Source organism: Gobio gobio (assembly GCF_949357685.1).
Source record: "Gobio gobio genome assembly, chromosome: 3".
Classification (NCBI taxonomy): Eukaryota; Metazoa; Chordata; class Actinopteri; order Cypriniformes; family Gobionidae; genus Gobio; species Gobio gobio.
In genome coordinates, this window is record NC_137099.1 from 57,750,320 (window position 1) to 57,822,408 (window position 72,089).

Here is a 72,089-nt window from a genome sequence, read left to right on the forward strand (position 1 = left end):
ATGACAGTTGATTTTCGTCATAGTTTTTGTCATCCAACACTAGTTTTTATTTAGTCATCGTCTCGTTTTCGTCTGTGAAAAAAGGTTGTTGACAAAAATTATTCGTCAACGAAATTAACACTGGCCGGCGGGACTTTTATTATGCCACAGTCGCCGGCGGTCATGAGTATGAGGTAACGCAGCTCTGTTGATCATATTAGACACATCTGAGTGTGTTGATAATGATGTTATGACGTTGCTCTGTGTGTTCTCTCTCAGCGGCTGCTATGACACTTGTTCACACTGCAGTGAGAGTAAAGCGTTTCTGCAAAATAAAACCAGACACAGAGGGGAACGCAGATATGATGTCATCAACAGGCGTCTCCCTCACACGTCCCGGTTCCTCTGTTAAAATAGCAATTTCTCACGATTTACAAATAGTTGGAAACATTTGGGATATTGTAAGTACTCAACTGAACAAAATATATAACACTGGCCTAGTGGTTTTGGGGATATTTTACTGAAAAAAAAAAAAGTTACATAGTGCACCTTTAACGCCATTGCGGAGCCTCTATTCGTTCCAGTTCAATCACAAAACAAAATGCGCCAAAAACGGTCCTTGCTCTTGATATACAATCACTGATGATGAGTAAAACATATATACACACACACACACACACACACACACACAACACAGAACCTCTGACAAAAAAATTATACCACTGGACCATTAGTGAATGCAAACAAATTTCGTGAATCTAAGCATTTATTCAGAGGAAAAATCTCGGCGCTAATGATATATTGTGTTTAGAGGCAAGAATGAAACTCTCACGTTAAATATGAGGTCTATATCGATAAATTAAAGCCCACACACACCTGTCACACACTTTTTTAAAACACTGGTCACAGTGGTAGTTGCGTAGCTGTCAATGGAGGAACAGAAATCTCTCCGATTTCATTAAAAATCTCTTAATTTGTGCTCTGAATATGAATTAAAGTCTTACGAGTTTGGGAACGACATGAGGGTGAGAAATTAATGACAATTTTTTTTTAGGAGGGGGTGCACTGTCCCTTTAACTTGACATGCCATTTAAAAAAAGCAGCCACAAGCATCCACGTGACACATCTGTGCATAAACCAACAATTAATTAACACAATAGTGCAGATCACACGCAAAACTCTTAATAACTGGACACTTTATGAGTGTTGAGATGCGGAAACACCGATGAACGATCAGCCTGTCAATCAAACTAAAAAAAATAGAACACAAACAGAACGCAAGAACGCGCACCGAACGTTCCAAGTTCCGTTCCAATGTAACATTCATCATCATTTACAACGGCATGTCATTTACATCATACGCGTTCTCAGTTATGTCGGAAAACAAAATAAGACGCACGCATATATTATTAATAAACGGACTGAACGCGAGAACGCGCACACAAGCGTTCACCACAGTGCAGGATCGGTGGGATTTAATTAACTGCGGTTTAACGTCGTGCGGTGTGTGTGAGTGTGTATTCACAGAGACTTCACACCAAGCGCGAATTATGCAGAACACACATGCACACGCACGAACAAAGCGCGACCCCGTGCTCTGATCCGACACAAAGGATCCTCTGGCCGGCGTTGAGATGCTCGGACGTGCGTGCACGGAACCGGGCAGAGGATCCGTCGACGGGGCCTTCCGTACCTTCATGCTCTTGATGGCCTCATAGCCGTCCTTCACCGAGTGGATCTCGTCGAACACGCTCTTGTGCGGCAGCAGCAGCTGGTTGAGGATCTGCAGAGACCCGGACTGGTACCGGATCGCTTCCAGCGTCATGACCCGTATGAGATGCGGCTGAAGATATCCCGGGAGCGCGGTCGCCGATGTGTGACGGGTTCCGTCGGTCCGTCTCGTGTGGATTCGGGGTGTGTTAAACGCGGCGGGGTGAATCGTGAATCCCGAATCGCGAGGTGTGGGCGTAGTTTTATAGGCCTGCACGGACTGGGGGAGAAGAGTGCACGCCTCGCGGAACCGCGTGTTCGCCCTTGTTCGCTCTGGCAGGAAGCCCCGCCCACCTGGCCCCGCCCACTCCTGTCAGTCACCCTCCATCCTCCAGCAGAGGCTGCGCGCTCCCGAGGCTTGTGTGCGGTGCTGTTGATGAAGCCTCGCGGTAAAGCGGCGAACAAAGCGACTCACACCGAATGAAGAGCACGGAAAAGCGTTTTTCTGTGGAAGAATGCGTTTTAAATACACACTGGTTGAACATTTCATGTCGTCATTCACCTCAGAGGGCTTTAAAGTAAAGGAATGGTCCTTCTTAAAGGAATAGTTCACTTTAAAAATGAAAATGTCCTGATGTTTTACCCCCCCCCCCCCCCCCATCTTATGTTCATGTGTTTCGTTCTTCAGTCGAAAAGAAATTACGTTTTTTGAGGAAAACATTCCAGGATTTTTCTCCACATAATGGACTTAAATGGGAACCAACGGCTGAAGGTCCAAATCAGTGCAGTTTTAAAGGAAGGGCTTCAGAGGCTCTGACCGATCCCAGACGAGGAATAGGGTCTTATCTAGAGAAAAATACATTTTATTTTTTATAAAGCTTAAAGAAACATGAATGAAATTCTAGGTCTAATTCTTTTGGGACTATTTGCAAATAATATTTGGATTAATTTGCGTCAAATATATTGTTAGTTTGGAGATTCTTCCTGTTAGTGAATAAACACAGATCCCCCAGTGGTCTGGTGGGAGAGCTTGTGTAAACCGTGTCGAAGGTTACTACATTTTTCAACTAAATATACAAATAAATCTAATTATTAGGCTAAATTAACCATATAAACTAGCCTGGCGTGGCCATACTCAATTCTAGTCAGAATATGAGTCTGGTACCGCTCCATTGAGCTTTGATTATGGGGCGTGTTTCAACCGAGCCAGGAAAGCCCTCAATTGGATAGACCCACAACCAATCAGAGCAACGGAGCGACGCGTAACGTTAGTTGTCAAATGTCAACAGAACTCAACTGCACTGTTACCAAGTCCGTGTTTTTCTCCATGTCCGCGGGTTGAAGCGACCCCAATTATGTGATTATATAAACCCAGGAATGCGAATTTTAGCAGGCAACCTTGCCAAAATAACATATTTTGCCAACCAAACGCCATTTTTTTCCGGAGAACCCCCCGGAAAGTTATAGTTTTGGGCTATAGTTTTGAGTAGCAATTGTGCGCGACATTGCAAAAACACTTGGAAACCCTGTTTGCACGCACGCTGGATTAAGTAACGTTACAAGAAAAAGATGAGTGTAAACGATCTTTGGCAGTAATAAAATAATTTAAGGATACACAGAGTACTTACCAACACGATCATCGTTTCTGAGAGAAATAGTGAAGGTGAATCCATATACGAACAAGTTCTCCGTTTAGGATAAGAGCAAATTCAACCCAAGAGCCTTCGATGACGTGGATGATTACGTTACTGTTGATCATCTGTCCATCATCGTCTAAAGCCCGCCCTCACAATTTCATTGGTCCGAACAGTTTCTGTTTGGGCATAATTCCTCCTCTATGGAGCGAGTCCAGACCGAATTGCCCGAGCAAAACATTTTGTGGGCGGGGCTAAATTCGGCTGGCATCCAGGCTACATAAACTAACTTACTGATCTAATTATTGATCTAAAGCCCACACTGTCACTGTATGATAATTGAAATGAACTGATGACATCAGCGTTTTCTCCAGAATGGCTGTACATCTGAATAAAATTATGCTGCATTATTTTCCTGTTTAACACTGTAAAGCTGCTTTGAAACAATCTACATTGTTAAAAGCACTATATAAATAAAGCTGACTTGACGACTTGAAGGTTACAGGCTCTAATCCGCCCTCATATCGTTTTTTTTCTTCTTCATTACAATCAAAGATGTTCAATGATTGTATATTAAGAGCAGGGACACGTTTTGTTTTGTGATTTCACCGGAAAGAATAGAGTCTCCGCAACGGCTTTAAGCGATAAACAGACACGCTCGTCTGTGTGAAGACCAAGCGGCTCCTCCCGCAGTTTCTCTAGAAGCCGATACGGAAGTGCCTTAAACTGCAGTTCATGGACTGGCCGCTAGAGGCAGACTCCAGGAGGAGCAGAATCTCATTGAGCTCATGTTAAAATGCCCAACTTTACAGCAGATTAAAACATGTTTACAGTCTGGAACAAATTGTGCTTTTGGTCTATATGGCTAATTTTGCCCTTCATGACAGCTGTGAGGCGGGTGAATTATTTTATAACTCATTCGTTTACATTATATAAAGCCTTAAAGTTCTGTATAATTAAGGGCGTGGCCACTTTGAGTGACAGGTGGATAGCCATTTATCTGCTGTCTGTTACTCATCACGTCACTTTGGCTCCGCCCACGTCCCGCCTCTTTGCCCATTTTCTATTATCCAGGAGTGACAGGCGGCAACGGGCAACTCGACCCGACTTTACGCTTCAGAACTGCTCTTCAGAATCCTGTGGGACGTCACGGACACTACGTCCATATTGTTTTACAGTCTATGGTGAAGACTGTGCACGAGCCACAAGAGAACGTAAACCCCGCCTACTTTGATTTGATTGGCCATCTCAATAGTTTTGACGTTGACGAGCGCCGTTAGACCTGAGGCAGACCAGACTTAGGGCGTTTTCACACCTACCTTGTTTGGTTTGGATTTTCTGACTTTTCAGTTTGGTCCGAATCAAAATTACAGGTGTGAAACCTCCCCCGTACCACGGGCCGGAACAAACAGACGAGATTTGGTCCGACGAAAAGAGGGAGTCTCGGTCCGGATCAAACTGAACAAAGGTTCGGTTGGTTTCTAGTGTGAAAGCATTTTCTGTATGGTTCGTACTTTCAGACCATTTACAGGAAGTTCCTGTTTATTTTTAATATAATAATGTTATTTTTAAATTCAATCTAGGCTACATTGATTATGAAAAGTGAAAAGATGCGCAACATGTCAGAAGACAGAAGGTCAGAAATAATTTTGAAAGAAATTGTGTATGATTTTGCTTAGAAAGCCTTTCTTTAATGGGAATTTCGTTTTGTATAAATTGTATCTTAATTTTAATCAACGTTTAATCAGATAATTGCCTGGATTTAATAAATAAGAAGCAAATAGTCTATAGCAGACATTAATCGCGGGAGCGATCACATGCTTTGCACATGAACTGGAGCGCGTCTCAAATAAACCCAAACTCAGCAGCTACTCGTCTCACAAACATGAGAAATATGTGTATATAAAGCTTGAAATGTCCACTTTTAAACGTAACGAATGAAAAATAGTCAAGTAGTCGCACTGTTCAATAGAGGCAACGATATGCGTCCGTTCATTCAACTTGTCAAAGACGCGTCAGACGCACGTCCGTTTACAAACCAATCAGTGTCCAGATGCCGCCCACAGAGATGAAGACGAGTGGACGCAAGTGCGTCATGTAGAGTTCTTTAGTGCGCTCGCATAACTGCAATGTGAAACCAAAACTAACCAAATGTATCAAAACATGGCCTTCGGTTCGGACCTTGGTGCGGACTTTCAGGTGTGAAAACGCCCTAAAAATGTAACTTTTAAACCTTTTGGTCATCCTGCACTCTAAAAAATGCTGGGTTAAAAATAACCCAAGTTGGGTTGAAAATGGACTAACCCAGCAATTGGGTGGTTTTAAGCAAACATTTAACCCAATTGCTGGGTTAGTCCATTTTCAACCCAACTTGGGTTATTTTTAACCCAGCATTTTTTAGAGTGTAACATACAGAGCGCAGTGCAAGAATTTCAAATATCGGGGGGGACAGTTTGGCCATTTGTAATTATTGGGAGGGACTCTCAGTGTCTATGGTGGCTACGGCCCTGCTCTGCGCCACGCCACGGATTGCGTAATCACGCCGGAAAGGCCACGCTAGACGTACGCCGTGTCCCAAATGGCACCCTAAACCCTCACATCTTCCTCTGAGTCTGCACTTTCACAACGTAATGCCTCTTTGACTGCCGGGAAGAAGTCCTCTGCGTAGGGTTAGTGTTAGAAGTGCGCATCGAGGGCACATGTCGACCCCAAGCACCCTTCTGAGACCTAAAATGACAATGGGACACGCGGACACGGCAGCCATTGTAGGTCCACAAGACCGAAAGTGCACATGAAGTGTGCCATCTGGGACAGGGCCGTAGGTGGAAGTACTGCCCCAAGTGCACTTGTGAAGACTGATTCAAACCCCCATTACCAAAAAACACTCCATCTGCATCTTCAAAATCGTCCAACATCGTTGTTTTACCTTTTTTTGTTGCTAAAGGGCGTTTGTATTAGTCTTCGCATGTGTGCTTTGTAAGCACGGTGGCGGTACTTCCGCCTACGTCTAGTGTGACGTTTCCGATGTGATTACCGGTACGCAATCACTGGCGCGCGCCGAGCAGCGCAAGATGAGCAATTTAGGTTAAAACGCATTTTTTAAAATGTAATGACCGATGGTTTCTCTAGATAAGACCCTATTCCTCGTCTGGGATCGGTCAGAGCCTCTGAAGCCCTTCCTTTAAACTGCACTGATTTGGACCTTCAGCCGTTGGTCCCCATTGAAGTCCATTATGTGGAGAAAAATCCTGGAATGTTTTCCTCAAAAACATAATTTATTTTCGACTGACGAAATAAAGACATCTTGGATGAGATGGGGGCGAGTGAAACATCAGGCCATTTTCATTTTGACCTGAACTAATCCTTTAATTTGAAAATATTGTAGTCATTTACTTCCCTTCATGTCTTTGCAAACGTCTTCAGTTCACCCAAACAGAGGAGTTGAACACAAAATAAGATATTTTGAAGAATGTTGACGCCACCCATTGACTTGCATATATTTTTTCCTACTACGGAAGTCAACTATCCCTTTAAATAACGACACAATTTCCATTTTTAGCTCAACTCTTCTTTTTAATCATTACATTAGACACCGCCATACCCTCACCGCAGACACGTAAACAAATGAATGCAGCTTTTAAAAAATAGACCCATCATCATCATCAGAGTATACAGTAATACATTAGCAGTGATTGCCTTCATAATGTGGACAGTAATAAACCTCATCTGTACACACTGGAGTGAATGAGGAAGAGGAAGATGAAGACGAAGGCAGGCTAATGGAGTTCCTAAAACAATAAAGCGCTGTCATGGAAACGAGGCAGAGTTGATATAATGACGACAGCTCCCCTAAAACATGCTGATCTCAGCACGACACACACAAAACACCTCTCCATCACATTTCCTTCATTGTCACCCAGATACAAAACCTCTGAATACACACTCGCTCGGTTTATCAAACACACACACACCATCCCCCACCCGAACCCCCTCACAATGAACCCCGCTTGATCCTCCCTCGCGTCTGTTCTCCGGCGGGGCGCGGATAATCCGCGATTATGGGATATTATCCGCATCTCCCCCATCGAACACACACTCACACACACTTCAACATCTTCCCTGGAGTGCTGAGATTATTCCCATATCACGGCCGTGCAGCGGCATTATCCTAATCTGGGAATATTGTTGGACACAGATTACTGTAAAGACGCGGATTAACAGCATTTATACATGAGAGAGAGAGAGAGAGAGAGAGATGGAAGACGAAAGAGAAAATAGGGTTATAATAAAAAGATCAGTTTCATTTTTGTACTGCTAGTTACACATGACTCTGTCAGAGGGAATGACCGTCTGTAATACACTCGTATTTTTATTAAGTATTTATTTACAAAGAATTTAGGAGCAATCTCACAAAATCATAAAGTCATATTTCACAACATTAGTGCTGTCAAATCGATTAATCGCGATTAATCGCATGTAACATAAAAGTTTGTTTATAACATACAGTATGTGTGTATATATATAAAATAATATATACACATATATAACACAAACTTTTATGTTACATGCAAGTAATCGATTTGACAGCAATAATTTATATATATTTAAGACCATTTGAAGTGAAAATTAAGCACAATTTTACCCATAATTCTCATTAGTATGATATACATTTATTAGTGCTGGGGAAAATTAATTGTGATTAATCTCATCCAAAATAAAAGTTTGTGTTTACATAATATAATATATGTGTGTGTACTGTGTATAATTATTATGTATATATATATATATATAAATACAAACACATGCATGTATATATCATTTATCTTGTATATAAATATAATTTTTTAAATAAAAATATAACATTTTCTTATATGTACATGCATGTGTGTGTATTTATATATACATAATAATTATACACAGTACACACACATATATTACATTATGTAAACACAAACTTTTATTTTGGATGCAATTAATCACGATTAATGTTTCCCCAGAACTAATATATATATAAATATAATTATTCATATATTGTTATTTGAATCTAACCAGACACATTTGAACTAATATTTTTAATTCAATTCAAATTTGAAGGAAATAAAAAAAATGTATGTACTACAACAAATATTACCACCCTCTATACTTATGTTACAAATGAAATCATGTACACATTTTTCACATTAAGGTTTAATGTGCTTAATTATCATAAAAAGACAATTCTAATGGTCTTAAAATAACCGTATTCTGCTTTATGCTAAATATATATATGTTCTAATATTTTGATTTTGGTCTGAAATATGACCCAGGCATGTTTTTGTGAGATTTCCCCGTTATGGTGATGAGTAATGTTGCTGAGACACGACCTAAAGTATCCAGATCACAATGTGCTGCCCATTCTCAATGCCCCGTGTATCATCATCATCACCTTTAAGTCTATGATTTATCTTCATTTTTGCATAAGGTGAGATGAGTCTAATCTCACTGGAAACATTCAGATGTCTGTCCTTTCAAAAGAGAAACACTCTGAGGAGTGTGTGTTAGTGTGAGTGTAGTGTTTCCCTACAGTGTAGTGTTATCATATGCCCATGACTTCAGAAGTGTGTGAACAGTCACGCCACTCGAGGCGTTTCTTCACTCTCTGACGGCCCGCTTTTTCCTGACTGACTCCAGCTGTGAGGAAGAGAATGAAAGACACGGCGGTGAGTTCACTGGACATGTGACGGAGCAGAGACACGGGCGGAAGGGCTTCATATTCACCTCGTTCTCCACCATCTTCAGCCGGCCGAGTGCGTCCTTCGCTGCGTCCTGACAGACAACAACAGTTCTTTAGCTTTAATCTAAACATTACTTTGAGCTCTACGAGAAAATGTGCCATCCATTTTACTTCAGCCCTGGCCAGTATTTCTGAGTGAAATGGGATATTTAATGAGGAAAATAGGACACCTGATGGAGGACACTGAAGGAGGAGACAACTTATCAATGCAGATGTGTGTGTGTGCGTGTGGTTTTGCTCACTCTGTTGCCTTGGCTGGAAAACACTTTCACCGAATCCGAGAGGCCGTGGACGAACTTCCGCAGCACATTTTCATATTCTGAGACACAGACAGAGACACGTTACTGAGCATCTCTCTTACACAGCGCTGGTCAATCGCTTCATTCACACGGCTCATCTCAATGAAACACATTCACGGATACGTTTGAATCTATCTATCAATATTTTACCCAGCAGTCCACACGCAGCATTTCATCGTCTTTTTTGTAAAAAAATATACATTTAGTGAACTACAGCGGTTGTTTTCTATATTTTTGTTTATTTATATAAAATAAAAAAAATGGCTGTTACTCTACTATTCACACATGAAAAAAGTTAATAAATAGACTAAATCATGTATTAATTACAATTAAAAAATATTAAGAGGTGCTTGTCAATGTTAAGAGTGTGGTGTGCTAATCATTTATATCATTTATTTAATTATATACCAAAATATTTTTTGATGTTTTTGAAAGAAGCCCATCAGGCTACATTTATTTGATTATAAATACAGTAAAATCTGTAAAATTGTGAAGTATTACTACAAACCAAAATAGCTGTTTTCCATGTTAATATACACAGATCAGGCATAACATTATGATGATATTTTGTTGGTCAAAGTAACATCCACATGGATGGCAGGACCCAAGGTTTCCGCCCAAAGCATCACTGCCTCCGCCGGCTTGCCTTCTTCCCATAGTGCACCTGGTGCCATGTGTTCCCCAGGTAAGCCACACACACACACACACACACACACACACACACACACACACACACACACACACACACACACACACACACACACACACACACACACACACACACACACACACACACACACACACACACACACACACACACACACACACACACACACACACACACACACACACACACACACACACACACACACACACACACACACACACACACACACACACACACACACACACACACACACACACACACACACACACACACACACACACACACACACACACACACACACGGCCATCCACGTGATGTAAAAGAAAACATGATTCTTCAGAGCAGGCCGCCTTCTTCCATTGCTCCGTGGTCCAGTTCTGATGCTCACGTGCCACTGTTGTGCTTTGGGCGGAGGTCAGGGGTCAGCATGGACACTCTGACTGGCACAACAAACTGAGATGCTCTGACCCAGTCGTCTCGCCATCACAATCTGGCCCTTGTCAAACTCACTCAAATCCTTACGCTTGCCCATTATTCCTGCTTCTAACACATCAACTCTGAGGTCAAAATGTTCACTTGCTGCCTAATATATCCCACCCACTAACAGGAGATGAAGAGATCATCAGTGTTATTCACTTCACCTGTCATAATGTTATGCCTTATCGGTGTATGTTAAAATGCAACTTATTTTCAGCATCAGTCTTCAGTGTCATATGATTTCTGATGATTATAATGAATAGAAAGAACAGCATTTATCTGAAATAGAACACTATAAATGTCTCTGCTCTCGCTCTTGATCAATTGCGGAACAGAAGCGTTATTTCCTGCACCTGTCAGAGCTGTGGGATGTTTCTCCAGGTGTGATTTCTGCCATTGCAGTCGATGACAGACGTCCATGTGCTGCTTGATCAGCTCTGACGGGTCTCGTCTGTTCTTCTTATATTCGCTGATCTGAAGAGACACACACACACACACACGACTCATGATACACTCTAGATCTGGGGCCGGTTGCATAAACCGTTAAGACTAGTCTTACAAGTTAGACATACATTTTTTTCTTTAAGACTGTTCATAATTTTTTTAAATCAGTTACATAAAAACATAGACTGGCCTAATTTGATACGAAAAGTAAGACTGGATGCCACTTGCCTAACTGCTAGTGGCTCATACTAGATCTTAAGACACTGTCTTAACATAATGGCTTAGTTTATGCAACTTGCCCCTGCTCACAAACAGTAAACGTCTCCCGACGGACACCAGCACACACACACACACACACACACACACACACCTTCCACTCCAGTCTCTCTTTGTCGTGGTGAAGCAGGCTGAAGCTGTGCAGTTTATACTGCGGAGGAGACGAGCTGAAACAGAGACACACACGTGAACACACTCACGGCGGGACACGCCAGACCTGCCGCTCAATCAGCTTCAGTCTTACCTCGGCTTATAGTTCCTGTCATGATCATTTGGGGGTTTGGCTCTTGGAGAAGGAGCTTGCTGGAGAGAGAATGTTTTATGAGTTTATGTAAGCAGGGTTCCTACACAATTTTCATTTCAAAATTCCATACTTTTCCAGACTCGAATTTCCAGACTTCCTACAGATTTTTACGAACATATTTAACTTGTTCTGATAAAATGTTTTCAAATTCAACTGCTAACAAGTGTTACAGTCTAAAGATTTAGTATTGGCGTTTTTGCCTTTGATTAGGATAGGAAAGTAGCTAGACAGGAGGGAGAGAGGGGGGAGGGATTGGGAAAAGTCCATGAGGCCGGACTCGAACTCGGGTCTCCCGAAGCACAACAGCACTACATGGCAAACCACTTACCCACAATGCTATCGCCACCGAGTCAAATCCTCTATGTAGGCTATCTAATATTTAGAAATCCTATATTAAAATATTGCCTTTTATGACCCTAACGATCAAAATGCTAAATCAGTCACAATTTTTTTAAAGGGCTATTAATTTACCCAAAAATTTAATTTCTATCATAATTTACTTACCCTCATGTCATTTTAAACTAATAAGACTTTTGTTAATCTTGGAAATCTTGGACACATGAAGATATTTAAAGGATTAGTTCACCTCAAAATGAAAATGTCCTAATCATTTACTCACCCCAATGCCTTCCAAAATGGCACCAACTCAGTTGGTTGCTCAAAAACTTAATTTATCTTTCACTGAAGAAAGTAAGTCATGGATATCTTGGATGGCATTGAGGTGAGTAAATGATTAGGACATTTTCATTTTGGGGTGAACTAGTCCTTTAATAAAGGGACTGAAATCTCTCAGGTTTAAAATATTAAAAATGTTAATATAATAAAGTCTTATGGTTTTGAAAGACATGGGGGTAAATAAATGACAAATTTTCATTTTGGGTGTACTATTCCTTTAAGAACTCCACCATCGACTCGGTTTTATCCTCAAACCCAACTTGCTTTCTCAAACTACAAAGTGCTGTGTTAACCACTGTTGAACTGAGAAGAGGAAGGAACACACAGGTCTGACCTTTACTGCCATAGCTAGGCTACAAGTTTTTCATTCATTGAAAAAAAAACGATTGTGTATATATTTATTATATACATTTAGAAATTCTTCATTTTATATTTAGAAAATGAAATAGGGACAATAGTCTGGAAACATAAATATTTTTCCATACTCTGATTTATTTTTTCCATACTTTTCCAGACCTGGAAATCACTCAAATCAAATTCCATACTTTTCCATACTTTTCCAAACCCCGTAGGAACCCTGTGTAACATCACAGCCGGTGTGTAATAAAGCAGCAGTAATATGAGCTCATACCCGTTCCTTGTTGTTGCTTTTCTCTTTCTCGGGTGAAGGTGTGAGCGGGTCGATGACGATCCATTTCTCCGTCACCGGCTGCAGCTGAACTCCACCCAGCGGCTCCCGGATCTTCACACGCAGCTCCAGCTTCCCTCCCGTCGCCTTCCGTCCGTCCAACACCTGCAACAGCAGCACAGACACACACACACACTCATGGGACGCCGCGCTTGTGTGCATGTGACACCAGAATGTGCGTCTGTGTGATCACTCACGTCTATAATCTCTCGGATCTCACACTGGTTCTCCAGGGCTTCCAGCTTCAGCTGAGCGCTTCCCACCACCTTATCTGTCTTGAAGAGGCCACTACACACACACACACACACACACACACACACACACACACACACACACACACACACACACACACACACACACACACACACACACACACACAGACACACACACAACCACACACACACACACACACACACACACACACACACACACAGACACACACACACACACACACACACACACACACACACACACACATTACAGCAATGAGAATTTGGGAGGGAAATCTGCTTAACTGTAACAATGCGAAAATGCACATGTTTTAATGTGTTAGTATTATGGGCCACTGAATGTGTTTTCTGCATTGACTGTTAGTGTTGATTATTAAGAGTCTCTCTCACCCTTTGTGCACGACCTCAAACTTGATGCCCTTGGCCTGCACGATCCTCTTAAAGCCTCGGTGATCTCGCTTGATGTTCAGCTTGAACTGCTCCTTAAACTCTAAAACACACAGAGACTGTCAGCTAATGCCGCCACCTGTTTAACAGACAGATCGCGTGTGTGTGTGTGTACCTGGACTGTTGGTGTTTCTCACAGTGCTGGTTTTGTCTCTCTGAGCTTCTTCCTAAGAAAAATCCACACAATATATGTTTCCATTCAAAGTTGTGAATTGAACTTTGAGCACAAAATTGGAATATCGCATAAAACATTTGTCTCAGATGAAACACAACAAACGCTGTCATGTTGTCTTGCGCTCTTGTGTTTGTGAACCATCATGTGAGACGCTTCTGGAGGGAATTAAACCAAATCATTCTGATCACAGACTTCGGCTCAGGCGTTTCAGACCCACCAAACTAACATCTGAGATGCTGCGATGCCATTGGTCCACTGGTTAGTCCAGTTATCCAATCACAGCCTCTGCTGAGGCAAAGTCTCGTGAGTTTGTTGTTGCACATCGAGGGATTTATTCAGTAAATGTGTTTCCATGTGTTCTTAGTTGGATAAAAAAAATGGTAAAACGGTGGAGGGAGGAGAAACACAAAAGCGAGTAATAATCATAATTTATATAGGTTTTTTCTGGGCACTCGAAAGCTATACATGGAAGGGGGGGGGGGGGGGGGAATCTCCTCAACCACCACTGATGTGCAGCACCACCTGGATGAGGAGACGGCAGCCATTTTGTGTCAGAACGCCCACCACACACCAGCTGATGGTGGAGAGGAGACCGAGTGATGAAGCCAATCAGGATAGGGGGATGATTAGGAGGCCATGATGGACAGGGGCCAATGGGCAAATTTGGCCAGGATGCCGAGGTTACACCCCTACTCTTTTTCCGAAGGACATCCTGGGATTTTCTATGACCACAGAGAGTCAGGACCTCGGTTTAACGTCTCATCCGAAGGACGGTGCTTGTTACAGTACTGTAACCCATCACTGGGGTGTTAGGCCCCACACAGACCACAGGGTGAGCGCCCCCTGCTGGCCTCACTAACACCTCTACCAGCAGAAGCCTAGTTTTCCCAGTTGGTCTCCCATCCCGGTACTGACCAGACTCAGCCCTGCGTAGCTCCAGTGGGAAACCAGTGGTGATATGGCTGCTGGGTTAAAAAAATGCACCTACTTGTTTAACATTTACAGCGTGGGAATGTGTGTGTGTGTGTGTGTGTGTGTGTGAGCGAGAGTGAGTGTGAGTGTGTGTGTGTGTGTGTGTGAGAGAGAGAGAGAGAGAGAGAGAGAGTGTGTGTGTGTGTGTGTGTTGCGTACCGCATTGGGAAAGGGAAACTCAAAGCGCACACTTGCATCCAGATCACTGGCTGAAACTCCTGGAGCAAACACCAAAACAACATCATTATTTATGTACACTCACACACACTCTCTCTCACACACACACACACACACACACACACACACACACACACACACACACACACACACACACACACACACACACACACGTTGGGTTTTCATGTTTTATGCGGACTTTCCATAGGCGTAATGGTTTTTATACCGTACATACCGTATATTCTATCCCCCTACACTGCCCCTGCCCCTAAACCTACCCATCACACACACACACACACACACACACACACACACACACACACACACACACACACACACACACACACACACACACACACACACACACACTGCCCCTAAACCTACCCATCACAGGAGACATTCTGCATTTTTACATTTTCAAAAAACATCACTTAGTCTGATTTATAAGATGTTTTCCTCATGGGGACCTAAAAATGTCCCCACAAGGATGAGGATTTCGGATATTGCCATCTTTGTGGGGACATTTTGTCCCCATAACGTAGGGATTACCAGTCCACACACACACTCACTCTCTCTCTCTCTCACACACACACACACACACACACCTGGAGGAGTGGGCAGGTTGATCCCCTTCACGACGGTCAGCACCATGTCATTGGAGGTCAGGTTAGGAAAGATCCTGATCACAGAGATGAAGACATTTATGGAATCCGTGCGGGACGTCCTCTCTGACAAACGTGTTGTGTGTGTTCTTACTTGACTGTGTTGAGGGTGCGCTCCTCGGTGTGGTACTTGGGTACGGGTCGGCCTTTGGCGTGAGCTTTCTTCAGTACTTCAATATTACTCATGCATTCCTCCGCCAGCTTCTCAAACCTACAACACACACACACACGTTTGTTTTTCTATCATAAGCACTTTCCATTGACTCCTCTTGTCTTGCGAACGCCTCATATGGCCCTTCCTGCAGGTTTCATTATTTAGTGTGTTTATTAAGCGGCTCCCTCAGGGGGGCGGTTTGCTGCTCCCACTCTGTGTGTAATTTCGGGTTTTACTGTCCATGTGGGACATTCGCTCGGCAAAATCTGACACAGATACACTTTAAGGCTAGCTCAAGATTTGATATTTCAGCGTAAGATTTATATTAGCATTTACGTTTAGAACAGATATTAATAATAAATAGGATATTTTGTATAATTTTTATCAATTTAATACATCCTTGCTGAATAAATGTAAGAATTTCTCTGCAAAAACAGTGTAAACTTTTGAACAGTAGTGAACATTCATCACTCAAAACACCTGCTTACCGAATGTAAAAGCTAAACACACAAACACAGTACTATCGAGATGAAGGAAAACACACACCTGGCCGTTTCGGCTACATTCCCCATGTGAGTGAACTGCTGCGAGTAGGTCAGGCATTTCTGGAAACATGAATCATGGAGATGGTAAACTCATTCTGCGTGTGCTTCACATGTATCAGATGTACTGTAGTGTGTGTAGGACAGGAGCAGGGACCTCGTGCTGCAGTTTGAGCTGCCCCATGAGCTGTGTGTACTGCTCAGCTGAGTGCGGAGACATGGCAGAAGAGCGCGACTGGGACAGTCTGTAGTCCTCCTCAGTGACCGGAGCGCCCGGCACCTGCACACCACAGACGACACCGTTAATAACACATCTTAACATTTCTGAAAAAATAAAAAATAACAAAACAAAAATAACAGCAAAAGACCGCGCAAAGCAGTTTCCCGGTGTGTCGAACGATTTCAAAACACAGCATCATGAAGCTTCGAAGCATTATGAATCAATGAGTCGATTCAGCGGTTTGAATCGCCAAAGTCACGTATTTCAGCAGTTTGACACGCGATCCGAATCATGAATCGACTCACTGATTCATAACGCTTCGAAGCTTCATGATGCTGTGTTTTGAAATCGGTCATCACTATACAAGTCGTTATTTAGGGGTTTTTTGCGCACAAAAACTATTCTCGTCACTTCATAAAGTTATTGTAGAACCACTGTAGTGAGATGGACTTTGTATCGACGTCTTTAGTGTCTTTTAAGGGTCTTGAGAGTGTAAAGTGCATTGTGCCAATGGAGGCCTTTCAGAGCCATCGGATTTACACTAAAATATCTTCATTTGTGTTCTGAAGATGAACGGAGGTCTTACGGGTTACGACATGAGGGTAAGTCATTAATGACAGAATTTTCATTTTTGGGTGAACTAACCCTTTCAGAGATTGCACTTTGTGCATTGGAAGCACTCAAATGTCTGTTTTGTAAAGCTACCTCTGTAAAACAGGAAGTTATTTATTCATTTTTTCAGAAGTTGTAGCATATTCCTTTTGTAAAGCTACAGAACTTGTTTGACTCGATGTTTTGTAAATTTGAGCCATGTGTTTATTAAGGTCTTCAATAAAACAAGATGAGAACTTAAATATTCCCAGCACTTTCTGTGGTGTAGTGCTTTTTTTCTCTTTTCCATCAAACCACAGTTTTTGCAAGTTATCCCACATTTTCCATCGCATTTTTTAAGAAAACGTGCCGCATAATCAAGGATTTTTGCCCGCAACAATCACAAAAAAAAGCATAATTTTTCTTTAAGGACTGCTTTATAACCGAGGGGATTATAATCAGAGGAAGGTTAAGTTTAAAATAAAAATGTTTAAATGTGATGTATTTTTCTCCTGGTCCTTATTTTAAATAGGACATAAAAATATGAATAATTATCGATCGTGATACAGTTTTCAGCCATATCGCCCAGCCCTACTTCCAAGCAATAACGCTTATGGCATGTGTCACACTCCAGTTGTTGTTGTCGTTTATCCAAACTAGCGCAAGCTGTAAAAGCTCCGCCCTATTCTGAAAAGGGGGCGGGGAGCCGCAGCTCATTTGCATTTAAAGAAACACACGAAAACAGCGCGGTTTTGCTCCCACCCAAATAGGGGCTTTCAAAACATCCTATAATAAATAATCTGTGAGGTATTTTGAGCTGAAACTTCACAGACACATTCTGGGGACACCTGAGGAATTATGGGACCGTTTTAATCAAAGTAACTTTCCCTCTCTTCTCTTCTCTGGTGATGTGTTTACTAGCGTTAGGGCGGGGCAACCTGTCACTCACATGAGATCCTCCAATAGCAAACCACAACCATCCAATCAATTCACAATGGACAAAATCAAGCCCCGCCCTACATTTGTTCTTGTTTGTGAAGCCGTTGCACTCAGATATACGTCAAAATAAAGAAGAAAAGATTTTATTTTTCTATTGGAGCAAATGGGAACACATTTTTTCGTTGTAGTTATGGGAAATGTGAAAAGCATCCATTAGTGCGTCGCTAATTCACAAACCTTGGTGATGTCAACAGGAAGTCCGGACTTGGCGGCATTGATCATGGAATCCAGGCCTTTAGCGTTTCTGAGGTGCTGCGCGGCTCCCTGCATGTCCTTCATCTCTTTAGAGCGCAACGCCGCCTTCACAAACTGCTGCCTGCGCATCGTCAGGAAATCCAGCTGCTGCTGGGCTACAAAACACAACACACACACATTACACAACAGCACATGCACATGCACATTAATGCCTTTACATAAACTCCCTCTACCTTTCCCTCCTGGTTTGGGGGTGTTTGTGGAGCCGGTGGGCGTCCCTGCGGTGGACGAGGCTTTCGGAGGAGCGGGAGCTCTTGATTTCTGAACGGCAGGCAGAGCTGATGGCTACACGGAAACAGAGCGATGAAGAATCAGGCTGAAGCACAGTTTCTAGATCAGGGATGGGCAACTTCAGTCCTGGGGGGCCACACACTGTCATGAAGAGTTTAGCTCCAACCCTGATTAAACTCACCTACCTGTAGCTTTCTAGGGCTGTGTCCGAAATCGACCCCTTAAATAGGGCACTATTTGAGGGAACGAGTGTACAACCGATGTATGGCTAGAGAATGCCCATAATGCACTGTGTTGGATCAATTCCCACATCTCGTCCGAAGATGGCGCCCGCAGCTGAATCAATCATCTATTTTCCAAACCGCTAGTTGGCTGCAGCATAATATCATAGAGGTATAAATTCCTTTTTAATTGATTATTAAATTGTTTAATCACGGTTTATACATGCTTGTTTCCAGCATGTTCAAGATAAATCTTTTCATTACTACTGGAGCTGCCAGTTTGCTCCGTTTCAAATAATGATTAAACAGCGAGCACAAGCTGTGCACGATCAGTGTCTGAATTCACTCACTCGTCTTCATTCACTCCTTCAAGTGGACTATATTAGTGCAGTAATTTAGGGAATAGTGAATGAGGGTATCGGGGGCGATTTCCGACACAGCCTCATAATCCTGAAGACGTTAGCTTGTTGAGGTGTGTTTGATTAGACCGCAACTTGTTATATTAGACCGCAACTTGTCTTTCGAAAGTCATATTTCATATGTTACAAGAACGGCATTTTTCCACCTTAGAAACATTGCCAAGCTACGTAACATGCTATCTATTTCTGATGCAGAAAAGTTAGTTCATGCATTCATGACCTCGAGACTAGATTACTGTAATGCTTTATTAGCTGGTTGTCCTGCATCATCGATAAACAAGCTACAGTTAGTCCAAAACGCAGCTGCTAGAGTTCTTACTAGGTCAAGAAAATATGATCATATAACACCAATTTTATCATCTCTACACTGGTTACCTATTAAGTTCCGTATCAATTACAAAGTATTGCTACTGACCTATAAAGCCCTAAATGGTTTAGCTCCAGTGTATTTAACTGATCTTTTATCGCCCTACAATCCATCGCGCTCTTTAAGATCACTAAACTCTAGGCTTCTGGTCATTCCTAGGATATCTAAGTCCACTAAAGGAGGGAGGGCATTTTCACATTTAGCTCCTAAACTCTGGAATAGTCTTCCGGATATTGTTCGAGGTTCAGACTCGCTGTCCCAGTTTAAAACTAGATTAAAGACGCATCTCTTTAGCCAAGCATTCACATTATAAATAAGTTTTATACTACAGTTAAATGGCACCAACAGCATTAATATTCTGAACAGCAACTATGCTAATTATTTCCCATCTGCTTTTCTGTTGTTATCTCGGGACACTAGTCCCGAGGTAACTAGTTCGTCAGCTCCAGTTTGTATCCAGCCTGTCATGGAGACTTCAGATGCCCCTGTGATGAGACGACTCGACGCCTGTGAAGAGACGACTCAACGCCAGCGTTGTTATGGCCTAAAATAATACATGATTGATTAACTTATCCTAACATTTTTCTTTAACATTCTCTTTCTAACATTTTTCAATGTACATTTATGAAATGCACTTTCTGTGAAGCTGCTTTGAAACAATGTGTATTGTGAAAAGCGCTATACAAATAAATTTGAATTGAATTGAATTGAATTGAATTAGGGTTTCAGCTAAACTCTCCAGGACAGTGAGTGGCCCTCCAGGACTGAAGTTGCCCATCCCTGTTCCAGATGCTTCACCGACCTTAGACGCTACCTTTTGTGGCTCCTCGTCTTCATCCGCATCGGCATCTTCGTCCTGATTGGCCAGTTTCATGGCTGTCTCCAGGACGCCCATAAAATTCTGGTTGCCTCCCTCGGTGCCCTGCAGTGGAGGACAACCTGATATGCACACACATACACAACGTCAAAAGAGGCACAGAAACCATCGACAGCTATTCTTGAGAGGACTTTCCTTTGACGTCTATTTTTTTTGTTATATATTATATTAGGGGTTCTCCACTGGCCTGTAGAGTTTAGCTCCAACCATAGACTGTAAAAAAATATGGATGGCCATTGCCATCTTGGGAGTGCGTCACTCAGGGATAACTGACAATGGACAAAGAGGCGGGACGTGGGCGGAGCTGAGGTGAAGCGATGACTAACAGACAGCAGACAAACGGCAATCCACCTGTCACTCAAAGTGGCCACGCCCCCTTAATTATGCAGAACTTTAAGGCTTTATATAATGTAACGAATGAGTTATAAAATAATTCACCCCCCTCACAGCTGTCATGAAGGGCAAAATTAGCCATATAGACCAAAACCACAATTTGTCCCAGACTGTAAACATGTTTTAATCTGCTGTAAAGTTGGGCATTTTAACATGGGCGGTCTATGGGATCGATTGACTCCCTGTTGGAGCCTCTAGTGGCCAGTCGATGAACTGCAGTTTCAGTCACTTCCGTATTGGCTTCAAGAGAGACCGCGGGAGGTAGCCGCTTGCTCCAAACTCTAATCAAACACAATCATGGTCTTCAAGATTGCTAAAAAGCTACACACAGGTGAGATTGATCAGGGTTGGAGCTAAACTCTGCAGGACACAAACACATAAACAAGCATTACCTGGTGGAACAGGAAGATCTGCCAGATTCACAGGCCGTCCTGCTTTTTGTGCTTTAATGGCATCTTGATATTGCTGAAGTGAAGAACACACACACACAAAGGTGGTTAAAAATGGCATCTTTCTTATACACGTGACTCTTCGTGTGCGTTACCTTGATTATGCGCTGGTGCATGCGTGCTTTGCGGTCGTCTCCTTTGCTCTTGGCGCTCTCTGCGGCTTCTTTGTATTTGTCCATGCGCTGCTGTAAGGCCTCGGCGACGCTCCGGGGAGCAGAGAGAGCTGACACACACACACACACACATCCTTTCATATACAGTGTAACCGATATCTAGACAGCATTTCCCCTGTGTCTGGGAGATACTCGCTCTCACCTGTGTCTGGGGCAGCAGTGGGTGCAGCAGGAGGGGCGTCTGGTTTAGAGGACAGCTGAGGAGGGTTTGAACGTGGCACTTCAACCTCAACTGAAACAGAGAGACTCTCATCAATATCTGACACAACTAACCAGGGTGTAACTGGGGTGAGTGCTGATCTGTGAGGTGAAGATGTACCAGGAGGGGGCGGCAGTGAGCTGATGTCGACAAACTCCCCTCGGTCAACAGTCTCCACCAGCAAGTCTAATCTCTGTGTGGAAACGCGGAGACAGAGAGCAAATAAAAGTTCATTTTCATAGCTCTTTGATGAATATGAATATGAATCCGTGGCACTGGCTTACCTTGGACACTTGGTAGAGTTGTTTGGCTTGGTCAGTGTTGCCGCTCTGTTTGGCCTTTATGGCTGCCAGCTTATACTCTCTCTGTCTGCTTAATATACTCGCTTTGAGCTCTGAAACGCACACAAACATGTGTACAGTAACAGCTTCCAAAACTGTTTTATAATGCTGCGTTCACACCAAATGCGAATAGAGCGTCTGGCGCGAGTGATTTCAATGTTAAGCCAAATGAAAGGTGCGTTGACGCTCGTCTGGAGGTCCCGCGAATCCGCCTCGTTCGCGCGAATTGGGACGCAAATTGAGCGTCACGCGAGTGGTGCTTTTGTGCATTCACACATTTGAAGCGAATTTGCATCTGACGCCCGAGTTGAAAAATTTGAACTTTGCCGTCAATTCGCGCCGCGTTAACCAATCAGGAGCCTGCTCGCTGCGGTCACGTGGTAAAGTGACGTGAGGAGAAACCCTGCATAATTTAAAAATACTACTATTGTGTTATAAAATGTAGTTGTAAGACTTTTTCAGGTGGGAATGTGGTTGTTTAGAGCTCAAATCTGTGGTTTATTTATAAAGAGAGCGCATATTTAAAAAAAAATAATCTTGTGTTTTTGGAGTTGTTAGATCCAGGCGATCAGTGGCGCTCATTAACCCCGGCGAGAGCAGCCTTTCCTCGGCCAGTCCTTCTGGCGTCTGCCGCTGGCTCTGATGTCCTGTAGTGGTTCGTCTTGTGTGGATCTAACGGCCGATATTTGCTCTCATGAATCTATCATTTGTTGTCTGCCAAATCGTTTTGACTGAGGGCAAAGAGAAGTTTCATAACTTCATTTTTTAAGGATATTTAAATATACATGCAGTGAAGATAATGTAGGAGTTGCCTGGACCACATTTTGTGGCTATTAATGTTTAATATATTTTTAATGAAAATGAAAAGAGGCAGAGTGGTGTTTTATGACAGATTTCTCCTGGAGTGCCTTAACGCGCGTCTATTTTGCTTCAAACGCTCGATTTCTACGCACGTCCAGACGCGCGAATCGATTCAAAATGTTCACGTGTCAAACTAGACGCGGTAGACGCGATTTTGACGCTCTATTCGCGTTTGGTGTGAACGCAGCATAGAGTTAAATGAGAAATTCAGTGTGTGTGTGTGTACCGGAGTGCTGTGCGTTGGGCTGGCTGGGCGTGAGGGGCGATATGGCTGGTGTATCGGGCGTTATAGCCGTCAGTCTCTGTGATGGAGGCTGTAGCAGCTGAGGTTTGGATGGAGCGACCGGCTTCACGTTGGCCGTCTGCGGTGGTGTGATTGCTAGAGCAGGTTTTTCTTGCTCTCCGATTGGCTCGGCCTGCGGATCAGCGGATGGTTTTCCACCAGTGGCCACAGGAGGAGGAATCTCCTCTTCATTGATGGGTTTCCCTTTCTTAACTGACATCAGCATTGACTGTAGAGTCTAAAAACAAGGAGAACATGTTACCGACCACTCTTCAAACACGAGGGAACATGAGCAGGAAAGAAGGTTTGACATGGCGTTCGCCAAGATGTCATTGTAAATGGTTTTCTGTTTGGCTAGTACGTCTTGTGAGCTTTTATTTTGACAGTGGCCACCCTACTCTCTCAGATATTGGCAGTGGCCATGATCGCTATTCTCAGATATGGTCCACCTTCAGTCCGCGGTCGTATCGGCGTGCTTTGCTGGTCTCTCCCGCAGCCTTGGCGTTGGTAATGGCCGTTTGGTACATGTCTAAGCGCTCTTGCAGGCGAGACTCCAGGCTGGATGTGGACTGGGGCGCTGCATTTGAACGTTGAGGAGGTGCTGGGGACGGAGGGGGTTTCCTGACCACTTGCTCCTCATTGTCTTCCAACACCTCATTCAGCTCGGCCTGAAAAACGACTTGAATGAAAATCTCTTCATGCGAGAAACATCATATCCCATGCAGTGTGTGTAAAGACAAGAAGGTTTCGCCTAACCAAGAGAGCAGCATCGTTCTCCAAATCACCCTCATCGTCTCCGTCCTCGTCCAGGTCTTTCATACAAAGAGCTGCCATCCGCTCAATGTCCTCCATGGGCACCGGAGCTACATGGCGCAAATAAAAGAGAAACAAGATTGTCAGGGTTCAGAATAAGAAATTGAGAGCAGTAGCAGGAGTTCTACAGATGGTGGCGCCAGCAGCTGATGTGGTAGCGCTGGGGGACAATTTATCATAAAGTTAATTTAATCATAAAATGACTATTGTTTTGCACTACTAAGTGCAGTTACTAATAATATCACTGAGCTTGAATTGATATGCAAATAACATTTACTTATTAACCTCTTAAGGTCTGGGACCATTTTTGGGATTTCCGCCTGGATTTGGCCTACCCAAATTGAAAAGCGTCCCATACCCACATACAGTGGTCTAAATACACAAGTTTGGTGTCATTCTACAGGAAACCCTTTGAAGTTTCATAAACCACTGCTAAAAGTGATAAACATGTAAGTATATGTTGTCTAAGCTGCAGGGGCGCCGCTAGCAATGTTAGGCCCTATGAAAGAATATGATGTTGGGCCCTCTACCACACCAACCTAGCTATCCAAAATCTTTGTCTACAATTTAATAATACTGACCAATTATTCAGTCCCTCCAGAAAAACGCGATTATGCGATCGCATGATTTAATGCAAAATCAGCCAAAGTCCGCATATTTAAGCGGGGGCTGCATTTTTTCAAATACGCCACACTTTCGCCGCATAAATTGCCTATTTCCACATGCAAAATATGCGGGGCTAGTATGATTTCATAATCCCCGCATTTTCGTTGCATAGAAGTCATATATATTAGCAGAAAGTTGAAAAATGTTTGTTTACTTCACACAAGAGTAAATTTTCACATTTCCCCCTATTGCCATGGGAACGTTTTGAAGGGACGTAATTACCCGACGTGAACGTCATCGAAAAGCTGCAAACCCCGTGGTGAAACCATAGATATCGGTGAAACCATGATGAAGCACGCAAATTCCCACTGGCCAACAAAAATAACAGCAAAAGACCGCGCAAAGCAGTTTCCCGGTGTGTTGACCGATTTCAAAACACAGCATCATGAAGCTTCGAAGCGTTTTGAATCAGTGAGTCGATTAATCGCCAAAGTCACGTATTTCAGCAGTTTGACACGCGATCCGAATCATGAATTGACTCGCTGATTCATCACCATACAAGTCGTTATTTAGGGTTTTTTGCGCACAGAAACTATTCTCATCGCTTTATAAAGTTATTGTAGAGCCACTGTAGTGAGATGGACTTTGTAACGACGTCTTTAGTGTCTTTTAAGGGTCTTGAGAGTGTAAAGTGCATTGTGCCAATGGAGGCCTTTCAGAGCCATCAGATTTACACTAAAATATCTTCATTTGTGTTCTGAAGATGAACGGAGGTCTGACGGGTGTCGAACGACATGAGGGTGAGTTATTAATGACAGAATTTTCATTTTTGGGTGAACTAACCCTTTCAGAGATTGCACTTTGTGCATTGGAAGCACTCAAATGTCTGTTTTGTAAAACTACCTCTGTAAAACAGGAAGTTATTTATTCATTTTTTCAGAAGTTGTAGCATATTCCTTTTGTAAAGCTACAGAACTTGTTTGACTCGATGTTTTGTAAATTTGAGCCATGTGTTTATTAAGGTCTTCAATAAAACAAGATGAGAACTTAAATATTCCCAGCACTTTCTGTGATGTAGTGCTTTTTTTTCTCTTTTTCATCAAACCGCAGTTTTTGCAAGTTCCCGTAATTTTATCACATAAAATAGCATAAATATCCCGCATTTTCCATCGCATCTTTTAAGAAAACGTGCCGCATAATCAAGGATTTTTGCCCGCAACAATCACAAAAAAAGGCTGCATTTTTCTGGAAGGACTGGATTAAGCTCCGCTCGCTCAACCCAGAATGGCTGATGAAACATTGATTAAAATTAAGAATGAGTACTTTTCATAATCAACATAGATTGACAACATAGACATACATTATAATATTTAAACATAAATATAAAAATAAATACCTTAATGGCTGCACAATTATAGCACAGAGAAATGTCATGTCAGAGTGGGATATGAGTGAACGTAGTTTTACCGGTGAGTGGAGCGTTTTGCTGGATTTTGCCGGAAATGCCATTATTTTTTTATATTTGTAACTCTTTGGTAGATTTTACATTTATAATACATTACTACTAGAACTGTTACTCCTAATAAAACCCATCTCTGGGGCCCTTAGAATCGTCCTAACTTTCAGTTTTGAAAGTGTGTAATTCAGGTCTTGTGAGCTCTAGCACCCTGCAGACAGTTTGGCCTGTTTCCACTAAATTCCAGAAAATAGTGGAAACAAAGAATTTTGTCTGTATCATGTTGTATGCGAGATTTATACAAATGGATCTGAAGGGAGGACCCTTAACCCCTTAGGGGCTATTACAGCTCAGACAACATATACTTACATGCTTATCCCTTTTAGCAGTGTTTTATGTAACTTCAAAGGGTTTCCTGTAGAATGACACCAAACTTGTGTATTTAGAGACCACTGTATGTGGGTATGGGAAGCTTTTCAATTAGGGTAGGCCAAATCCATTCGGAAATGGTCCCAGAGTAATTTAGTGTAAATAAGTTACTTTGTGTAAAACAAATGCCAAAGTGATGCATATCTCCTGAAAGTAGAGACTCTAAGCTTTCAAATGGTACCAGATATGAGGTCAGAGCTCCTCCACAGACATTTCAAAGTGAAAGTGTATACATGATGATGTCATTCCTGACCCTGTACAGGCTCCGCAGACTTTAAGTAACAACAATAATGTGCAAAAATCATTTTATAGGGAAAATGTAAATATTCCACTGTGGTGGCGGCACCAGTGCGACACCAGGTTGCAAAATGCGACCAATTCATCACATTTGGGAGCCCTGAGATGTCATATCTACACTGTCTGGTGTCCTCACCTTTTCCTCCAGGTTTCCTGCCCGCTGGTCCGCCCCTCCCTCCTCCTCCCATCAAGGCCAGAAGCTCCGCCTCTAGCTCCTCCTCATTTCCTCCAGAATCATCCAGCCCACCATCAGGAGCCAAATCCAACAGCAGTCCCATCTGATTACATGTGAGAATGGGGGGCCAGTGTTATTTTGGTAAAATGCAGACACTATTATATCTTTTATTATTATTTGAGTTAGCTTTAGTAATTTTTTTTTTATTTTTTTTTTTTTTACTATGTCTATAAAGTTTTATCTTCAACTGATCCATTTGTGACATATTGATTAAACATTAATAAACCAATATATATATATATATAATTAATAAAAATATAAAAAAACATATGAATGGATGAATTGTTCATAATTAGATCTACACTGACTGCACGGCCATCGCTGTTTGGATTTAAATAGGCCAATGCTTACGAGTCAATGGTTGGATCATTATTGCAGTGATTATTATGTTTCTAGCATGTTATATGTTTGGCATCAGCTCTTCTAACCCTGGAAGATACATCATGGCCATATTCCAGGATGACAATGCCCAGATTCATCAGGCTCAGATTGTGAAACAATGGTTGGGAGGGACCATGAAGAATCATTTTCACACATGAATTGGCATCTTAAAGTCAAGTCAAGTCAGCTTTTTTGATTGATTAATTTCTGTTGTAAAAACTGATTTCAAAATGTAAAAAAAATATTGCACAAAATTAAAACAATAATGTAAATATTATTCTTATAAGTGTGAATCAAAAAATGAAAAACACACATAAAAAAAACAAAAAAACAAGCATGATTTCATCTCTTAAATGTCTTTGTGTGTGTTTTGGTCATAATTTTGACTTTTTAAAAATCTAATTTCAGCTTTTTATCTTATAATTAGCACTTTTAATCATAATTTAGATTTTTAAGTCATAATTTTGACTTTAAATCCAAAATTCTGTATTTTTATCTCAGAACTTTTAAAGTCCTAATTTCAACAGTTAATCTCACAATGACTTAGTTTTATCTAACAATGAGGACTTTTAAAATCATATTTTCAACATTTTATCTTATAATAATGACTTAGCATGTCGTATTTTTGACTTTTCATCTCACTATCATGACTTTTAAAATCATATTTTTTACTTTTTTATCTAATGAGGACTTTTAAAATCATATTTTCAACATTTGATCTTATAATTATGAGCATGTCGTATTTTCGACTTTTCATCTCACTATTATGACTTTTAAAATCATATTTTTGACTTTTTTATCTAATGAGGACTTTTAAAATCATATTTTCAACATTTTATCTTATAATAAGACTTAGCATGTCATATTTTCGACTTTTCATCTCACTATTATGACTTTTAAAATCATATTTTTTATCTAATGAGGACTTTTAAAATCATATTTTCAACATTTGATCTTATCATTTAGACTTAGCATGTCGTATTTTCGACTTTTTATCTCACTATTATGACTTAAAATCATATTTTCAACATATTATCTTATAATGACTTATCATGCCGTGTTTTTGACTTTTCATCTCACTATCATGACTTTTAAAATCATATTTTTTACTTTTTTATCTAATGAGGACTTTTAAAATCATATTTTCAACATTTGATCTTATAATTATGAGCATGTCGTATTTTCGACTTTTCATCTCACTATTATGACTTTTAAAATCATATTTTTGACTTTTTTATCTAATGAGGACTTTTAAAATCATATTTTCAACATTTTATCTTATAATAAGACTTAGCATGTCATATTTTCGACTTTTCATCTCACTATTATGACTTTTAAAATCATATTTTTTATCTAATGAGGACTTTTAAAATCATATTTTCAACATTTGATCTTATCATTTAGACTTAGCATGTCGTATTTTCGACTTTTTATCTCACTATTATGACTTAAAATCATATTTTCAACATATTATCTTATAATGACTTATCATGCCGTGTTTTTGACTTTTCATCTCACTATCATGACTTTTAAAATCATATTTTTTACTTTTTTATCTAATGAGGACTTTTAAAATCATATTTTCAACATTTGATCTTATAATTATGACTAAGCATGTCATATTTTCGACTTTTCATCTCACTATTATGACTTTTAAAATCATATTTTTGACTTTTTTATCTAATGAGGACTTTTAAAATCATATTTTCAACATTTTATCTTATAATAAGACTTAGCATGTCATATTTTCGACTTTTCATCTCACTATTATGACTTTTAAAATCATATTTTTTAATCTAATGAGGACTTTTAAAATCATATTTTCAACATTTGATCTTATAATTTAGACTTAGCATGTCGTATTTTCGACTTTTTATCTCACTATTATGACTTAAAATCATATTTTCAACATATTATCTTATAATGACTTAGCATGCCGTGTTTTTGACTTTTCATCTCACTATCATGACTTTTAAAATCATATTTTTACTTTTTTATCTAATGAGGACTTTTAAAATCATATTTTCAACATTTGATCTTATAATTATGACTTAGCATGTCGTATTTTCGACTTTTTATCTCACTATTATGACTTTTAAAATCATATTTTTAACTTTTTTATCTAATGAGGACTTTTAAAATCATATTTTCAACATTTTATCTTATAATAAGACTTAGCATGTCATATTTTCGACTTTTCATCTCACTATTATGACTTTTAAAATCATATTTTTTAATCTAATGAGGACTTTTAAAATCATATTTTCAACATTTTATCTCTTAATTATGACTTTATGATCATTGAAATGAGCTGATCAGTAATATAGTTGAATATTTAGTGTCCCCAACTGAGCAAGCCAAAAGCTGAATGTAACTTGTAAAGTCCAGAGCTGGAGGAGACTTGACAGAGTGCTGGACTCTTGCATTGTCAATACAAGATCTGGACCAAAAATGTATGCACCTCTTGATGAAAATACATTTTGTGATTTTGTTTAACTATTTAAGATCCAAACAGCGACTTTTTTGGGGCCAGGTTGTGTATATAACACACATTTATAAAATAGATAGGGTGAATTTGTATTCCCTTCTGACTTTAAAGCGGAGATTTCATGACTCTGGACACAGTCTTCTTGTATATTACCTGTTTGGCCCTGGCGGCCCCCTGGCCCTTCTGCGGAGGGTTCCGGCTTCGGCTCATTTTCTCCGCAGTTCCCTCAAACCTGGAGTGAGAACGAGAAAGATTCATTTTAAAAGCTACAAAACTGCACCAGGATCAGCCCTTCAGTAACACCACAGCCAACCAGACCATAAAGTGACATGGCGTATTCCCAAATCATGACGTGAATAATGACGTTTATATAATATTAGCATAACCCATGCATAGACAAAATCACCGCCTAAATGTTTAATTTAATAGAGCTACAACATACCTTCTAGACCTCCATCAGACTAACGTTACATTAAACTGACAATGAGCTCAATAGCTAATATTTCAACAGTTATGTTTACGGGTTTAAACCCAAAAAATCGCTGATTTTGAAGTTGGAGGCAAAGCTAAATGACGCTATGAAATACATTTCAGCTCATTCACAATATAAATCAGAAAGTAAACAACTAATTCAGGCACAGTTACCAGCTAGCAAGGAGGCTAGTTCTTACTCTCTTTCCTGCTACACGATACCTCGATCATATGTTCCTCCGAGGGAGGGTTACGTGGTCAATATCTGTTCCGTTGAGAAGAATAAGCTGTCTGGCATTAAGTTTTTGAACTAGAGTTTAATAAATACAGAGGTAAACACAAATCTGCACTGCTGTCAATGACAATTCAGCACTTCCTGCTTTTCGCCAGGTTTCCCATAGCAACAGCAGAGCCTCGCGGTTTACGGCACGCGGGAACGCCCCACGGACTCTGAGTGAGGACTTTTAGTTCAACCGCTAGTGTCGATGTAACGTACTGACATTTTAAGTCATATATTATTACGCTTTGTGATGGTTTGTCGTGTTATAATTTGTTTTCTCTGAGAAAAAGGTGCCGAAATATTTGTTTTACTGACGAATAGCGTCACGAATCTTTCGCGCGCGCTCATTTGACTTGACGGTTAATGTCTGTCAGATAAATTATACGTTATTTACTGAAGCTTAAAGGGTTTATTTTGTTTGTCGAACGTTTTATAATTTATTGTAAGAGAATGTTTTATGAACTTGGGTTAGATGAGAATTAAATTAATACATTTAAACAAGCAAAATACAAGATATACTAATGAAACGAGTCAAGTGTGCCATGAATTTAACTTGTTTCTTTTTATTCACTTAGTTAAATCTGGACTAAAACAAGACAATGGCGAAAAGAAAATCAAAGACTACAGGTAGACTGAACCCATGAGAACATAATACTCTGTAATTCACCCAACTTTCACTCTAAAAAAACTGGGTTAAAAACAACCAAAGTTGGGTTGAAAACTGACAAATTAACCCAGCAATTGGGTTGTTTTAACCCGGCGGTTGGGTTAAATGTTTGCCCAACTTGCTGTGTAGTTATATTTAACCCAACTATTGTTTAAAAAATACTGTATTGTTTGCTTAAAATGAGCCTAAAGTATGTTGGAAATGAACATTTATGCATATGTTTAATAAATGACCATCAATAATTTTGATTAATTAATAATAATGAAACAATAAACATTTATTTAATTGCTTATTAATAGCTAAATGTTCGCTTTTTGATTATTATTGTTGCCTCTAGTAATTATCATGTGTCTGATTTGTAATTTCCAACTTATTTTGGGTTCATTTTAAGCCAGCCATATAGTCATTTTTAAACAATATTTGGGTTAAATAAAACTAGCCAGCACATTGGTCAAACATTTAACTCAACCGCTGGGTTAATTTGTCCATTTTCAACCCAACTTGGGTTGTTTTTAACCCAGATTTTTTTTTTGAGTAGCTTGATTGTAGCTATATTAATTTTCAAGTAAATAGACAAATGTTGATGTATTTTAGGAGAGTTCAACCCTCCTAAGAGAGCGCAGCCCAGAGCAAAACGACAGAGAAGCGCTGAAGAAACAACCCAGCAGACTGCTGATGAAAATCAGGTGGTTTGTCTATCAATTACACAACATTTTGTGAAGAGTTTCTGTTGCTGTTTAACATAACTCCTCTCCTTAATATCTAGATTCTGACACCGAATTCAGAAAACAACAACTCCCATAATGCATCATGCTCAGAGAAGCTGGATGAGCCTCGGCCTGAACAGAGCACATTACAAATCTCTCCGACAACAGAGTTCCCTGTTGACTCTTGTTGTTCCCGGGAAGAAAAAACATACAATGATGACAACGATGAGGATGGAAATGGCACAAACACACCTGAGGTTTCTCATGAGATTGAACAAACCATCGCAGTACAAACCCCAGAACATAACAATAGCGACAAGTACACTCTCTCTAAACCTTCGAATGTCGAAGTTACCAATGAAGATCGGCCTGACGTAGAGCTGGATGATGAAAAGAGTGAAATCACAAGCAATTCAAACCATGAATCTCAGAAGGTCGCAGATGACTGTGACTCTGATTTACCATCAGAGGAGTGTCAAACCGGAAGAGAATTGGACAGTATAGCCACGGGCGAACAATTAGGGTCTTCAGACATCATAGCTGAGACCTCTAGGAAAATAAGAAAGAGAATGGGAATGTGTCGGCTTGGAGAAAGGAAGAGGATACTCAAGGAACAGCCGACTAGAGGAAATGTCTCTGGAGGAGGACAGGAGAACGAGGCAGGTCATGTTATTAATGAGGAGCCGGTCATGATGAGTGACGATTTAAAGAAGGATGGCTCCATCCCTCTGGAAGAGGAGGGAATTACTGAGTCATCCTCCTTCCCAACCCCTTGCCCATTGGAGGATATACCTGTACAGGAGCCTGATGAGCAGTATGGGAATGATGCTCAAGTTCAGATACTGGTGGAACGCATGTCAAGCGAGCAAGAAATTACTCATGAACCTGACCATACAATCCCATCCCATGCTCCTTCTGATGATCCTCTTGAGGAAGTTGAAACTGAATGTGTGGAGCATAGCACTAATGAAAGCAACAAGGAGATTGGAGCTGAGATTGGTACCGAAGTGGCTGTAGATTTAGCTGAAGCTTGCGAGGAATCAACCGATGTTTCCGCTCAAGATGCGGTTGCGATAGAGGGTCCACTTGAAGTTCTCAAAGAGACCACCGAAGCATCCACTTCTGAGGTTGCTAACCATGTTGAAGAACCACTGGTACTGGGAGCCAATGAGATGGAGGTCGAGGAGTGCTGTCCATGTGAATGTGACATGAACACTTCTATCAGCGGCCGCACCAATGAACAGTGTGTGGAGCTCATGGGTAATGCAGCCAATGAGACCGTCAGTGCACTTCCTGTAATCCACGAGATGGAAGATAAGTGTGAGTCTTTGGACCGGACTTCGGTTGCTGGAGCTGTAACCGCTGAGAACACAGTGACCTGTGAGGACAGCAGCTTGTGGAGTTTGTCCTTACCTGCAGCCCCACCTTGTGGTGAAGATAAAGACGTGCAAGTGAGTTATTCTTTTGAAGGAAGAACATACACTTAGAGAAACAGTTTACTCACTGTGACTGTCTTTTAAGTTCTAGAAAGGACATAGAAGTGTCATAAAAAGTAATACATTTCTATAAGAAGAGGCCAAAATGTAAGTTGTTATTCAACTGAAGAACTCCTCAAATCATTTTTAAAGGGATAGTTCAAGTCGACCCAAACATTCTGTCATTAATTACTCACCCTTGTGTCGTTCCAAGCCCGCAAGACTTTTATTCGTCCTCGGAACACAAATTAAGTTGCTTTTAATGAAATCTGAGAGATTTCTGTCCCGCCATTGAGAGTGGACGCAACTACCACTTTAACGCTTCAAAAAGTTCATAAAGAGATAGTAAAACTAATCCATATGAATCGAGCGGTTTAGTCCACATTTTCTGAAGAGACTTGATCACTTTATATGAAGAACTGATTTAATTTAGGCTTTTTAATCACATATAACCATTGATCAGCTAACAAAAATAAGCTCAACCGTACTTGCTTTGACACGCATGAATGAACCTCATTGGTTCTTGAGAAGCTCAAACGTGCTGCGTAACACAAGAATGAACCTCATTGGTTCTTGAGAAGCTCAAACGTGCTGCGTAACACAAGAATGAACCTCATTGGTTCTTGAGAAGATCAAACGTGCTGCGTAACACAAGAATGAACCTCATTGGTTCTTGCTGAAGCTTCAAACGTGCTGCGTAACACAAGAATGAACCTCATTGGTTCTTGCTGAAGCTTCAAACGTGCTGCGTAACACGAGAATAAACCTCATTGGTTCTTGAGAAGCTCAAACCTGCTGCGTAACACAAGAATGAACCTCATTGGTTCTTGCTGAAGCTTCAAACGTGCTGCGTAACACAAGAATGAACCTCATTGGTTCTTGCTGAAGCTTCAAACGTGCTGCGTAACACAAGAATGAACCTCATTGGTTCTTGCTGAAGCTCAAACGTGCTGCGTAACACGAGAATGAACCTCATTGGTTCTGCTGAAGCTCAAACGTGCTGCGTAACACAAGAATGAACCTCATTGGTTCTTGCTGAAGCTTCAAACGTGCTGCGTAACACAAGAATGAACCTCATTGGTTCTTGCTGAAGCTTCAAATGTGCTGCGTAACACAAGAATGAACCTCATTGGTTCTTGCTGAAGCTCAAACGTGCTGCGTAACACGAGAATGAACCTCATTGGTTCTGCTGAAGCTCAAACGTGCTGCGTAACACGAGAATGAACCTCATTGGTTCTTGCTGAAGCTCAAACGTGCTGCGTAACACGAGAATGAACCTCATTGGTTCTTGCTGAAGCTCAAACGTGCTGCGTAACACAGGAATGAACCTCATTGGTTCTTGCTGAAGCTCAAACGTGCTGCGTAACACGAGAATGAACCTCATTGGTTCTTGAGAAGCTCAAACGTGCTGCGTAACACAGGAATGAACCTCATTGGTTCTTGAGAAGCTCAAACGTGCTGCATAACACAAGAATGAACCTCATTGGTTCTTTTGAGCTTTGAGCTGTCCATGGATGGACAGAAATCTCTCAGATTTCATTTAAATTCTCTTCATTTGTGTTCTGAAGCCTTACGGGTTTGGAACGACAGGTGAGTAAATGACAGAATTTAAATTTTTTGGGTGAACCATCCCTTTAACTCAAATATGACATATCAAGATGCATTGCAATACATTTGACAATGTCTAGACATGCAAGAATCGATGTTGTTTGACCTTAGACCTGGTGTGATGTACCTTGACTTCAAGCTTTATAATGGCACGAGAGATTAAATATACTTTGTCAATTAACCAAAATGTGGGATTTGGTTTGATAATTATAAAAAGTGTCCAAAACTCTCACGTCATTTAAAGTCAACATTAAAATACTAAAACTGAGCTGGATCATCAGTCAGTTACAGAGTATGATGGTTTACCGAGTGACGCCCATGAGGCTCATCTGAGTCCCGCCGCTGAACCCCATCCCTCCAGCCCGTTATCCGTCCTCTCCTTGACAGACTCCCAGCTCAAAAACATGGTCCTGAGGTGAGAAGTGTGTATGTCTGTGTGTGTGTGGTTACATTTCAGAAGTTACTGTCTAGGACTCATTCATGTGCTGTACAGTACAAGGCGGTTTTGACCATTTTCATGGTTTGCTTTTGCGCAGTTTGGACGACCTCCCCATCTCAGAAGCCGCTTGTGATCTGGAAGATGCCACAGAGATGGTGTGCGGCCTAACCAGAGATCTCGCCTATCTGAAGTAAGCCATGATTCAGAGGTCTTCAACACTTAGATAAACATAATTCTGATTGTGTGGTTTACACAGAACAAGAGTAAAAAACCTTTGACCATAATCCATCATACTTTTGATGTTTTCTTGCAGTCAGATAGTGAGGGATGCACACAGGAAGATTGGACTTGTGCAACAAGGCAGAAAACCTCCCAGACCACAGTTTCGCTGCAACTATGGCCCTCCACACTAGTCGGTTTCTGAATCTGTTCGAACACAGATCGTGGTTGACAAAAGAACACTGGATAGCGTGTTCCTGTTCAGTTTGCTAGCAACCACATGTTCAGTTACACGTTTGAAGTTCACATCTGTGCGTCTAAGAGCAAAAGCACAACTGGCAAAGAGCTGTTCTGTTTCAGTGAGCCAGAGTTACCTTTAAGTTCAAGAAAAGACGTAAACACCGTAATTCTGTCAATCACAGGCTGTGACCCCTGGACTGAAGGGTCATAACCTTGGCAAACTCTATTGAAAGTTCTAGACATAAATCAGTCCATCCTCCTGTGCAAAACTTACTTCATACAGTGAATACTACATAATTAAATGACTCTTTCCCTCTTATGTGCGTTTGATTTTGAATGATTTGTAAAAATTAGACATCAAAAATGGTCAAATTGAGCTGGTTTCAATTGAGGGAACATGCACACACAAATGGGTTCTAAAAGTTTACTAAAAATATTTTTCATTTACATGGTTTCCACGGGGGTCTTAAAAAGTCTAGAATTTCAAAATCAAAATTCTAGGCCTTAAATCTTAAATTCGCAGAAGTATTGAGTTCTAGGTCTTAAATCATTTTAAACAGGTCTTAATTTTTCTACATCCATGTAACACTACTTCTAATGCTCATTGAAATGCTCCCGCAGTGCTTTAGAAATGGTTTTTTTTGGTTTTGTTTTTTAATTCTGGGTGTTGTAGTTCTTTCGCTAGGCCAAATATAATTTGCTGCATTATGACTACAAATGAGACCAACATGCATCTTATATTGCAGCCAAACAGCTTTCGTGTTATTGGCGGGAGTATCTTTTGGATTGTACCACAGACACATAAAACTGATTTTATTCTTCAGATAATAGTCCTCCAGTTTTTCGCATCAACAATGCATTTGAGATCATGCATAATTCGTAATTTCACCACAAAATAATGGCAAGATACCAAAATAAACCAGATTTATGTGAAATTACCACCACAAATCCAATCATTTTGATCTCAAATCACCAAAAAACATATCCTGGTGGGATTGAGCTATGGGGAAGTGCAAGTTTATCGATTTGTTCAATTTGAATAAATACATTTACTTTGCAAGTAATTTTGTGACTGCATTTCCTTTATAGGTCTTAAATTTAATTCATAATGGTCAAAAAAAGTCTTAAATTTGACTTGGTGAAACCTGCCGAAACCCTGATTTAACATGGTGATTGAAAAACCATGAATGCCACAATATGACTAAACCTGATGTTCTTGATCTCCAGCACGAATAGAGAAATGATAAAGTGGAGAATGAAAGACACAAAAACAGAAGCTTTTCAGATTGTTCTAGTTTGTTATTGATGCAAAACACAGGCAGCTCAACAGTAAAACACCTAATAACAATAAAATATCTTTTTTTAAATATTGATAGTTTCACAATAAAAAAGGTGTTATATCAAGTACAAAATATTTTTCTTTATCAAAACAAAGAGCTTGTTTGGTTGCACCTGTAGCGAGCCTAATGGCTGGTGTACAAGTTTGTTTACAAGACAAAAAGTGAAACACACAAGACCATAGTGCACACATCTGAAGAAAACGCAAAGAAAAAAAGTGCAAAATCAAACCGTGAAAATACACATGCATGCAAACTCACACACAAGCCATTACGTATAAAACGAACAGTTAAAACTTAAATATTAAAACCTTCTGTAAAAAGTGTCTCGTTTAGCATGGCCAGCTCTCCTGCGGGTCAGAAGTGTCCCGTTCAGCGGGTCTATTTTTTGGCATACACGGAGCTGTATGTTTTATCCACGAGCGGGCAGAACCTCTTCGTGTGCGCGTTGGCCCCGGTGGCTCCGCACAGGGGACACATGTACTGGCTCAAGTACGGGCACGTCACGTTCCCGGTGCGGTCTTTAAGGTAGTGTCCGGTGAACACGGACTCAGCCTCACCATTGTGCTTGCAGAAACTGCAAAACTTCCTCTCGGGCGGGACGCTGGGGCTCTTGCAGGTTTCCGCGCTCCTTTTCTCCCTCGTCTCAGCCGTGTGTGCGCGCGTCGAGCCGCTTGGAGACGCCATGAACGCGATGGCTGGTTCACGCCTGCCCTCGCCCGCGCGCGATTGCTCTCCTCGCCGCTGCATTCCTCTGATCATGTCGGGCAAACCCAGGTAGTCCCTCCAGGGCTGAAAGGCCTTATCTTTGGTCTCCATGGAACCGTGAGCTGTCAGGATGTAACTGAGAAGAGAAAAAGCCATGCCTCTCACCAGAGCGAGACCAAAACAACAAGCACGCGCTGAACACGCGTGGGTTTTAAAGGGCAGACGTCACAGCACGAGACCAATTAGGACACGATAGGGTTGCCAATTGCGTCCTCTGAAAAAAATGGTAGAGGAGTTGGTAAAAATTGAAACTTTGCTATTGTAACGTAAAGTTTTTAATCGGTTTATTGAGGCTGATTGGAGAAGACGCGTTTTTGAAATATGAAATACTCAATGATGTTTGTACAATCGTGAAAGATGACATGCAAAAGTATAGAACCTTTATTTTGACAAACAAATTAAAGGGATAGTTCACCCAAAAATTAAAATTAGCCCATGATTTACTCACCCTCGAGCCATCCTGGGTGTATATGACATTCTTCTTTCAGACGAACACAGTCAGAGTTATATTAAAGTCCTGGCTCTTCCCAGCTTTATAATGGCAGTGAATGGTTATGTGGTTGTTTATGAAATCCATAAAAGTGCATCTATCCATCATATAACTGCTCCACACAGCTCCGGGGGGTTAATAAAGGCCTTCTGAAGCCAAGTGCCGTGTTTGTGTAAGAAAAATATCCATATTTAAAAAATGTTTTTGACCAAAATAACGAGCTTTTAGTACGCATGTCGACTAAAACCTGACACATCGTTCGCGGATCAGGCTGGACAACAAACTCAAGCCCCTCTTCTCTTATATCGAAATCCTCCTCCATTTCTCTGTAAAAAATCTTATTTCAGACTCTAATTCATGATCGGTGGTTTGTTTTGCTCTCAATACACGTGTTAAGGGTCAAGGGTTACTATAGCACAAGTTGACATGCGCACCGCTGACCACCAGAAGCTAGTTATTTTAGTCTATAAAGTTTTAAATATGGATATTTTTCTGACACAAACACATGTCTTCGCTTCTGAGGGCCATTATTAACCCCCCTGGAGCTATGTTGAGCAGTTATATTATGGATAGATGCACTTTTATGGACTTCAAAAACGACCCAACAGTCACTGCCATTATAAAGCTTGGAAGAGTCAGGACTTTTTTTTAATATAACTCTGACTGTGTTCGTCTGAAAGAAGATTGCCATATACACCTAGGATGAGCTGAGGGTGGGTCAATCATGGGGTAATTAAAATTTTTGGGTGAACTGTCCCTTTAAATATCCAAGATTCAAGATCTGTCATCTGTACTTTAGTAGCTACAATGAAATTGTAATTTTGTCCATTCCTCACAAGAAAGACAACACATATGAAACTATACACAATAATACGAATAAACAATACACAATAATAAAATATACAATACTGTACGAGACAATGCACAATAGAGTCAACAGACAGTATGAATAAGAAACGCTATACAACAAGAGAAACAATGTCACTGTATAAATTATATAAAATTGGGATAATACAGGACAACCTGCAAAGTATTTAAATGTAAATCTTTGAATGTAAATGTGATTTTGTTACCAAATATTATCAAAAATATTTAACAAATATTATGTTAACACTTTACAATAAGGTTTCATTAGTTAACTACTTTAGTTAACATGAACTAAGAATTAACAATACGTATACAGCATTTATTAATCTTAATTTCAATACATTATTAAAATCAAAAGTTGTATTTGTTAACACACGGTGGACAAACAATGCACAGCTGGATTTTTATTAACTAATGGTACCAAAGATGTATCGATAGTTGGTTAATGTTACGCTCTAAAAAAAATGCTGGGTTGAAAAACAACCCAAGTTGGGTTGAAAATGGACAAACCCAACATGCTGTTTTATTTAACTCAATTATTGTTTAAAAATGACAATATGGCTGGCTTAAAATGAACCCAATACAGGTTGGAAATTAAAAACCAGACACATAATTACTAGAGGCAACAATAATAATAATTTAATAAATGTTATAGTTTAATTATTTATTAAATGTATTAATAAGGTGCATTTATTAAACATATAAATGTTAATATCCAACATACTTTGGGTTAATTTTAAGCAAGCAATACAGTAATTCTTAAACAATAGTCGAATTAAATAAAACCACCAGAACATTTGCAAACATTTAACCCAAGCACTGGGTTTGTCCATTTTCAACCCAACTTGGGTTGTTTTTAAACCCAGCATTTTTAATACATTAATGTTAAAGGTGCAATATGTAACTTTTCCGTCCGCTACGGGTCGCCTATTCAAAACAAAGGTGTAGTTTGATGACGCCACGTTTGAGTGCAGAATCTTGGGACATGTGGTCTTCACCTCACAGCCGATGGGAAAGAATCGGGATAGGAATCGGGCAGAAATCATGTTGATGGATGAGATTATTAACGTTACTGTAGTCTGAAGCAGAGCAGGAGCGAGTGTTGTGGAGCTGAGGAACCGCTGGAGCGATTGTTAATGAGATATAACGCAACACACGCCTCGCGAGCAGCGGGACTTTTATTATGACACAATCACCGGCAGGACTTTTATTATGACACAGTCGCCGGCGGTCATGAGTATGAGGTAACACAGCTCTGTTGATCATATTAGACACATCTGAGTGTGTTAATGATGTTATGACGTTGCTCTGTGTGTTCTCTCTCAGCGGCTGCTATGACACTTGTTCACACTGCAGTGAGAGTAAAGCGTTTCTGCAAAATAAAACCAGACACAGAGGGGAACGCAGATATGATGTCATCAACAGGCGACTCCCTCACACGTCCTGTGCTGCGTTCCAGTTCATTTTTATTATGCCCTTCACTCGTTAACTTCCCTCTGTCTCGTTCACTCGGATGTGTGTCATTGCTTTCGTCGCATGAGTGTCCACTACTGGAGGAACATTTGCAATGGGCTGAACTGGAACGTCCTAAGCCCTTGATCACTTCAAATCCACAATGGAGTTAATTTATTATTCTTTTTTTTTTCTTTACGAAATTGTTTAATGCAGCATTCTATATGTATATAAGTGTATTTGGGTTGTTTTAAATGATTTTAAAAATAACAAAAATATCATAGAGTTGTTTGTGGTGGGGTAAATTAAACGCGATATGCGGTGATGTCACAATTGTGTTGCATTGTGGTATATGAAGCTGCCTGAAGTGTACATATGAAGTAGACTCGGTCAAAATCGCGGGAGCAAGGGTCCGTCCATATACACTTCACGAAGTGGAATGCACTTCAAAATGGCGGCGGGGATTCCCCCGAGGGGAAGTGCTTAGGGAAGTTTGCAAGTGCGTGTCTAAAACTGGAGTGGAACGCAGCATTGGTTGCTTGGTTAAAATAGCAATTTCTCACAATTTACAAATAGTTGGAAAAATGTTGGGATATTGTAAGTACTCAACTGAACAAAATATATAACACTGGCCTAGTGGTGTTTGGATATTTTAACTTTTTTTTTTTTTTTTTTTACATAGTGCACCTTTAATGAATGAGACCTTTGTAGTGTAGTGTTACCAATATTATTTCGAGACCGTTTTGAATAGTATTTGAAACCAACATACAAAACCACTGAGAAAACAAGTGGATTTGTGAGTGAAGATCTTATAGTTAGTGTCACAGAGCTTGTGACAACCAGCCCCGGTCTCAGCCGCAGCCATCAAAACAATAAATGCGAGTGTTGATCTGAAGTGTGCGTGTGTTGGAAAGAGAAAACAAGGTAATTCCACATATACAATGCATATCTTTATTTAATTTATTCATAAATGTATCAAAGGATGAATCTTCACAACTGTATTTTCAGATAATGAAAGTGTGCAGTGTGTGAGCTAAAAGGGCCAGTCGGAGTTGAGTTCATCAGGTGACCGAAGCATCCGCCGCGACCTGAGGCAGAGAAAAGGACAGAGTCAGACTGCACCTCACGCTTCATTTCAACACATGACAGAGACATCAGACCTGCGGCAGGGCAGTTTATGAGCGCAGTACAGCTCAGGGGTGTTGGGGGTCATGACCACGTTCTGACAGGACCCCGCCATGACCTCTGACCCCTCAGATGACGGTGTGGCACACGGAGAGAGAGAGAGCTGATCCGGAGCTGCCGCACCTGCACACACACACGGCTGTGTGTTACAGTGTGATACGAATGCTGCAAGCGTGAGCTGTGTGTGTTTGTGTGTGTATGTACGTAGGCCGCTGAGCGCGGTGCTCTCTCTCCGGATCCACCGGCAGCTTTTCATGACGGGAGAAGAACTGAGGAACTCAGACTTCAAACGGGAGGCTTTCTGCTGCTCAAATTCGCTTCTCTGAAACACACACACACAACGGCTGAGGGACAATTATGATTATAAAGCATTAAAAGGAGTAATTCATCCAAAATCAAATCCTATCAATTTACTCAATCCATATGCTGTTTGTTTCTATAGAAGACAAAATTAACACCGCTGGTGTTCATACGACAAAAGCTGCCAAATGCTAAAAAACATCTCAGATGAACTATTTTTATGTTATACTTTTTTTTTTTTTTTTAAGTGCTTGTCAATCCCCTGGTGACTGTAAACTATCAATGGTTGCACAGATTTTTGCTACATTCTCAAATATTGACTTCTGTCAATATTTGACGGCCCCCCAAGATTTTTCTGGTACGTCTGCTGCAATGACAAAAGCTGATCATTTTCTAACTTTATTTCCAGAACTATGAGTGTCAATTTAATTTCACTTAAATTTACTACTTAAACATTTATATAAAAATATTCTAAGTCATATTTATAATTATAAATACAATTAATTAAATAAAGTTATAAATCCACAATTCCAGAAGTTTCCATAGCTGAATTAGTTAAGAGTCAATAAATTAATTCAGTTAGAGGTTTTTACACTATTTTACCATTTTCTTTAGAGCTTGACATAACCAGAATTTTTTTTAAATTATAAAATAAAGGGATAAAAACACCCAGATTTTTTTTAAATCCCATGACTTCTCCAGGTCTAAATAATCTCATATATCCAGGTTTTTCCAAGACAGGTGTTGAGGGAGTGAATTCATATTAGAAATCTCTTGAGTTTATTTGTTCTAGTTTATTTTAAAGATTGTTTTTCTTATTTTACATAATTTAAGCACCCCTTGAAAGTGTGCCTGGTTGAGAATTAGGGTGCGTTTTACATGACAACGACATATAAAAACAGAAACGGTTTTACTTTGAGTTTCTGAAAAGTTTTGCATACAGACGACAACGTTGTCAAAATGATCCCGTTCACACGGATCTGAGACAACCAGGCCTGCAGCATTCCTCTCAGAAACTGAAGCCTCCGCGCCTCGATCGCCCCCAGGTGGCTGGTCCCAGTATAGCTCATAAGCCCCGCCCCTCCGGGTTTTCTAATGGACGCCAGACAGGGCCGTGCAGAGAGTTCTTCAGGGGCAGGGGCTCAAATGTAAAAAAGGGGCAATATATATATATCCTTATGCTCATCAAGCCTGCATTTATTTAATCAAAAATACAGAAAAAAACAGTAGCCTAATATTGTGAATTATAACATTGTTCTTTTTAACAATCCAACAATCTTGAAAAGAGTATCACAGTTTTCATCATTGACATTAAATCCTCATATTAGAATGATTTCTGAATGAACATGTGACACTGAAGAGTGGAGTAATGATGCTGAAAATCCAGCTGTGATCACAGGAATATATTATATTTTAAATTATTTTAAAATAGAAAACCATTATTTTTATATATTTCGCAATATTGCTGTTTTTTTATCCAATAAATGCAGGCTTGATGAACATAAGAGACTTCTTTCATAATGCTGCATAATATTCAAAAATGGTAACATTAATATAATAAAGTCCTTTCACGTAACCATGTCGCCAGCTTACACTTCGCATAATAGGCCTGTAGGTGCCGGTGGCACTTGGGTTTTGTTAACTTTGATAGTTTCATGAAGTAGTAAACGGTGTATCATTATACATAAATACAAGTGAATTTAACACTACTTACCATTAACGCGACTTTTGCTGCTGTGGTTTTGTACAGTGATTTGTTTGTTGTCTGTTAAAATCCATTTTGTCAGTGATGCAATTTATAAAATGAGACAAACCGCAGGAAATCGTTCCACAAACGTTAGTTCGTCTGTCCATGTAATTTTCAACCGATTGATGAATAAGAAGAACAGAAAATAACCGCTCCACATGCCCAATGGAATTTGAACTTGCTTTGGCAGATCACGATTGGTTGGTGTATATACATGACAAACGGGCATTGGTGAATTGTGTAATACTTTAAAATATACAATATATATATTTGTAATTAAATCAACACATTAGCTCTGATTATGGATGAAAAAAAAAATATTGGTTTACTTTTTTCTCGTAAGGCCACACGCTCTGAAAGGACCATATTTGGCTCGAGAGCCGTTTCCGAACAGTGGAAAATCAGCAGTCAATCAAAACACACGCAACCCATAGCAACGCGTTATGGCAACGCCTCAACAGAAATTGTCCGACTTTTGAGCCGTTCGTTACTATTGTATACATGGTCATGTTATAATAAATCACATTTATTTAGTTTTATTGACCACGATATTATCATTGATATTTGTCTGAGAGGGGCACTTGATTCATTTTGAAAAAGGGTAGGGGCTCGAGCACCTACTTCCATCACAAAACGGTCACCAAATATGGACCCTTGAGACTCAGACCTTTCCGACAATATGCGTTTTGTCAAGATTGGAAAAGATTTTGAATATAAAGTAGTTAAAATAATTGTTGTAATATGAAACATGACAGCGCCCACTAGGGGAGGAGCCCACTAGAATAATTTAGAGTAACGTTTCCATGGCAACACAATGTCCGATTTCAAAACGGTTTTCACAGGATGAATTTTGAGTTTGTAAGCTTTCAAATGATACCTAATTTGTGATAATTACTTAAATATATGATATGAAAAAAGATATATTTTGATATCGCAGCTCTACTTCCTGCTCTCTACCGCGCAGACTCCGGTCCCAAATCTGCGCAAGATGTCAGCGCCATATTCGGACCTCCGGAGGCTTTAATAACTTCAGCAAAAGCCAATGAAGTTACGTCATCCATATTTTTTTTACGGCCTAAGGTGACAACCTCAAAAGACAGCATATTATTCATGCCAGGCCAGTAGATGGCGATGTCACTTTGTAAAGAAACTACGCGTTTTGTGGTTTACACAAAAACATGCACTTTGAAACCTTTTTTTTTTAAAAGTTTGCATATGGAAGCTTGTTTCTGCCACTGAATATTAATAATAAAAAAATATTTTTTTTTAATTCTCACTTTACCCCTCGCAATTGAGAATTTCTCTCACAATTTTGACTTTATAAAATTGAGACAAACTTGCAATTCTGAGGAATTGGACTTTATAACTCAATTGCGAGTTTATATATAATAATTCTGAGAAGTCAGATATAAACTTGCAATTGTGAGAATTGTGATATAAAAAGTTGTAATTATCTTTTGAATGGTTTTATTTTATGGCAGATACGAGCTTCCATAATTTTTCAAGCCTCCAAAATGCTGTCCTCATGTGAATGAATGGCCAAAACGAGTAAAAGGTTTTTCTGTTTTTAGTTGAAAGTGTCATGCAAACGCCCCTTTAGTGGATCATGTTGGTAATTTGATGTGATTCTCTACACCTGTGGTTCCTCTGCCTGTGTAAACTTGAGAAGAACTGACTTCATCCACTAAAACACCTGCGGATTCATACAAAATAATCAAAAGAGACAAAGAAACATTAGTTCAGAGAGATAAACACGTGCACAAATCTCTCACCTCGTGACCCAGTCGGATAGCGGCTTCAGTGAAGGCCTGCCGCTCTCGCTGGAAGCTCCGCCTCTGCCTGTTAAACTCCTCCCAGCGGTCCTGTAGCCGCTCCCACTCCTCCAGATAGTAGCAGTCCATCAGCACGGCGGGGAGGGGCGGAGTCACACTGTCCTGAGAGAAAGCACTTCCAGCTACTGTCTCAAACACAGCGGCGGACATGAGGGCAGCTCTGGTGTCTGACCTGCAGTAACTGCTGCTGTGCTCGGATCAGCTCCCGGCTCTGCTCCAGCTCTCCCTCCACATGGGCCAGCAGCTTCTCCTGGTCTGTTCCCTGAGAGAGAGGACCTGAGCACACTGATACGGTCAAAGATCAGTCCTTAAAGCCTCTTTTAACCCGTCAATTTCAGAGCATTCGGTTCTTACTCTGGGACACGAGCTCCCGGAGTCTCTTCTGGACTTGCATCCACTCCTGGACCACGCCTCCTGTCACATGATCACCAAGGCACCGCTCTGATTGGACCAGCACATTGTTTTTGTCCTCATCCAGCAGTTCTGCATGGTCATCTCGTAGAGTCTAGTTTAAGAAGATTTTACTATATGATGCAACCAATTTGCATTCTTCATACCCTAAATATTATATAACGTCTGCATCACAATTCATGCTGCACAGAAAACGAATATTTCCTACATCCCATTAAACTACTGACAGATTTGCAATTCGGAGACCCGTTTCAAACAAACAGTTGGAGCCTGAACTGTTGTATAAAATCAAACTATCACATTTGCAATCACGCTGATATTTGGAAAAACACTATACACGGTTATAAAAAACGAAATTCTTGCCTCACATCTTGATTTTTGGGAGGCATTTATATTCATTTGTGGTGACATTTTTGCCCCAAGCCCCCATTAATTTCCATGATGGGGGTCTGTGCTCTTGTTCGAGGGCAAGCGGACCTGATGCAAGGCTTTTTTCAAGTGAAACATAGCGAAGGCCGCTACTGACTCCTGAACAGGTGTCTGATTACTAACGTTCACTTTTCAGTTGGATAAAAATCATGAGATTGAAACCTCAGCGGTTTGAATGAGCTTAAAGGGTTAGTTCACCCAAAAATGAAAATTCTGTCATTAATTACTCACCCTCATGTCGTTCGACACCCGTCAGACCTCCGTTCATCTTCAGACACAAATGAAGATATTTTAGTGTAAAGCTGATGCTGAGAAAGGCTTCAGATAGGCCTCCATTGGCATTCAGTACATTCACACTTCCAAGACCCATAAAAGGCACTTAAAACGTCGTTACAAAGTCCATCTCACCACAGTGGCTCTACAATAATTTCACGATGCGACGACAAGTTTTTGTGCGCCAAAAAAAAAATAAATCAAAATAACGCCTTTATCCAACTTGTTTTTGTCTTCCGTGTGTGCCTCCACGACGCATGCGCGAGAATATGACGTAGCGCCGGGGTTTGGGAATCCATGAAATACACACTTAAGCCCCATTTTGAGAACTACGCCGAGACCTAAAGCACGATCAATGTAGAATTCAACAGATGTAGAATGATCGTGCTTTAGGTCTCGGCGTAGTTCTCAAAATGGGGCTTAAGTGTGCATTTCATGGATTCCCGAACCCCGGCGCTACGTCATATTCTCGCGCATGCGTCGTGGAGGCACACACGGAAGACAAGAACAAGTTGGATAAAGGCGTTATTTTGATTTTTGCGCTCAAAAACTATTGTCGTCGCATCGTAAAATTATTGTAGAGCCACTGTGGTGAGATGGACTTTGTAACGATGTTTTAAGTGCCTTTTATGGGTCTTGTGAGTGTAAATGTACTGAATGCCAATGGAGGCCTATCTGAAGCCTTTCTCAGCATCAGCTTTACACTAAAATATCTTCATTTGTGTCTGAAGATGAACGGAGGTCTTGCGGGTGTCGAACGACATAAGGGTGAGGAATTAATGACAGAATTTTCATTTTTGGGTGAACTAGCCCTTTAAACGTTCAGTAATAGTCAGTTTAGCTTAGGAAGGGGTCACGACCATAAATATACACACAGATGCCTCATTAGTGGCCGTTTCTATGGGCCGCTATACGCAAGATGTCAGCCATATTGGAACGGTCAAAACAACTAGTCAGTGAACTGGGGCCTGTTTCAGAAAGGAGGTTAAGTGAAAACTCTGAGTAGGTTAACCCTGAAATAAGGGAAACTCTGGGTTTTCTGTTTCAGAATGGGAGGTATGTCAAACCCGAGAAAGCAGGGTAAGCCAAGCCCGTTTCTGAAAGAGAGGTAACTTATACTCAGAGTCAGTTACCAGGGTAACTTACTCTGTGAACCTAACCTGGTCAGAAGCAGGTTTTCTTTGGTAAACCCAGAGTTTCTTTGAGTCTCCTCCCCTTTTTAAAGCGCCAACAGTGTTTAAATACTTAATTCATTCATTCAAACGCCACAAATGCTTTTCATACGGAGTATTTTGATCGTATTTCAAGTACAAATATCAAAAAATTATACGTTTAATCTAAATCTAAAGTAAGCAAAGTTTACTTAATACAAATTTAATTATCTGCCACTTGACAAAAATACATAGTAAGAAAAGCATTCTTTGCAGGAACATTCATTCATTACTCATATTTTCATCATAAGGACACTGTCAAAGTGACAAAAATGACATGTCCTTTTATACAGGATCCTGACGTTCACTTGATTAACCTCTAGAAGTATCCCTAGAATTTCCTTTAGGATTTCCAGTGGTTGAACGCATAGATAACACTCATTCCCATCATCACACTTTCTGAAAATGGATTATTGTATGGGATGGAAGGATGCTGCCAGATGGTACACTCAAAAAAAAAAAAAAAGGTTCTATATGACACCAAAAATGGTTCTTGGCTCGCAATCATAGGGGAACCATAAAATTTGTAAATAAATGTATTTAACAGCTGTGGTGGTGGTTATGGCATATTTCTCGTACTACACTCTAAAAAAAAAAGGTTCTATATGGCACCAAAAATGGTTCTTGGCTCGTAATCAGGGGAACCTTAGTGCTATATAGCACCAATTTTGGTGCTTCATTGGTTCTTCAGAGGTATTATATAGCACCTTAGTCACAGAACCAGTGAAGAACCGCTGAAGAACCAATGAAGCACCAAAATTGGTGCTATATAGCACTAAGGTTCCCCTGATTACAAGCCAAGAACCATTTTTGGTGCCATATAGAACCTTTTTTTAGAGTGTAGTACAAGAAATAGGCCATAACCACCACCACAGCTGTTAAATACATTTATTTACAAATTTTATAGTCATCTTTATTTCCTACAAATACTTAATATCATTACCCTAATTAATAAAGGTAACAGATGGAGAACATTTCATTATGTGAAAAGAGCATAGACCCTTTTCACGTTTCTGGGTTTCTTTGAAGCTGAAGTCGTCATAGTTGGGTTAACTCTTATAGCGGTGAATGAGAGAATACATTAAATATATATTTTTGTCCCCATTTGCTCAAATAGCAAAAGAAAAACTCAACAATAGTGATTTCACAACTTTCAAAAAGAGGGAAAAAATAGAGTGAGTTTTATAACGGAAGTGGAAAGAGAGAAAGATATTTTTCACCATCACTCCCATAGACGCTGTATTAGAAACACTCTCACAGCAGCGGTCACTTGTTTTTTGTAATTTGATGCAAAAGTAATATAATACAAAGTATTAGTGTTATAAATGTACATACATAATTTTTTTAAAAAAGTTGCAGGATTTACGATTTTGATGACCCGTCATCACAGTCTGTGAAAGGGTCTATGTGGGAAAAGCTGCTGCACATTGGACACTGAATGATATTTATTTAATATGTCAAATGTTTGTAAAGTCATTAAACCTACACCCATGAACATTTTATGCTTAAAGCTTTACCTGATTGAATTAAGTTTCTATTTTTCATTTTTAGCTGCTGCCACAATCTTTTTTTGCCTTTTGAATTAAAATTAAAAATTAATTAAACTAATTAGGAATTAAACTTGTGTATTGACCCGGAAGTATGCGAACATCTTTTTGTTGGGGGCTGTTGCCGTGGTGAATCGTAATTTCTGAGCTCCATTGATCGTGGCTTTTCATAGTTGGAGTGCATGAGCTTAACTCAGAGTCAGTCTACTCAGAGTTGATTGAACTACCTCAATTCAGCTGTTCTGAAACCCAAAACTCAAGAGTTTCCCTTCTCAGAGTAAGTCAACTCAGAGTCCAGGTTTAAACTCAGAGTTGGTTGAACCTCCTTACTGAAACAGGCCCCTGGTTGAACGAGGTCTGCAACCGTAGTTAGGCGTGTGTATTTATATAACGGCAATAGACTTCAGCAGATGATTTTGCTAAACTAACAATACAACAACATTAAAAAAGTTAACACCATAAAAACCATGTAATATTAAGTTAATATGTATAAAAAAAACCCCGCAAACACACACATGTGAAAGGTTATCCTTTCTTCAGGAATTTAAATCGCTTTAGAAAGCTGCGTAATGTTGAGGCACTCTTGTGAATGACGACACGCTGACCGTTCCAAGATGGCGGGCGCGCCGACTCGTCTGAGCGGTGGAGTGTGGCATGACACATAAATATGGTCATGATTCACGACACATTTTACCCCATTTAAGCCCACCGGTAACTATAGTTGCCGCAGTGTATAGTTGTCATTTTCCTTTTGTAAGTATTTTTCTAGATAGTATCCATGTTTCATATCTCAATGACACGCAATAAAACAACCAAATAAAGGATTTCAAGAAAAAAAAGGTATTAACTTCCTTCCTGTCACATGAGGCTGCCAACTTCCTACCCCTACTTCCAGGAAGCATAGCGAAGGCAAACCCTCCCAAAGAAAGGTTATTTTCAAGTATTTTTTGTTGACATATATATATATATATAAATAATCGTGAAGGTCTCTAGAATCATCCAAACAAAACAATTCTTACAAGATATCTATAGTTTTTTGTACACTTAGTCAAGTCCAAGCGGCAACTATAGTTGTTGACATGCAAGTACATATAATGGGGAAATGGGGTATACTGTGTTAATAAATCAAGGTCTTTGGTTTTGTTTATTGCTTTTGCTTTCATAATATCCCACCTAAAACATTAACCCTTTAACTGACATCTCTACTGTACAGTAGACCTTGATTCGATAGGGAAAAATATCATATTTTATGATATGTCGACCAAAATATTGAGGACCCTTCATCCAGTTTGGATGAGTTTCATTCTAATCGGTCAAGGACCCCAATTCTCTTTTTGACTAGTATCTTACGATTCCATTATAAAATTCAGACAAGTAATGAGTTTACATTACATTATTATATGAAATCACCTACTACAGTCAGCCATTGAAAAACTCGCCGTACTTTTTCTAAGAAGACATCTTTCCAGTGAATGTGCAGCATCTCTCTCACCTGTGCCATCTGATCTCTGAGCATGTGCAGTACTGTGGTGAGCGCGTGCCGCAGTTTCATGACCTCTCTGAGCTCCGCTTCCCTTCGGTCCAGCAGCAGACGCAGTGCTTCTTCTGTCCTGCAGGCGGAGACAGAGCGATAAGCTTTTCAATAGCCCACTTCTCTTTCCACAAATGTGCCTGTTCGTCTAATTTTACATCAGAGATGCTTTAATTGACATTAAAGCACATTATAGCAAATTACACAAATGTTTCTGATGGATTACAGCATGTTGAAAGAGACAGTGATTGTACCTCCCATCAGCCTTTGCAGTCTTGAAGCCAGGCTCTCTCCGTCCGGTCCGCTTTGGCAACACGTTAATGATCTCCATGGCTATGGACGAGGGATATCATTGTCACTGTGCAGTTTGGGTGTTTCATGGCGCATGCATCCTAATACAGTTGAATGTTTTGTGGCTTTTAGTCTATTATGTTAAAATAATAAAAATATAAAATACTGCTGACGTCATCTTGCACTCAGGGGAGTTTGTGTATATTAAACCTAATAAGAGTAATAGCCTATTATGATTCTTGTTTGTGGGCTTATGTCAAAATAGAAAGGGCAGAATTAAGGAAGTGCATTAGAAGTGAAGCATGAAGCAGTATTGTAAGAGCGGGCCGTGGATCTCATCTCACACACGCCGCGCTGCTGCTTGTGTCTGTCGGTGAGCTGGGAGAGCTTCTCTCTCATGCGGCTGATGTGCTGCTCTCTGCGCTTCAGCTCCGCCCCCTGCTGGATACAGCGACACTGCAGCCACGAGCACTGCACACACACACACACACACACACACCTGTCACCTGCCCCGCTCCACCGCCGGCACTGTAGCAGGAATTATAACATCACTACCTTTTCTCGTTCAGAGTTCAGAGCATCTTGTAGTCTGGAGATGTGCAGGTCCTTCTCTATGAGCTGCTCCTGTGAGAGACAATACGCTCAGTCAGTCTATTATCGTATTGAAAACAATGAGCAAATAATATTTTATTAATATTAATGTATGCAATATATTGCCATAATTAATTGTTTAGAAATATAATTTATATATATTGGTATAAACCCCTTGAGATGTACATCTCGTTTTTTTATGGGGTCCCAAAATATTAGAATTATGATCATTTTATTGTATCCATTAATAAAATATTTGCCAATTGTTTTTATTATAAAATACAAATATAATTCTCACGTAATTGTATATTAATATGAATTTATACAATATAATGTCAATTAAATATTAAATCAAGAATATTACTTAAAATATTGGTATAAACGCCTTGAGATGTAGGTTTCATTTTTTATGGGGTCCCAAATATAATATAATAATTATGCCATTCAATTGAATACATTAATATTAATAAAATATAATTTGCTAATTGTTTTTATTATAATGCAATACAATTATAAATTCTCACTTAAATTTTATATTAATATTAATTTATACAATATAATGTCATAATTAAATATTAATCAATCATATTTTTTTAAAATATTGGTATAAAACCCTTAAGACGTTCCATGTTTTTGAGGGGGTCATGAATATTAATATAATATTTGCCAATTAAGATTATAGTATATTAATTTATACAATATAATGTCAATTAAATATTAGGAATATTTATATATTGGGATAACCTCCTTGAGATGTCTTGTTTCTGATGGGATAATTAATATAATTAACATAAACATAATAAGCAAATATTATTATATTAATTTATACAATATAATGTCACAATTAAATATTAATCAAGAATATTATTTAAAATATTGGTATAAACCCCTTGAGATCTTGTTTTTTTATGAGGTCCCAAAAATAATCTAATAATTATGCCATTATATTGAATACAATATTATTTGCTAATTGTTTTTATCATAATACAATACAAATATAATTTACTTAATTTTTCAATTCCTTTTATATTAATGAACAATATGTCATAATTAAATATTAATCAATAATATTATTTAAAATATTTGCATAAATCCCTTAACACGTTCCATGTTTTTGAGGGGGTCATTAATATAATGTAAATCTTAATTACCAAATATATTATATTAATATTCATTTACACAATATAATGTCATAATTAATTGGGAATATTAATATATTGGGATAACCTCCTTGAGATGTCTTGTTTTTGATGGGATAATATAATAATTAACAAACATTATAATATAAATATTCATTTATACAATATAATGTCATAATTAATTACTCATTGGGAATATTAATATATTGGGATAACCTTGAGATGTCTTGTTTTTGATGGGATAATATAATTAACATAAACTAAATTAGCAAATAATATATTAATATTAATTTATACAATATAATGTCATAATTAATTATTCATTGGGAATATTAATATATTGGGAGAACCCCCTTGAGATGTGCATCTTGTTTTTGATAATATAATAATGAATTAAAAGGCAGTAAAATGAATACTGCCACAAAATAAGACGGCACTGTTGTAGTGCGGCTCAGGTGTGTGTGTGTGTGTCTGTGAACCTGTACTGAGCTGATCCGGTCTCGCTGCTCTTCTCTGAACATCCTGTGTGTGAAGCTGAGTGTGTGTTCATCATGATGATGATGATGATGCAGAGGCACAGAGTTCAGCATCTCTGGCAGACACAACACAGCTCTTTCATGGGTTTGCGACACGAACATCTCTCACATGCGGAGTGTGTGTGTGTGATCCGTTACCTGAGCGGTCTTGAGCCCGGATACGGGATGATGAAGATGATGATGACGGAGATCTTGAGCACTGTTTGTGTGCCATGAGTCCAGACCCTAACAAGAAAAAAATGCCACATAAAACACTGTAAACCACAAATAACATCAAGTGAGTAATCAATTAAATCTGTTATACAAGCAAATATTTTAACCTACGTCTTACCAGGGCAAAAAAAAAAAGTGTCTTACCTTCTCAAAAGGCAGATCAAATATGAAAGTGTTACAAAGCAAACGAGCGGAGATCTCTAGTGACTGTTCCCTTCAATCATCTGATCAGTGAAGACAGCTGAGAGCAGACATCAGATGCCACAGACTGAGAAGAAATACTTCACGTATAATGTATTTAAGGTGAACACATGCCTCGTAAAGCACACACAACAACAGACAAGAGATAAAAGATCAATAACACTTTATTTTAAAGGCAAAAAGACAATGAAAACAGATTTAAATGTAACATGTCCGTCAGGATTTCCTCATCACACACACCTGATTCCACTGATCAGCTCATTAGTGCAGAACGAGTGTCAGATGAAGAGACTGAGGCTGAACACAAAGCATGTTTAAAATGACCTTCAAGCCAAAATCTGCTGGCCATAAATTAGTAAAAACTATAGTAAAAATCTGTCTTTTTCTATCAGCTAGGAAAAAACACTCTAATAGCTTTTAATTCTTCTATTCATTCCACATGAACCAGGGAAAACTTCATACAATTGCTACATGAAGTACATGAAGTACATGAAGTTTCAACGGAATTGCTTTCAAAACACAGGTGTGTTGTGGGTAACTGATGGCCGTACCGTGTCATACAGTGTAAATTCAGCATAATTAATCATAATACAGTTCAGATGTTGTGTCTAGTGTCTGAGTGTGTAGTGCTCCAGGTGGTCTTTTTGTGGTAGTGTAAAGGTAGAAACACACGCGTCATCTGAAACGGCTTCATCGGCTCTGAAATAACAGATATGAATATGAGAATATTAAATCATGACAAAAATAAACGAGAGCAGTTTGACTGTATGTGCATTGCTTTATGAGGTCAGAGGCTGTCGGTCACCTGTGCTTGATCAGAGCAGCCCGCAGGACTTGGGCGGGCGGAAGGGGTTGTCGCTGGACGGGACGCCCATCAGCAGAGGGTCTTTATGGGCGTTCTGCAGGCAGAAGTTCTTCAGGTCTGTGGCCGCTTGAGACACCTGCAGAGACAGCAATCAAGACCACATGACATGCAATTAGAGTTATGACTATTGTTCAAATAAAAGATTTCCTGTATCACAAACTGATTCACTTTGATAACACTGATGATCTCTTTATCTCCTGTTAGTGGGTGGGATATGTTAGGCAGCAAGTGAACATTTTGTCCTCAGAGTTGATGTGTTAGAAGCAGGAAAAATGGGCAAGCGTAAGGATTTGAGCGAGTTTGACAAGGGCCAGATTGTGACGGCTGGACGACTGGGTCAGAGCATCTCCAAAACTGCAGCTCTTGTGGGCTGTTCCCGGCCTGCAGTGGTCAGTCTCTATCCAATTGAGCATCTGTGGGATGTGCTGGACTAACAAGTTCGATCCACAGCGGCTCCACCTCGCAAATTACAGGACTTGAAGGATCTGCTGCTAACATCTTGGTGCCAGATACCACAGCACGCTGTCAGAGTCCATGTCTCGGCGGGTCGGCGCTGTTTTGGTAGCATATTAGGCAGGTGGTCATAATGTTTGGGCACATCTGTGTATATTTTTAAGGCATGACACTACAAACAAAACCATTGTTATTTCATGCACTGGTCAATTTTGAGGGCTATTTTGCTTCAGACTAGTGGAAAGAAAACATCCAAAATACACATTTAAGAGTTTATTTCTATATCTATTTGCATATTCAGAGTTATATAACACATTAATACATTAATGCAGTTTTGTGTCGAGTCAGAAATCTCTCACATACACCAAACTTTACAGTTTTAATCCTAAATATCATATAGACTATCATTCGCCGAGAATGTTGAACATGGCTTTATCCAAAGTTCAAATTAGTCCATATTTTACATAATGCATCACGTTCAAGCATAACATTTCAGAACGCTTGTAAAAGCTAGTTACCCGACAAATGATGTCAAAAAACACTGCTTTAGCATAATACAGTTATTAATAATGAAATCTGCTGCATGCATTATAGAGAAAATATGGCATTTTCAAATGAAAGTATCTTGAGCTTAGAAAAAGTTTCGGTCATAGTAACGCAAACACAAAAAATTGTTTAGACACATGGTTGTACAGTTGTATTTCTTAAAGTATCACTGTACCATACAGTGCCAGTTGCTCTCTGTGTGTTTGCATTATTAATGAGCAGGGGGATAACAACTGTTGTCTGAAGTTTACGTCTGTACCGTATAAAATTATGATAAAAGACTCTCAAAGCATCTCAGAGAAGCCACGACGTTAAAACACGGGTGTCATTTACCGTTACACATATGTTACATGAGTTTAAACGCGTTTAAATGGTTTATAGGCTGGTCGGTTAGCGTTAGCACTAGCAGTAACTCACACCGGTTACACTCTTCTGTCCGGGTTCAACACACAAACTCTTTCATCTTTAAAGTTGACGTTGACATACTTACGTTAATTCGTCGTATCTTCGCCTCTAGTCTGAGCTGTTTGACGGCTTTCGTCGCCACAGCCACACTACTACTGCTAGCGTTATTGTTGGACATGATTGACTCACCGACTCAAGAGAGTTTGCGGAAGTTTGAGGAATACGCAGCGCGCGCACACACACACACACACACACACACACACACACACACACACACACGTTTGTTTTTGTGAAATGTGAGGACATTCCATAGGCGTAATGGTTTTTATACCGTACAAACCGTATTTTCTATCCCCTTACACTGCCCCTGCCCCTAAACCCATCGCAGGAGACTGCAGTTCACTTTCAGTGTGATTTATAAGCATTTTGAAAAGTGAGGACATGGGGAACGTCCTCATATTTCACACTCTTTTTGTAATACCTATGTCATACCTATGTCATTATACACATTTGTGTCCTGATATTTCACAAAAACACACACATTCACTCACTCACTCACTCACTCACTCACTCACTCACACACTCACACACACACACACACACACACACACACACACACACACACACACACACACACACACACACACACACACACACACACACACACACACACACACACACACACACACACACACATTTTAATTTCTTTATTTGAATCCGCCAATCAAATTTCGTACAGAAAGGATTCAAATACTCTCAGAGGTAACACAGCTTTGACATTTAAGGGTACATAAAACATCTCCTATGCCACACAGCAAGGCTGCCTACACTCGCACTCTCACACACACGTGCACACACTCACACTTTCGCACCCTCACACACCCACACACTCTCTCTCGCACGCACATGCAGGCACACACAAACGACTTAACTATATAAATGTGGACATACGAGACACTTAAAGTGTGTTTTAAATACAGCTTAGAATACATTTGGCATTTTGGGATAAAAAAGAATACAGAATATTTTAAGTATTACTACTGTTTTACAAATGCGCAGGTTTACATGTGGTCTAGATATGGCTCGGGTCAAGGAGCCTTTAAGGCCTTTCTTTACGGTTTACAACAGGTCTACTCAATTTGAGGTATCATTCATGTCCTTGTCAAAAACACTGTGGGCAGTTTATGCATCGTAAGCAGGAGCAATACTAATAATGGGCGTCTTCAGAGCTAATAATGGGCGTGTAGCGACAAAGGACCATCTTGTCCCTTAGGCTAGAGGTGTTGTAGGGTTATCTGACGCGTGGGATCCAAAACATGACGCTTCCAGTCCAGTACTGCAATTATCACCTTTATTGTCACAGTTACGATGCTCAAACACATAGTACTCCTCATACCCACTCCTGACACGGTCAAAAATTGTTTGCTTCCCTCATTACACCTGACCTCACTTCCTCTCTGGCTACCTATATCCATTAAACCCACACTCCACCCGGTGTCTAACAGTGGAACTACAACAGACATATAAATAAAGCATAATGGCTCTTACACTCCGGCCCCTAATTGTACATGACAGGTAGACATTACAATTCAATAAAATATTAATACAAAGAGCCATAAGTCCAAAGCAACACTGTATTCAAACAATCTTCTGTTGGTTAGAGTTCATAGTATTTGCAATCAGTCCTTTTCCATGCCGTCATACAATAGACAAAGCTTTGTCACAGGTCTCTCAAGTATATTGGTTTTAGTTTGTACACGCACAGACCGTACAAGTCCATTCTTATCAGGAAAAACTTCCAAAACTCGTCCCATCAACCAGGATCCACGTGGGGCTGAAGAGTCCACAATGACAACAATGTCCCCTGGAACAAAGCTCCTCCTTTCCCTGTTCCATTTCTGTCGTTCTTGAAGCAAAGGCAAATATTCATTTGTCCATCTTCTCCAGAATAAGTCGCACATATATTGGACTTGTTTCCATCTCCTCTTGCTGTATAACTCCGATTGGTCAAACAGTCCAGGTGGTAGAACTGGTTTGCCTTTCATTTGAAGAAGGTGATTCGGAGTAAGGGGCTCTAGGTCATTAGGATCATCTGACAGCTTTGTTATTGGGCGATCATTTAGAATAGCCTCAACTTCACATAGCACAGTATGAAATCCTTCATCCTCCAAAGTTTGCTGATGTAAGATGGAATTCAGAATTTTCTTGACCATTCTAATCACACGCTCCCACACTCCTCCATAATGCGAGCCTCCTGGAGGATTGAAACTCCACTGGACACCTTTCTGTAGCATTGCCCTTTGAATCTTGCTTTTATTCCATGAACTGAGTGCTTCTCTTAACTCTCTTTCTGCTCCAATAAAGTTGGTACCGTTGTCTGATCTTATATGAACAACTTGTCCTCGTCTGCAAATAAATCTGCGTAGAGAGTTAATGCATGCGTCAGTGTCCAAGGAATGGGCAACTTCCAGATGAACTGCTCTACTTGCCATGCAAGTAAAGATAACTCCATAGCGTTTCACAATGGAGCGTCCTCTTTTGACCTCTATAGGACCAAAATAATCGACTCCTACATTCGTAAATGGAGGAAGATCGGGCTTAAGTCTCTCTTTCGGCAAGTCTGCCATCTTTTGTTCACCCACCTTAACTCCAAGACGTCTACAATGGCCACAACTTGATATAATCTTCCGGGCGGCAGCATTACCTTTAATGATCCAATATCTTTTTCTCAGCTTGGAAAGCATATGATTTCTTCCACTGTGACCTAACTGTTGATGAATATGCCGCAAGATGAGTGTGGCAATGTGCTGATCCTTAGAAAGAATGATAGGATGCTTCCTTTCCTCAGGCATTGCAGCATTCCTCAGTCGTCCTCCAACCCTTAAAAGACCATCTTGAAAGACAGGATCCAACTTATACAACTTGCTGTCTCGCTTTACCTTTAAAACAGATGATAGAGCAGCAATTTCCTTTCCAAACTGTTGCTGTTGACTAAATGCAACAATAGCCGTTTCAGCTTCAGTCAGGTCCTCCAAAGTTAAGTTCGGTGTAGCTGTTGAGAATTTTAGCCTTTGAAGCTCCTTCTCCATCTTCTTGGATGATGGTAATACACACTTTGGATCCAAAGAGGCTTTGATTTCTTTCCGCTTTTGACTACGTAGCCTCAGCATTCTTTTTAACTTCAAAAACCAGGCAACAGCAACTTTCAACTTTGTCCAATCTGAGAAGTGTGTAATCAGCCTATGAGTGGCATTTGTTGCACTTGACACATCATTCACAACAGTGGTGTTTACATTCACATTCCTCTTTACCTCAGGATCATCGACTTTAAGAGTAGAATCAACTATTTGTGCTGGCCATTCTTCCTGTGGTTTCCACAAAAAATGTGGTCCGCTGATCCATTCTTCACTCGATAACAGCAAATCTGCTTTCATTCCTCTTGAACAACAGTCTGCAGGATTTTGAGCTGTAGGTATGTATCTCCACTGTAATGGTGTTGTAATTTCTCTTATTGCAGAGATCCTGTTGGCCACAAAGGTCAGAAAGCGTCTGTCCTCATTTCTGATATATTTTAACACAGATGTACTATCTGTCCAAAACACTGAGTCCACCAATGGAAACTGTATCTCTGCCCTCAACATTTTATCCACTCGAGCAGCAAGTACAGCAGCTGTCAATTCAAGACGTGGAATTGTTACATGCTTCAATGGTGCTACTCTTGATTTGCTGAGTAGGAAAGTAACATGAACATCCTTGTTTGTCTCCATCCTAAGATATGTTACAGTGCCATATCCAAGTGTACTTGCGTCAGCGAAATGATGCAACTGAATGTTGGTAAGTTGGTCCAATCCTGTGGGCTTTAAGCATCTATCGACTTTAAAGTCTGCAATCCTCCCAAGTTCTTTCAACCATAAAGACCATTGTCTTTGAAGATCTGAGGGTAGCAGATCATCCCATCCACATCTTGTCCTACACAGCTCTTGAAGAAGAATTTTCGCTGTAAGAGTGAATGGTGCCAAGAATCCTAAAGGATCATATACAGAGCATACCATCGACAGAACACCACGTCTGGTGCAAGGATGATCTTTGATGGTCATTTTAAACCTGAAAGTGTCTGATTCAACACACCACAACAAACCAAGAGCTCTTTCCAGTGGTAGTTGATCTTTGTCCAGATCCATCAATTTTATGCCCTGGGCTCGATGTTCTTCAGGTACAGTTTGTAGCACAATACGGCTATTACTGACCCACTTGGTCAATTGGAAACCTCCTGTCAAACAAACTTCTGTTAGATCTTTGATCATCAAAATAGCCTCTTCCTCTGAAGCTACACTTTTCAGACAATCATCCATGTAAAAGTTGGCCTGAATTGTGTCAATAACCTCTTCTGGAAAGTTGGGTTTATTGTCTTCAGCGGTCCTGCGTAGTGCAAAGCAAGCACAGCTTGGGGATGACACAGCTCCAAACAAATGCACGTTCATCCTATATTCAACAGGTTCATGCTTTAACTCACCATCGGGCCACCACAAGAAACGAAGAAAATTGATATCCTCTGCTGCAACTTTGACCTGATGAAACATTGCTTTCACATCAGCCATGAATGCAATAGGCTCTTGTCGAAACCTCACAAGAACTCCCAGAAGTGAATTTGTCAGGTATGGACCTTGCAGAAGTTGATCTTTAAGCGATGTACCTTTAAAAGCAGCTCCACAGTCAAAGACCACTCTTAATGTTCCTTTCTTGGGGTGATAGACGCCGTGGTGAGGGATGTACCAAACTTTCCCTTCATCCTGTTTCAACTGATGCAATGGTACTCTTTCAGCATAACCTTTGTTGATGACTTCATCCAAGAACATCTTATATTCTTGATGAAAAGTCTTATTTCTCTCTAATTTCCTTTTCAATCCCATTATGCGCTGTTTAGCCACACCAAGGTTATTCAGCAACATGGGATTTTCCATTTTGAAAGGAAGGTTCAATTTGTAGTGTCCATCCTGAAGCTCAATTGACCTGCTTACCCTTTCCATAAATGCATGATCTTCTCTGGACATCTCTTTGTTCTCAGAAGGAATCTCATTAAAGTCGTGGTTATACTGTTTACTAATCATCTCCTCCAGTTTGCATACAGAAATCCTATTGACAGTAACACCTGGATATTCAGTCTTGTTCCTGTTGTCCTTGCTTCCTTGAAGCGGCCCATTCACAACCCATCCCAGTAGGGTTCTCACTGCATAAGGTCCCTCTCCATCACTGTTTTTAACCTCCCAGGGCTCCATTACCTTGGAAGCATTTGCTCCAATTAGCAAATCCACATCCGCAGGAATTTGAGGGATCTTAACACCTTTCAGGTATGGCCACTTGTCCAAATCCCCTTGAGTAACAATGTTATCTTTGGACACAGGCATTTTCTCCTGAGTGAAGACTTCTGGAAGACTGTAAAAGATGTCATTATGAAGGCTAGACACTTCCAATCCAGTCAAGATAGAACTACTAACAGACCTTTGATTGCCCATTGTTTTCAAAAGAATATTAGTTTTCTTTCCTTTTAATTTCAAACTGTGCATTAAGTGTTCTGAACAAAATGTGGCAGAACTACCAGGATCCAAGAAGGCATAGGTTTGGATTACCTTTTGTCCTTTACTGGATTTGACTTGAACCGGTACAATTGATAATGCACATTCTCCATCGCCGGCCCCTGTTTGGCCACATGCTTGAAGGGCAACAAGCGCACTACTTAGTGATGGACGATTTTGCTCTTGTCTCTCCTTTTGTTGAATATGCAGAAGGCTGGGATGCATTTGGCCACACACTGTGCAAGTCATGCGCTCATCACAATCCTTGCTCATGTGCCCAACACGAAGACAGCCAAAGCAAATACCTTTCTCCTTTAGAAAGTTCAGCTTTTCTTTATGCATCTTGGCTTGCATTTGTGTACACTGATCCAATAAGTGATCACGTTTGCAGCACAAACATACAACTCTGGACTTTGGTCTTAAATCAGAGTCACAACTCTGAATTGACTTACTGTTATTAACAATCGTTGCAAAGCTATTTCTTATTTTACTCCTAGGTTGAGGTTTCTGTTGTACAGTTGGAGTACCCAGGAGATCACCAAAAAGTGGATCAGATGACAATTTGACTTGACGTTCAACAAATGTTACAATATCTTTGAACTGTGCCCTCCGATTGTGCCTTTCCAATAGCTCACATGCAACAGTTCTCCACTTTTCCCTTAATTTGTACGGCAACTTCATAATGACCATTTTCAAATTACTTGGCATCTCCAGCTCCTCCATGTACGCAATTTCCTCCATTGCATTACAGCATCCACGCAAGAAGACAGCATAACTCTGCAATGAACCCACATCCTCTGATTTTACTGAAGGCCATCCAAGTACTTTCTCTACATATGCAGCAGCTATTTTGAACTCATTGCCAAAATGTTCCTTTAACAATGCTTTAGCTTGCACATATCCTCTTTGCGCATCCATGTGCTGGTAACTGCGCACAAGTTCCTTAGGCTGACCTTGTGTGTGCTGTTCCAGAAAGTACAAACGATCTCGGTTATTGTTGGTTTTGTCCTCTATTCCATGTTCAAATGCTCGGATGAAAGTTCTATATTTCAAAGGATTGCCATCGAACACAGGAATCTCTCGTTGAGGCAGCATGCTGGATTGTTGTTGTTGTACAAGAAGAGAAGTGATCTCATTTTGTTTCTGCATGATACTGTAGATGTTTGAAGTTGATGTTCCATTGCTGTTCTGCATTACATTTGAAGTTTGCATTTGTGACACAGAATGAAGATCAGTTTGAGCTGCACTTTGAGTTTGCTGAATCACCTTCCTTGATCTTGCTTGCTGAGAACAATTCTTTGGCATATATTCCTCTGCATGAGGGTTAAGAGTAACTTCTTTGCCACTTCTTGCAGTCTCTTTTTCACAATATGAATTCATACCATCAGAAAAGGTTTTAGGATATTGGTTGTCAGAGTTATTTAAAACAGCAATTTTGGCAGTAGCAGCTGCTATTTCTGCATCAATATCCATTTGCTCTTGTCTTTGCCTTAGTTGTTCCTGTTGTACCTCCAAAGCATGTTTGTCCTTTAAAGCAGTTGCACGTGCAATTAATGCAGCCTTTTCTGCATCTGCTATGATTCGTACTGAAGCAGCAGAAGATTTTCCAGTACGCACACTGCTAGAACTTTTCTTACTGGATGGTTTACTTAACACAAATGAGGAAATGTTTGAAATGCTATCATTTGGTTCAATGTCATCTTGATAAACATTGTCATCAACACCAGAACATGAAACTTGACTCCCGGTACTCAACCATTTTTGAACATCATCCATAAACCCATTGTATATTAACATCTTCCCATTGAACCATGTTTGCTGTCTTTCTTTTTCTTCATTGGGCAAAAGAACCATCACAGAGTTGTGCATTTCTTTAGCCTCATCACACAGTTTAATGAACTTCTCAAAAGAACTTTCCACTTCCTTTTCATACTCTCGGTTAGGCATAAAATTTCTTATGATAACCATCAAGTTTTTGGCTTTATTTACTTTACTCCTTCTTGTTTTCTGCAACGTTTCCAGTTTTTCTTGTAGTGCCTTTGGAGTAAGTTTGATGCAACGCTTTTCTTTCACAGACTCCATTACAACTTTCTCAGTAAGCACATTAGTCTCTGTTTGTTTAACAGCAGCCACAGCATCTTCGCCATAATTACTTACACTCATTTTCACAGAGTTGTTGAATTCATTTACCTTGTCGTTAATTTTTTAAAACTTAGGCAACCAATGCATTGGATTTACGCTATTAAATGTGTGCACACAGAGTCATTCATAAGGTAGCGCTACACATACCTCGGATTCATCCACTCGCGTTGCTGCAACTGGTCCTTGATGCGTCCAATTGTATCCAAATCCAAAGCAGAATCCAGTGCTTAGTCCATTAAAGTTCAAAAAGTTCCAAACGATGCGTGATACTCCACAAAGAAGCAATTTTTGACAAAATGTAGCGACAAAGGACCATCTTGTCCCTTAGGCTAGAGGTGTTGTAGGGTTATCTGACGCGTGGGATCCAAAACATGACGCTTCCAGTCCAGTACTGCAATTATCACCTTTATTGTCACAGTTACGATGCTCAAACACATAGTACTCCTCATACCCACTCCTGACACGGTCAAAAATTGTTTGCTTCCCTCATTACACCTGACCTCACTTCCTCTCTGGCTACCTATATCCATTAAACCCACACTCCACCCGGTGTCTAACAGTGGAACTACAACAGACATATAAATAAAGCATAATGGCTCTTACAGGGCGTCTTCAGAGCTAATAATGGGTGTCTTTAGAGCTAATAATGGGCGTCTTCAGAGCTAATAATGGGCGTCTTCAGAGCTAATAATGGGCGTCTTCAGAGCTAATAATGGGCGTCTTCAGAGCTAATAATGGGCGTCTTCAGAGCTAATAATGGGCGTCTTCAGAGCTATGGGCGTCTTTAGAGCTAATAATGGGCGTCTTCAGAGCTAATAATGGGCGTCTTCAGAGATAATAATGGGCGTCTTCAGAGCTAATAATGGGTGTCTTCATAGCTAATAATGGGCGTCTTCAGAGCTAATAATGGGCGTCTTCAGAGCTAATAATGGGCGTCTTCAGAGCTATGGGCGTCTTTAGAGCTAATAATGGGTGTCTTTAGAGCTAATAGTGGGCATCTTCAGAGCTTATAATGGGCGTCTTCAGAGCTAATAATGGGCGTCTTCAGAGCTAATAATGGGCGTCTTCAGAGCTAATAATGGGCGTCTTCAGAGCTAATAATGGGCGTCTTCAGAGCTAATAATGGGTGTCTTCAGAGCTAATAATGGGCGTCTTAAGAGCTAATAATGGGCGTCTTCAGAGCTAATAATGGGCGTCTTCAGAGCTAATAATGGGCGTCTTCAGAGCTAATAATGGGTGTCTTTAGAGCTAATAATGGGCGTCTTCAGAGCTAATAATGGGCGTCTTCAGAGCTAATAATGGGCGTCTTCAGAGCTAATAATGGGCGTCTTTAGAGCTAATAATGGGTGTCTTCACAGCTAATAATGGGCGTCTTCAGAGCTATGGGCATCTTCAGAGCTAATAATGGGCGTCTTCAGAGCTAATAATGGGCGTCTTTAGAGCTAATAATGGGCGTCTTCAGAGCTAATAATGGGCGTCTTCAGAGCTAATAATGGGTGTCTTTAGAGCTAATAATGGGCGTCTTCAGAGCTAATAATGGGCGTCTTCAGAGCTAATAATGGGCGTCTTTAGAGCTAATAATGGGTGTCTTCACAGCTAATAATGGGCGTCTTCAGAGCTATGGGCATCTTCAGAGCTAATAATGGGTGTCTTCAGAGCTAATAATGGGCGTCTTTAGAGCTAATAATGGGCGTCTTCAGAGCTAATAATGGGCGTCTTCAGAGCTAATAATGGGCGTCTTTAGAGCTAATAATGGGTGTCTTCACAGCTAATAATGGGCGTCTTCAGAGCTATGGGCATCTTCAGAGCTAATAATGGGTGTCTTCAGAGCTAATAATGGGCGTCTTCAGAGCTAATAATGGGCGTCTTCAGAGCTAATAATGGGCGTCTTCAGAGCTATGGGCGTCTTCAGAGCTAATAATGGGCGTCTTCAGAGCTAATAATGGGCATCTTTAGAGCTAATAATGGGTGTCTTCACAGCTAATAATGGGCGTCTTCAGAGCTATGGGCATCTTCAGAGCTAATAATGGGCGTCTTCAGAGCTAATAATGGGCGTCTTTAGAGCTAATAATGGGCGTCTTCAGAGCTAATAATGGGTGTCTTTAGAGCTAATAATGGGCGTCTTCAGAGCTAATAATGGGCGTCTTTAGAGCTAATAATGGGCGTCTTCAGAGCTAATAATGGGCGTCTTTAGAGCTAATAATGGGTGTCTTCACAGCTAATAATGGGCGTCTTCAGAGCTATGGGCATCTTCAGAGCTAATAATGGGCGTCTTCAGAGCTAATAATGGGCGTCTTCAGAGCTAATAATGGGCGTCTTCAGAGCTAATAATGGGCGTCTTTAGAGCTAATAATGGGCGTCTTCAGAGCTAATAATGGGCGTCTTCAGAGCTAATAATGGGCGTCTTTAGAGCTAATAATGGGTGTCTTCACAGCTAATAATGGGCGTCTTCAGAGATATGGGCATCTTCAGAGCTAATAATGGGCGTCTTCAGAGCTAATAATGGGCGTCTTCAGAGCTAATAATGGGCGTCTTCAGAGCTATGGGCGTCTTCAGAGCTAATAATGGGCATCTTCAGAGCTAATAATGGGCGTCTTCAGAGCTAATAATGGGCGTCTTCAGAGATAATAATGGGTGTCTTCAGAGCTAATAATGGGCATCTTCAGAGCTAATAATGGGCGTCTTCAGAGCTATGGGCGTCTTCAGAGCTAATAATGGGCGTCTTCAGAGCTAATAATGGGCATCTTCAGAGCTAATAATGGGCGTCTTTAGAGCTAATAATGGGCGTCTTCAGAGCTATGGGCGTCTTCAGAGCTAATAATGGGCATCTTCAGAGCTATGGGCGTCTTCAGAGCTAATAATGGGCATCTTCAGAGCTATGGGCGTCTTCAGAGCTAATAATGGGCATCTTCAGAGCTAATAATGGGCATCTTCAGAGCTAATAATGGGCGTCTTCAGAGCTAATAATGGGCGTCTTCAGAGCTAATAATGGGTGTCTTCAGAGCTAATAATGGGCATCTTCAGAGGTAATAATGGGCGTCTTCAGAGCTAATAATGGGCGTCTTCAGAGCTAATAATGGGCGTCTTCAGAGCTAATAATGGGCGTCTTTAGAGCTAATAATGGGCGTCTTCAGAGCTAATAATGGGCATCTTCAGAGCTAATAATGGGCGTCTTCAGAGATAATAATGGGCGTCTTCAGAGCTAATAATGGGCGTCTTCAGAGCTAATAATGGGCGTCTTCAGAGCTAATAATGGGCATCTTCAGAGCTAATTATGGGCGTCTTCAGAGCTAATAATGGGCGTCTTTAGAGCTAATAATGGGCGTCTTCAGAGCTAATAATGGGCGTCTTCAGAGCTAATAAAGGGCGTCTTCAGAGCTAATAATGGGCGTCTTCAGAGCTAATAATGGGCGTCTTTAGAGCTAATAATTGGCGTTCTGACGCCATTTACCAGCAGTGCTGACAGCAGTTTTTTATAACAACTTGTGGTTTTAAGGGGAAGAGGACATAAGCGACATTATTTTTAGTCTATGGCCAGCTTCTCTAGAACGTTTGACTACTTCAGGCTGTTTTGATAATAATCCTTAGAAGACTTCAGCATCATGTTAATATATTTAATTTCAAAACCTTTTGTTGAAATGACTGAAATGGTTTTCTTGACAGTTATCTAAACTCACTAAAGTCACTCTACACTGTGTTTGAGCACGAGGCGGACAGTAAGAGCAGGCAATGAAGGTCATGCAATGGCTGGACACGTGCTTTAAGTAAAGGGTTTCTGCTAAATGTTAAGAAATAGTGACAGATTATTAGTTTATACGGGTGATATTGCTGTGAGGACAGATCAGATATCTTAAAGATGCCATGGAGGTCGTGCTAAATCTCATGTCTTGCAGGTTTGTCCAGCTGTACTGCTTCAGTCCTTCGTCTGGATGTCTCTGATGGCAACAGGTAATGATATCTGTGTTGTAGTAACTCAATGAACACCAGTTGATGCTCGTAGTGTGTTATGAACTAGTCTCCATTAAAGGGGCATTCACACGGACAGCAATCTGCAGTGACAGAGTGACCAGAAGTCAGTCATTTTCACGAGTTTGCCTTCTGAAGTGACATGAGAAACAGCAATGAATGCTCTGTTAGCATTTATTATACTTCTTTTATAACATAAGAAACCAAATATAGTGTCATCCATGAATGTTTTGAATATTACCTTTGTTAACCCTCTGGTGCTACTCACGTTGTGATCAAAAAATACAGAATTTTATTTTATTTAAATGAAATGTTTTAAAAATATATTTTTATAGGGATGCACAATAATTGGCCACCATATCGATATCGGCCGATATATGTTCTTTTTTTATTGTTGTTGTTATCTGCCCGATATATTAAAGCTGATCAGTAATGTATTATTATTTCCTTATTGGCCAAAATATCGGTTATCGGCTTTCAAATATAAAGAATTATTGGTTATCGTATCGACCAAAATTTCCTTTTTGTTTTTGTAATAACTAATTTCAAAAAATTATAGAAAATGTTTCTTTAGATTTATCGGCCAATATATCGGTTATCGGCTTTCAAATATAAAGAATTATCGGTATCGACCAAAATTTCATAATGGCGCATCCCTAATATTTTAGTTCGATAATGCTTTTCATTTAATATTTTGCAAATTTTGGGAATTTTATGGTAGGTTACTAAATTATATTTTTTCGAACTTGAATGCTTTGGAGCAAAGACTTCAGTTTTGTCTCTTTTTAAAGACGAGACACTTGGGAGATTATGGCTGAAGTGGTAAAAATTTAAGTAAACTAAAAAAAGTTATAGAATTTAAGTTTATTATTATGAAATATGCACAAAAATAAAATTTTTATATGAAATATATATTTTCCAAGATATATTTTACTCTAAACAAGTTCTCCAAATTTGAGGTTTATATCTCAAAAAATTAGCCTCATACATTTCATTTGTACAGAGAGTCTGGTCACTCTCCATTGACAAGCGTTTACTTCCTTGAAGGCGGGTACTCTGTTGATGTTTAAAACTATTGGATCTGCCATTCGCCTTAGCCAACTCCTTCACCACTAACGGAGATAGTGGTGAGTCCACTTGTAAAATTCAACTTTTCCTGAACCCTGTGGGGAGGGGCCACAACATTATGGCCACCAACAAAACTCAGCAAAGATGGTTCTTGCTCCGGCTTTAACTTCTAAATATTTGTCAGCGTTGCCACAACGCCGCCATAACTGAACTACAACTCAAACTAGCGCACAACATCAACGTCATCGTTCTCAGCCACTCTCTCTGTTCGCTGATTGGACCGGTTCAAATTTGACCGGAGAAAACCAGCGAATATACCGCAAACCCAGACGTACTGAAAGTAAATGAACATTGAGCGGAAGTACGTAGGAGGGCGGAGCCAGGCTATCAAAAAATAATCATTTCATCTCCCATTTATTTCCAATCCAGACTTTTTTGATTGTGAACAATACAAGCCTGACTATTTTTTCAGGATCATTTAACCTTTTCGAATCATATACATGATTGTTGTGTGTGTGTTCACATAGCAAGTGCCACACCAAGTTTCGTACCATTCCGATGAAGTAAAAAACAAAACAAAACATTTTTAGGTCCAAAATTTACGAATAGGACCAAGGTAGTGAAACCAAAAATGAACCATAATTTCAATAAAGATTATTATTATTGTATACATATGCAACTGAAATGCGAGCATGCATTTGTGTGTATTCCAGGTGTGCAGTATGACGTTACTCATATTATCAGCAGTATGTGTGTTGTTCGGCAGTCGACAGTGTACATACCCTGCAAATACGATCATCCTCAACATGAGCAGGGGATTGCAGTGCAATGGTTCCATCAGAAATCACCGGTGGAGGTCAGGGTTTCTCAAGACCCCGCATTTAAAGGCCGCGTGGAGTTTCAGGCTGATGCAGGAAATTGCTCGCTGCTGCTGAGGGACGTGAGAAAGCGTGACGCTGGTAACTTCCGTGTTGTGCTCAGCACTGCCTCCGGGCGAAACTGGACGAACGCTCAGGGAATCCGTCTCGAAGTGACAGGTGAGTGGAGGCTTGAATAATAACGGGTGTGAATAAAGACCTTTTTCATTTTATTGTGCTAACTGTAATTGATTGGCTACTTTAATCATCTACGATAGGTAAGTAACTTGAATATTGTAGTGTTTATTAAATTATTTATTCGTGCACATTAATTAAAAAAATCATGTGGCCTCGATCAAATGATCAGACTCTCATAGCACATTTATACAGACAGTATTCAATATGCAGCTATGTGAACAGGACATTTCGAGACTCACACACCTGTAAGTAAATGTGGTTGTCAAACCCAAAAATGGACAGTGTGAACATAGCCCGTCTCTACATTTTCTGGACTTTTAACCACATTCCTGCAAAACCTGGGCTGTGTGAATGGATCAGGACAGGCAGGGAACTTTAGGGCGACCCTAGTGGTTGTGTCAGGGCAGGCAAGGAGCTCATAAGCTGGAGATAACACAGGACTGAGCTCTGGGGCAGGAGTGAGCTCTGGGGTGGACTCATGGGCTGGAGTGGGCTCTGGAGCAGACTCATTGACAGGGGAGAGCAGTGTGTGGCCCAAACACACAAAATGGCAACTGCCATTACAGGAGGGGCAGTCACTGGGGGCCCCTCAGACTTGATACCATCGCAGATATGCCAGTGGTGTGTCCTCCAAACTGGAAGCCAGTCTCAAATGCCTACAGACTGATGGTAGGGTTAGTAAAGAGGCTCTGGTGTGGGGGCCAAGTCATGAAGAGGCTCTGGCGTGGCGGCCATGTCCTAAAGAGGCTCTGGTGTGGTGCCCAAGTCGTGAAGAGGCACTGGTGTGGTGACCATGATGGGTGAAGACTCTGGCGTGGTGTCCATGACTGCTGGAGATTCTGGTGTGGCGGCCATGTCGTGAAGAGGCTCTGGTGTGGCGGCCATGATGACTGGGGAGTCCTCCGCCACTCAGCTGCAGCAAAATGTCTCAAATGCCTACAGACTGATGGTAGCATCAGATGCAGCGCTCATGATGGCCAGAAACACTGATGTGGTATCCATGACGGCTGAAGACTCTGGCATGGTGTCCACGACTGCTGGAGGCTCTGGTGTGGCGGCCATGATGGGTGAAGACTCTGACAGCTGGAGACTCTAGTGAGGCGGCCATTTCGTGAAGAGGCTCTGGCATGTCAGGCATGTCGTAAAGAGGCTCTGGTGTGGCAGCCAAGTCGTGAAGAGGCTCTTGTGTGGCGGCCAGGTTGTGAAGAGGCTCTTGTGTGGCGGCCAAGTCATGAAGAGGCTCTGGTGTGGCGGCCAGGTCGTAAAGAGGCTCTGGTGTGGCGGCCAGGTTGTGAAGAGGCTCTGGTGTGGCGGCCAGTTCGTGAAGAGGCACTGGTGTGGTGACCATGATGGGTGAAGACCCTGGCGTGGTGTCCATGACTGCTGGAGACTCTGGTGTGGCGGCCATGTTGTGAAGAGGCTCTGGTGTGGCGGCCATGTTGTGAAGAGGCTCTGGTGTGGCGGCCATGTTGTGAAGAGGCTCTGGTGTGGCGGCCAGGTCGTGAAGAGGCACTGGTGTGGTGATCATGTCGTAAAGAGGCTCTGGTGTGGCAGCCAAGTCGTGAAGAGGCTCTTGTGTGGCGGCCAAGTCGTGAAGAGGCACTGGTGTGGTGATCATGTCGTAAAGAGGCTCTGGTGTGGCAGCCAAGTCGTGAAGAGGCTCTTGTGTGGCGGCCAAGTCGTGAAGAGG

The 72,089-nt window shown here is 40.5% G+C and overlaps 5 protein-coding genes across 7 annotated transcripts in view; 1 reads left to right on the top strand and 4 right to left on the bottom strand.

The window, feature by feature from the left end:
• mri1 (methylthioribose-1-phosphate isomerase 1) overlaps positions 1-2,035 on the bottom strand; it is a 17,130-nt gene extending 15,095 nt beyond the window's left edge. The window contains exon 1 of the mRNA XM_079813333.1: positions 1,673-2,035. Coding sequence (XP_079669459.1) covers positions 1,673-1,804 — 132 coding nt within the window. The 5' untranslated portion in view covers positions 1,805-2,035. The remainder of the gene's footprint in view (positions 1-1,672) is intronic.
• A 6,742-nt stretch (positions 2,036-8,777) lies between these two features.
• cc2d1a (coiled-coil and C2 domain containing 1A) lies at positions 8,778-30,748 on the bottom strand. Of its 2 annotated transcripts, none has more exons than XM_079812849.1 (29): positions 30,541-30,748; positions 30,023-30,101; positions 26,902-27,043; positions 23,921-24,027; positions 23,614-23,832; positions 23,108-23,402; positions 21,964-22,073; positions 21,800-21,872; positions 21,623-21,712; positions 21,403-21,530; positions 21,251-21,323; positions 20,403-20,527; positions 18,524-18,635; positions 18,273-18,445; positions 16,443-16,565; positions 16,290-16,348; positions 15,684-15,800; positions 15,533-15,606; positions 14,910-14,968; positions 13,719-13,770; positions 13,547-13,646; positions 13,124-13,214; positions 12,870-13,031; positions 11,504-11,562; positions 11,354-11,426; positions 10,893-11,013; positions 9,339-9,415; positions 9,081-9,128; positions 8,778-8,993 (listed from the first exon to the last, which is right to left on the bottom strand). In XM_079812849.1, the coding sequence occupies exons 2-29, from the start codon at positions 30,077-30,079 to the stop codon at positions 8,955-8,957; spliced, it is 2,958 nt and encodes a 985-aa protein (XP_079668975.1). In that variant the 5' UTR covers positions 30,080-30,101; positions 30,541-30,748; the 3' UTR covers positions 8,778-8,954. The 2 variants fall into 2 exon arrangements, with proteins under 2 accessions (XP_079668975.1, XP_079668974.1); XM_079812848.1 differs by having other exon boundaries at positions 20,391-20,527; positions 30,541-30,739.
• Positions 30,749-30,763: 15 nt separating this feature from the next.
• On the top strand, positions 30,764-36,293 carry LOC307123966 (uncharacterized protein). 2 transcript variants are annotated; one of them, XM_079812850.1, is made up of 7 exons: positions 30,764-30,827; positions 31,196-31,247; positions 31,882-31,973; positions 32,054-33,445; positions 35,359-35,492; positions 35,614-35,706; positions 35,830-36,293. In XM_079812850.1, exons 2-7 carry the CDS (start codon positions 31,220-31,222, stop codon positions 35,927-35,929), a joined length of 1,839 nt encoding a protein of 612 aa, XP_079668976.1. In that variant the 5' UTR covers positions 30,764-30,827; positions 31,196-31,219; the 3' UTR covers positions 35,930-36,293. The 2 variants fall into 2 exon arrangements, with proteins under 2 accessions (XP_079668976.1, XP_079668977.1); XM_079812851.1 differs by having other exon boundaries at positions 30,784-31,247.
• Positions 36,294-37,693: 1,400 nt separating this feature from the next.
• Positions 37,694-38,176, bottom strand: nanos3 (nanos homolog 3; the record flags this gene model as incomplete). Its single annotated transcript, XM_079813253.1, has 1 exon — positions 37,694-38,176. The coding sequence occupies one exon, from the start codon at positions 38,174-38,176 to the stop codon at positions 37,694-37,696; it is 483 nt and encodes a 160-aa protein (XP_079669379.1).
• A 16,296-nt stretch (positions 38,177-54,472) lies between these two features.
• Positions 54,473-56,866, bottom strand: LOC307123527 (guanine nucleotide-binding protein G(I)/G(S)/G(O) subunit gamma-5). Its single transcript, XM_079812076.1, has 3 exons — positions 56,681-56,866; positions 55,132-55,267; positions 54,473-55,025 (listed from the first exon to the last, which is right to left on the bottom strand). Exons 1-2 carry the CDS (start codon positions 56,771-56,773, stop codon positions 55,142-55,144), a joined length of 219 nt encoding a protein of 72 aa, XP_079668202.1. The 5' UTR covers positions 56,774-56,866; the 3' UTR covers positions 54,473-55,025; positions 55,132-55,141.
• Between the last annotated feature and the right edge of the window lie 15,223 nt (positions 56,867-72,089).

Coding starts and splice junctions, on each gene's coding strand:
- LOC307123527 (XM_079812076.1), bottom strand. CDS start 56,773: ATGTCCAACAATAACGCTAGCAGTAGTAGTGTGGCTGTGGCGACGAAA. Junction 55,268..56,680: donor CGAAGATACGACGAATTAAC/GTAAGTATGTCA, acceptor CTGTCTCTGCAG/GTGTCTCAAGCGGCCACAGA.
- cc2d1a (XM_079812848.1), bottom strand. CDS start 30,079: ATGAGCCGAAGCCGGAACCCTCCGCAGAAGGGCCAGGGGGCCGCCAGG. Junction 23,833..23,920: donor AGAACGATGCTGCTCTCTTG/GTTAGGCGAAAC, acceptor GTCGTTTTTCAG/GCCGAGCTGAATGAGGTGTT. Junction 23,403..23,613: donor GATACGACCGCGGACTGAAG/GTGGACCATATC, acceptor CCTTGTTTTTAG/ACTCTACAGTCAATGCTGAT.
- LOC307123966 (XM_079812850.1), top strand. CDS start 31,220: ATGGCGAAAAGAAAATCAAAGACTACAG. Junction 31,248..31,881: donor AAGAAAATCAAAGACTACAG/GTAGACTGAACC, acceptor GATGTATTTTAG/GAGAGTTCAACCCTCCTAAG. Junction 31,974..32,053: donor AGACTGCTGATGAAAATCAG/GTGGTTTGTCTA, acceptor CTTAATATCTAG/ATTCTGACACCGAATTCAGA.